The sequence below is a fragment of the Brachyhypopomus gauderio genome, chromosome 4 (genome assembly GCF_052324685.1).
Source record: "Brachyhypopomus gauderio isolate BG-103 chromosome 4, BGAUD_0.2, whole genome shotgun sequence".
NCBI classification, from domain to species: Eukaryota; Metazoa; Chordata; class Actinopteri; order Gymnotiformes; family Hypopomidae; genus Brachyhypopomus; species Brachyhypopomus gauderio.
The window spans coordinates 2,992,408-3,064,496 of record NC_135214.1 but is presented as its reverse complement, the minus strand read 5'-3'; the positions used below and the strand labels follow the sequence as shown (position 1 = coordinate 3,064,496).

Genomic DNA, 72,089 nt, shown 5'->3' with positions numbered 1-72,089 from the left:
CATGTTGCAGGGGTTTGAGAGGTGTAGAAGGGTGGAGGCATGTTACAGGGGTATGAGAGGTGTAGAAGGGTGGAGGTATGTTGCAGGGCTATGAGAGGTGTAGAAGGGTGGAGGCATGTTACAGGGGTATGAGAGGTGTAGAAGGGTGGAGGTATGTTGCAGGGGTATGAGAGGTGTAGAAGGGTGGAGGTATGTTACAGGGGTATGAGAGGTGTAGAAGGGTGCAGGCATGTTACAGGGGTATGAGAGGTGTAGAAGGGTGGAGGTATGTTGCAGGGGTATGAGAGATGTAGAAGGGTGGGGGCATGTTGCAGGGGTATGAGAGGTGTAGAAGGGTGGAGGCATGTTGCAGAGGTATGAGAGGTGTAGAAGGGTGGAGGTATGTTGCAGTGGTATGAGAGGTGTAGAAGGGTGGAGGCATGTTGCAGGGGTATGAGAGGTGTAGAAGGGTGGAGGCATGTTACAGGGGTATGAGAGGTGTAGAAGGGTGGAGGTATGTTGCAGGGCTATGAGAGGTGTAGAAGGGTGGGGGCATGTTACAGGGGTATGAGAGGTGTAGAAGGGTGGAGGCATGTTGCAGGGGTATGAGAGGTGTAGAAGGGTGGAGGCATGTTGCAGGTGTATGAGAGATGTAGAAGGGTGGAGGAATGTTGCAGGGCTATGAGAGGGGTAGAAGGGTGGAGGTATGTTGCAGGGGTATGAGAGGTGTAGAAGGGTGGAGGCATGTTGCACGGGTATGAGAGGTGTAGAAGGGTGGAGGCATGTTGCAGGGGTATGAGAGGTGTAGAAGGGTGGAGGCATGTTACAGGGGTATGAGAGGTGTAGAAGGGTGGAGGTATGTTGCAGGGCTATGAGAGGTGTAGAAGGGTGGAGGCATGTTACAGGGGTATGAGAGGTGTAGAAGGGTGGAGGTATGTTGCAGGGGTATGAGAGGTGTAGAAGGGTGGAGGTATGTTACAGGGGTATGAGAGGTGTAGAAGGGTGCAGGCATGTTACAGGGGTATGAGAGGTGTAGAAGGGTGGAGGTATGTTGCAGGGGTATGAGAGATGTAGAAGGGTGGGGGCATGTTGCAGGGGTATGAGAGGTGTAGAAGGGTGGGGGCATGTTACAGGGGTATGAGAGGTGTAGAAGGGTGGGGGCATGTTGCAGGGGTATGAGAGGTGTAGAAGGGTGGAGGTATGTTGCAGGGGTATGAGAGGTGTAGAAGGGTGGGAGTATGTTACAGGGGTATGAGAGGTGTAGAAGGGGTGGGGGCATGTTGCACATGTATGAGAGGTGTGGAAGGGTGGAGGTATGTTGCAGGTGTATGAGAGGTGTAGAAGGGTGGGGGCATGTTGCAGGGGTATGAGAGGTGTAGAAGGGTGGAGGTATGTTGCAGGGGTATGAGAGGTGTAGAAGGGTGGAGGTATGTTACAGGGGTATGAGAGGTGTAGAAGGGTGCAGGCATGTTACAGGGGTATGAGAGGTGTAGAAGGGTGGAGGTATGTTGCAGGGGTATGAGAGATGTAGAAGGGTGGGGGCATGTTGCAGGGGTATGAGAGGTGTAGAAGGGTGGGGGCATGTTACAGGGGTATGAGAGGTGTAGAAGGGTGGGGGCATGTTGCAGGGGTATGAGAGGTGTAGAAGGGTGGAGGTATGTTGCAGGGGTATGAGAGGTGTAGAAGGGTGGGAGTATGTTACAGGGGTATGAGAGGTGTAGAAGGGGTGGGGGCATGTTGCACATGTATGAGAGGTGTGGAAGGGTGGAGGTATGTTGCAGGTGTATGAGAGGTGTAGAAGGGTGGGGGCATGTTGCAGGGGTATGAGAGGTGTAGAAGGGTGGAGGTATGTTGTAGGGGTATGAGAGGTGTAGAAGGGTGGGGGCATGTTACAGGGGTATGAGAGGTGTAGAAGGGTGGGGGCATGTTGCAGGGGTATGAGAGGTGTAGAAGGGTGGGGGCATGTTGCAGGGGTATGAGAGGTGTAGAAGGGTGGGGGCATGTTACAGGGGTATGAGAGGTGTAGAAGGGTGGAGGTATGTTACAGGGGTATGAGAGGTGTAGAAGGGTGGAGGTATGTTACAGGGGTATGAGAGGTGTAGAAGGGGTGGGGGCATGTTGCAGGGGTATGAGAGGTGTAGAAGGGTGGAGGTATGTTGCAGGTGTATGAGAGGTGTAGAAGGGTGGAGGTATGTTGCAGGAGTATGAGAGGTGTAGAAGGGTGGGGGCATGTTGCAGGGGTATGAGAGGTGTAGAAGGGTGGAGGTATGTTACAGGGGTATGAGAGGTGTAGAAGGGTGGGGGCATGTTGCAGGGGTATGAGAGGTGTAGAAGGGGTGGGGGCATGTTGCAGGGGTATGAGAGGTGTAGAAGGGTGGGAGCATGTTACAGGGGTATAAGAGGTGTAGAAGGGTGGAGGTATGTTGCAGGTGTATGAGAGGTGTAGAAGGGGTGGGGGCATGTTACAGGGGTATAAGAGGTGTAGAAGGGTGGAGGTATGTTGCAGGTGTATGAGAGGTGTAGAAGGGGTGGGGGCATGTTACAGGGGTATAAGAGGTGTAGAAGGGTGGAGGTATGTTGCAGGGGTATGAGAGGTGTAGAAGGGTGGAGGTATGTTACAGGGGTATGAGAGATGTAGAAGGGGTGGGGGCATGTTACAGGGGTATGAGAGGTGTAGAAGGGTGGAGGTATGTTGCACATGTATGAGAGGTGTAGAAGGGTGGGGGCATGTTGCAGGGGTATGAGAGGTGTAGAAGGGGTGGGGGCATGTTGCAGGGGTATGAGAGGTGTAGAAGGGGTGGGGGCATGTTGCAGGGGTATGAAAGGTGTAGAAGGGTGGGGGCATGTTACAGGGGTATGAGAGGTGTAGAAGGGTGGGGGCATGTTGCAGGGGTATGAGAGGTGTAGAAGGGTGGGGGCATGTTGCAGGGGTATGAGAGGTGTAGAAGGGTGGAGGTATGTTGCAGGGGTACGAGAGGTGTAGAAGGGTGGGGGCATGTTGCAGGGGTATGAGAGGTGTAGGGGGGTGGAGGCATGTTACAGGGGTATGAGAGGTGTAGAAGGGTGGAGGCATGTTACAGGGGTACGAGAGGTGTAGAAGGGTGGGGGCATGTTGCAGGTCTATGAGAGGTGTAGAAGGGTGGGGGCATGTTACAGGGGTATGAGAGGTGTAGAAGGGTGGAGGCATGTTGCATATCATATACATCCACTCAGCCTCGTGTACTTAGTTTTACTACCCGCCTTGTGCCGACCGCCTTGTGTTGAGACTCTTTGAATGTTGAACAACAGTACTGCTCTTGCTGTAATACCACTATGCTGCTTCAGGCACTGTGTTCATTCATGTGCAGTAGATATTTAAACATGTGTGTATACATGTAGAAATGAGTTGTAGCATGTTTCTCCCTCTTGTGTTTCTTCAGTTGCTTTACCAGTAGGCTTAAAAAAAATTTTTTTTTTTTTAAAGGGATCAAATGATATTTTGACTTTTATCATTCTGCTACGTAGTTAGATTCCAGTAATCGTTAAACGTATTTATTAATTGTGACGGGCAGGGGTGAGCAACGGAAAGGAAGCGATCACGCCAAGTCTCAGGGAAAAATGATGGTTTAATAGAAAGTGTGCAAACCTAAAACCCGTGCACTATCTCCAAATTAAGGATATAATGACCAGCGGTCAACTGGTACAAAGACAAGACATATATAGGCAAACAAACAACCCTCAGGTGAGACGGATCACGGACTCCGCCCACCTGAGGGACGCACATGACGTCACCAAACAACAACAACAACAGCCGCTGTGGACAGAGGCGGCCGGTAGGGGGCCGCCTCACCGTGACAGACCCCCCCCCCCACCAAGCCGCACTCCCCTCTACTGGGTGTGTGGCACACAGCGGCTGCACACAAAACACGAAGGGGCAGGAAGGCAGGGACAGGCATGGACACCTCCTGAGTCCGGGAGCTGAAACACAAAAACACACATTACACAGCTCACCTCCCCGGGCGGGACCCTGGACCGACCGGGCCGTTAACAACACAAAACCACGCCCCAGTCGGTCACAGGGCCCTTACGCCCTAACCAGCATTCAGCCGGTAAGCCCCACGGGTGTGAGGACGAGGGGCTACGGCTCCTCTCTCGTCCCTCGTGTGTGTGGGTGTGCAGGCTACCTCTCCAAGGCGTGGCTACTTCACCTCCTGGACCTACCTCCTCCCAGAGCTGACCCCTGCCTTCTGCTAGGGGTCACCCCAGCCTCCTGGGGAGCCAACCCCTCCCGGGGCCTCTCATCTCAAGGTGGACTCCTCCACCCAACCCAGGAGCGCCAGAGACCGAGGCCCAGAGCACCCCCGACGCGGGCTAGGGAGCAGCCCCAAGGGCCTCCTAGTCACCCCGGGCAGGAGGGAGGATCTCCATCCCCAGCAGGAGCTTTTCAGACCGAAGCCCCATGGTCCCCAAACATCCGGGGGCCCCAGCCTTCTAGGGAGGGGCTCTTCACGACCGGGCTCCGGTCACCCCACAACACAAGGGGGCTCCTGCCAGGTGGAGACCCCCACAAGGTCCAGGAACACTGCCAAGGAGAAGCACCTGCACAAAGAACACACCCTCACACACACACACACACACAAACACAAACGCGCCTTACCCTATTCAGGGCCTCCCTTGGGAGAGACGCCCTCCGTGCCACACCCCATGGCACGGGACCACAGCCGGTCCCCCCCCAAACACACATTCAGGGGGAGGAGCATGCGTGGAATTACACGCAAACATTAGACAACACGCTAGGACACAACACACACGCAAAGACTAGACAAGCAAACAAAAAACGGCGTACACACAAACAGACGGGACCCACAAACGTGCGCTCTACATAAACAGACACAGTGACGCGCCGCTCACGTTCGCAGTCGCTCCCCACATGAAACACAAGACAACACGGAGAGCGAGGCGACGGTGAGGAGCGGCACCAGCGTCACACACAGAACATGTAACATATAACACAACGAGCGCGCATACCGATCGACACGTCCGTTCACGCATACACACATTCACAACAACACGAAGAGTTATCGCCAGGAAGACATTCCTGGTCTTCGCCGTGCCACGGACACAACACGAAAACACGGCGGAACCCTTCACACAAACTGACAACAGACCCGAAGAGCTTTCTCAGGGCAGACTGCCCTGGTCCTCGCCGTGCTACACACACACACAAAACACAAAAGCGCGGCGGTGCTCTTCAAACAAAACACTACGCAGACAAACACTTACCACGAGACATGACCACGAACGAAGGAGAAAGAAAAAGAGACTCGGCGGCTTCCGAAGGGTGGCTGGTCATTCTATGACGGGCAGGGGTGAGCAACGAAAAGGAAGCGATCACGCCAAGTCTCAGGGAAAAATGATGGTTTAATAAAAGTGTGCAAACCTAAAACCCGTGCACTATGTCCAAATTAAGGATATAATGACCAGCGGTCAACTGGTACAAAGACAAGACATATATAGGCAAACAAACGACCCTCAGGTGAGACGGATCACGGGCTCCGCCCACCTGAGGGACGCACATGACGTCACCAAACAACAACAACAACAGCCGCTGTGGACAGAGGCGGCCGGTAGGGGGCCGCCTCACCGTGACATTAATATTAATTTAATATGTTCTAAGTATGTGTTGGATGAGCTGGGTTTTCTACAATGAGTCAAATACCAAGAGAATTTCAACTGCCTCTTTCAATTGCCTGCTGGTCTTCCTGGTGAAGTACTGAGCAACTTGAAGCTATAACGAACAGAGAGCAGAAAGTTTTAGTGATGTAAAACATCAGTATTTGATCCTACAACGTGGTGCTTTGTCAGAGTTTACATCTTTATTAACATCAACAAGTACTTTTTCAGTAAATAGCTGTTTAATTGTCGCAAAGTGAGAAAATTAGACACTAAACAGTCAGTTAGCGTCAGTGAAATGCCTTTCACAGAACAGTAACCAGCATACCTGTCAGGGCCTGATGAGGGGCTGGTCAGGAGTACTTACGTGGCATTAATCACATAGCTCCCTCTAATTAAATATGCGTAAAACGTGGCTTTTTCTAAATCTTGCCCAGGTATTGCAATAATTTTTGACCACCCAAGCCTGGAAGACAAATAATTAGAACTGCCACACCATTCTGATGAGTGATGTCAGCATCTCGGCGTGACCTTCCCACCACTAATTAATTCTCATCCCCAGAAAAAAAGACCCTGTTGTTGCACATTATTAATTGAGTTCATGAAAAGATGCGCCTGATTAATTTTTGTTGATAATACTTGTCATTCCAAGCGCCGCTGATATTCATTTTATGGGTTTTTTGTTTTAGCGTTTTTCAGAGTTGATCTAAGTCATCTGTGGTGTGATTAATATGTTCTAAAGGCAGTGTTAGCCGGACATGGAGACCTCACTCAATTTGATGGTAATTAGGAATGTGTTCTTTCTCTTTGAGAGGAGCTACTGTATGCCAGATAATGTTGATGCATCGGCGTTCATCGTGAGGCAGATTCAGTGCTGTTTTCAGTCCAGGCAACATAATTCACAATACAATACACTCATCTCAGCCATTGTTTGCAAACACAAGGTGGCTTTTTAGCGCAACACTTGCAACATGAGTTTCCAACTTTCTCTAAGCTGGCATCCAAGCACCTTCCAGAAATGTCAGCTTTCTTCGCAGGTCTCTCTCAAAGGGAAACGACTTCCACCCTCAGAAGGCCTGCTATTCCATGATAAGGTAGAGCGGAAAAATTTGTGGTGGAAAAGCCATTCAGAACTGATAATGCTAACCATGGCCACATTATTAGAAAAAAAGTATAATTTATCTGGAATATTCCCACAGTCTGGTCTGAAATGTAAGATGTCATTGAGCCAATACAAATGTGTTGCTTAATGAGTATGCTGACAATTATGTAGTATTGTTGTTGACAGTAAAAAAAATATGTGAACGGCTCAACTCACCAATGCTGTGAAATAATATTAACAGAACTGCAATTCCAATGGAGAAAATTGTACATATCACTCATATTCATTATTGTGCCTAGCATAATAAAATGCTTGAGGACTAATAAACAGGATTCGTGTAATTATTGTAGAACTACACATTTTACAAAGACCATGAATGCCCACGGCCCCAAGCATTAAAAGTGCTCCGAATATAATGATCCATTGCTACTAAAGCCATATAACTTAATTAATCCTCCTGTGAATGCTTATATCTCAAACAGGGATAAAAACACAATTTATAATGACAATTCATCTGAAGCATTTTGTTTTTATTAGGCATACCTACAGTGCATTTATAACCATATACATTAATTTCATAATGGTTTCTTTGAAAATTAACTGTATTACAATCCTCTAAGATTTTTTTTTATGTGAACATTTGCCCAGAATCCTAGGTGGGGTGTTTCTGAACATGTCCCCACAGAATATAGACAAGAATAAAGGCTTCCAACATGGCCATATGACGGCTGTCCACACTTCTATGATAAAGGTGAGAGTTATGCATGAATGTCTTAAAGAGAGAGCAGGGAAATTCAAACAGACAATACAATGTGCAAACATGATTATCAAAAATATGTAGTGATAAAAAATATGAAGCAATGGGGATGCAGGTACACATTAAAAAAACAGATTTACAAATCCAACGTCATTGCTTTAGTGGTGCAAACAAACATTTGATCTTTTGAGCATCTTGTATTTTCAGTTCCTATCTGTAAACCTGACCATGGAGGCTACAAAGGTTCAAACAGAGTGATTCGCCGTTGAGACCAAAGACAGTCTCAGTGACAGTCAGATTAGCCAGTTTTTGGCATTACACACATTACTTTTAACATCACATACTAAATGTTATGCCACATGATCCTGTTTTCAAACACAAATCCCCTTAACCTACTACCTCGCTGTCTTGGGTACGTTCCTAGCTTCAGCCTGTTTAGGCTGGCACAACCCACGAGTGACCCACCACGTAACCTCTTAGCATTGAACTTGCTGTGAAGTGCCCTAAACCAACCCCTGGATGACTAATAAACCATCGTCTGTGCCACTAACGTCCTTTACACAGAACAGCACTAATATAACATGTTGAGGGCTGACACAATTCGTGTATGTTCCTGTTCGTATAAATCGGAGATAAAAAAACACACAAACCATGAAGAGCAGCTTTTTTTATCAGAGTGCTGAACACCGCACATGTTTAAGAGGTAACATGATGATGTAATGAGCTTATTTCGGGCCTGCTCAGTGTTTGTGCTGTGTTGTAGAATAGAATTGTGTGTGTGTGTGTGTGTGTGTGTGTGTGTGTGTGTGTGTGTACACGGAGAGGGGGAGTGGATGTGGAGGAATTTCGCTGAGCTTCTATATATTTTAAACCCATCAGGTATTTGTACAAAAACATTGCCATTGTTATTAGTTACTAGGCCTCTTAAAGTACCATCATCAGAATCAGCATTGTATTTATTTGTTTTTTGGTTTGTTTGATTGAATTTTTGTTTTTTTATATCAGCTAACAAATAAAATATCAAGAAGTCGACATGCTCTCCTTTAAACATGCTAAACAACCGTTTCTGTTTACAGAGGCGAGGAACAGAGGATGAAAGAGCTAATAGGGGTTTAAGGAGTTTCCATGGAGATCCTGTCCCCAGGACATGTAAGGTATCCTTTGTCTCTTCACATAACTTTACTAAACATTAATAAAGCTGAATGCCATAAGGGTCATTTCTGTAATAATGCTTTGTAAATAAACAGTCCTCACTTTGGTAGCATAAGAGATGGTCATCTTACCATTTGAATTTTGACTCAAAACACAGAGATCAGTATGAATATCGGGTAACACGAAGAAACAGCGTCTAGAGGTTTCATTTACAATAAAGTAGCATTCATGCAAGATCTACTTTACACAGTGTAGACTTTTCTCAGGTGCACATTGCTGACGTTAACTCGTGCAGCGGTAATAACACAGAATCATATTCAAAAGGCTCATTTCTCAGCTTTCATTCTTCAGCAGAGCTGTGTTGGGGATGTGTTGGGATGTGCTGGGCTGTGTGCGGCATTTAACCTGGGCTACGGTGGCCTGTGTGGACCCTTCCACCTCAGGAAAACATATGGCTCCTTCATCTGTTACCTCAGGACAATATTCCCAAGACTCAGTCTGACAACGATGCCGTCCCCATTTTGACATGTGGCGTCCAAATTCCAGACTGCGTATGCGAACATCTAAATGTTATTAATTAAAGTAAGTGTTGTGTGCTATTGTTTTGAGCTACTGGTGCTGGTGTGAATTCTGGAGGGCACCATTTCTGGACACCTTTCATGGTCACAGATTAAGCTTGTCACACGGTGGACTAAAAGGGATAAAACTCTGTTGTACTACTTTTTTCCCGTTGTTTTATACGTTTTCACTGGGACACTGTCTCTTTTAACATTCATGGGCAATTTCCTGAGCACTGTATATGTAGGAGATGATTATCCTATCAGGCACACAACTAACCATTCACCTGATCAAACGCACTATAATATACACAATAGTGAAAAAAGTTGGTAAAATAATTCTCAAACAAGTCCCGCACATCTTAAAGACCTGCAGTGAATCTGGCAGGGCCGTCATCACCACCAGCGCATTTCTACTGAAGAAACTCTAAGAAGCATCCTATCTCAATGCTGCGTATGGTTTAATCTTGAGCTTTGGAGGCACACGTTAGCTTTTTGTCTGCCAACGACTGGGTGACTTGATGCATTGTATGTGTAAGTGATGTGAGGTTGGCTATTAGTTTGTCCATCTGTTTCTGTGCACATATAGGAGCTGTAGGTACTATAGGTCATGGAGGTCCAACCTTTCAGGACAAACCACCCGGTAAGACAAATAAGGAATAACCAATCGTCTCTGAGCGTTCTTCACTGTAGCCAGACGGCCATGTTAGGAGCTCAGCCCGTATCGTCCAGAAACATTCGATCATCTGTAATTGTGATCACACATCCTCTCTCAAAACAACCACGGCAAATGCAATCTAAATCTAGACTTTAAAGAGTGGATGGAAATCCCATTCCTGGGAGCTCTTAAATAAACAATGAGCAAGTGCCACGTTGCTCATATCAGTAACCTCTATCCTGCGGGGACAAGGTTAACATCGGCACTCTGTGAAATGGCGCTCCCAAAATAACAATCCCAAAGCCCACCAAACAACACAATCAGAGCCGCGGTGCGCGCAGTCATTGTTTAATTCCCCTGTTTTTATCACAGATATCTCCCAGCAAGCTCTTATCTTTGACCCTCAGCTTGTTGCTTTGTTGCTGTTTCCTTTTCGATGTCTGGTGACCTTGAGAACTGTTGTCATTAAACCCTGACCCATCTGATGATCACCTCATGTGAAATACATATGCGGATTGGGGGGGGGGGGGGGGGCTCTCTCGTGAGCAGTAGGGGTGAGGCAGAGTGCTTACAAAAATATGACTTGACACACTTTATCAAATGGGGAAAGATGAAGACAAAACATCTGCTACTGCTGTCGTAAGCAATCTGGCCATGATTGAATAAAAGTGTCAGGAAAGGGGCCACACGATGGTCTTTTGTTGTCTCCTATACAGCTTGATGTTGCTTTGAGCTGTCGGAGGAGAGTCACAGCTGTGTGATTTATCAATACTGGAGTGACCTTGCAGCCAGTGGTGGAGGTGCCCACAGCGCCCCCCGGAGTCACGTGTGCTGAATACCCCAGACGTGGCCCCATGGCCGGAATAGAGGTGTCTGGCCCGCACCGCACGGATGACAAGCCAACGGCTTTTATTTGTACACCTAGCATCTCAATAATCTCTATAATATCACTATACTATCTATCTATCTATCTATCTATCTATCTATCTATCTATCTATCTATCTATCTATCTATCTATCTATCTAATATTTTCATTTGAAAAAGAACACAACACTGACTAAATCAAATTAATCTGTGGCCGCTGTGTTCCCACTGCTGTCTGTTGTTTGCGTGAGATTATCAGGGGATTTCAGGGAACACATGGTGGGGTCACTGAAGCACAGGCAGGTGCCACTTCTCTCCAGCGTGTTTGCGGAAGCACCAGTACAAATGTTCAGCAAAAAGTCAGCTGAGCTAAAAAGTTTTATGCGAAGTCATTTGAAGTTGCTGTTATTACCTTGTTGTTAAGATGCCTGTTCGTTTCTTTGAGATGTTTTCCAACAAGCTCTTCATTAAAATCAGCATGGGTTTTTTTTTTTGTTTTTTTCCTGAAGACAAGCAGGGTTGTGATGAGGCAGATGTTATATTACAGGCTGGCACGTTCATTACTCTCATAAACCCATCTGTGGAATAGCTTTTTATGCAAATTCTTAGAGAATCTGCATAAATAAAGTCCTAATTAATACCTTTGAACAAACCTCCAGACTCTTTGATTCTAAAGTGCTCTTAATTATTAAAAACAGGTAAAACTCACAAATGGATGACATTCAAGAAACACAGCGAGTTTTGTTCTGCAATGAATATCAAGAAGGAGAAAACAGGTTCCTCATCAAAGAAGGCTGTAATCATTTTTTTCTACAATTATTCCATGGCTGAATATTGATGTCTTTATCTGAGGAATATTTTGCCTTGCCCACAAATCTGGTAATATTTGTGAATTTGTGGCATGTTTTTACTGCAAACAGTATATTACAGAATATTTGTAAATAATAATAATAATAATAATGACCAAGGTGGCGTTTGGCCTTTGGCCATGTCAGAATAAAAACGAATTAAACTCAAATATACTAATGATCCAAGACTGGACAATAATCCTGTTGTGTTTGATGCATTTGCTGCCTCTCACATCTCACGCCTTCCTTTCATTGAGTATGTGAGACATGCACAAAAGCATCTGTGAACTATCCAAGGATTGACAGGTCTTTCTTTCCAAGCACTGCTGATCACTTTAATCACGATGGTGCCCCTTTGTTCAGATTTTATTGACCTCTGAGGTGCCACACAGAATGATTTCCTCATACTGCTCACCTTCCAAGTATTTTTTTATTTTAGTTTTATCTACAGGCCTGTGTCTTCCGTCAGTAACTAATACTGAAGATCGGTTAATTGATTACCGTGACAGTAAAGCACAAGATAATACCAGAGGCTGCTCCCGTGCTCGATGTCAAACAGAGACAGCCAGAGACAAGGGGGAGAAGAGAGAGAGGCCAGAGAAGGCTAATAGAGACAGCTATGTCAGATGATTAGTAGGTCTGGTCTGAAAGAATCTGGGCTATGAGTGTGGAGGAGGGGCCGAGGACAGATCAGGTAATGATTAAGAATGTGCCTGCAAGGTTCCTCTCACATCCTTTAAAGGACTTCTGGGGTCGACTGTAACATGCAGTATTTAGTTCCAGGTTGTCTAAAAGATGGCTGGGGTTCAGATGTACAGGACAAAGCAACTATACATTGATATATATACTAAATTAACATTTCAGAAAACATCATGTCAGTAACTGATTACGTTCTGACATTTTTATGTCTTGAAACTTTTGTGTATCTGGCTCTTAATCCAAAAAGCTACTTCACATGTTGTAGAACAACTGTGTTTTGGACACCATGGCTCCATCCGCAGGCGTCCTCACGAGCTTGTCCTCGCGAGCTTGTCCTCGCGAGCTTGTCCTCGCAAGCTTGTCCTCACGAGCTTGTCCTCGCGAGCTTGTCCTCACGAGCTTGTCCTCACGAGCTTGTCCTCGCGAGCTTGTCCTCGCGAGCTTGTCCTCACGAGCTTGTCCTCGCGAGCTTGTCCTCGCGAGCTTGTCCTCACGAGCTTGTCCTCGCCTCGCAGCCTCCACGGCCGTGTCCTTCCTCTGCGGTCCAAATTGCCGTCTACTTTAGCCGCTCTCACAGGTGAAGATGTGGTGAATTACTCTGCAACGTCGCTCTTGCTTGATGTAACACATGCTGATATTCTCCAGCCTTGAATGAGGCGTTTATGAAGCATGAGACCGCTAATGACCGATGGCTCTCACATTACTGGGTTTATTACAAAATCTGTTCTGCATGCCCTATAAATATCACATTATATCCACGTTTGGCATTGCTGATGAAGTCATTAGAAAAATACAATCCTGTTCTGCAAACCCAGATTGTTATAACAAGCAGGTTCGATAAACTGTTTCAATGTGGTTGCAGTGCTTTAAAAATGCCCCATTTTTGAAAACTCAATAATCATTTAATGATAATAATAATCATTGGTATTTACTTATGGAGCTCAATCTCCTTTTCAAAACATGTGTTCATGTTACACTCACAAGATTCAGCTTTAGCACCACACACAAGAAATAATCTGCTTTGCAGAAAGGAGCCCTCTCTGGCTGACTGGGTTTCAGGCCTGCTCTGTGCCCTTAGTTTGGCTTTTAATTTTTTTTTTTTTTTTTTTTTTGCTTTTTTCTAACTCTGGCTAAAACAAATAAGTACACTCGTGGATTTCCCCAGTTAAGCAACTTTTTAAGCTGGTCAAAGTCCTGTTCATCACTACACTAGAAACCAAACCACAGTGACAACAGCACTCTTCTGCCTCTGAACTGGCTTCACAGACATGTGAGATCCCATATCATTTTTTTCATTCCACAACTCAGCATTTAAGTAGCTGAACCCTTTCAGATTTGTTGTTCCCCCTGCCCCCCACCCCACACCCCCCAACCCTGCCCGAAACAACGGCCGGCCTGTCCACAGGCACACCTGGGAGGTGGGCAGCCTTCACTGAGTTCTCTCCGGCCCATCGCGTTTCGGTCCAGTCAATAGGCAATTATTCCCAGTGAAGACACGGCACTGTCCACATCAAACGTCCCACATTCCTCGGGCGGATTAGCCAAAATTATGTTTTATTATTTTGGCTTCCCTGCATGAATCAAACTCTATCTAGCTGGCGTGGTGTTGAAATTCGAGACAGTTTAAATGGCCGTGGCATGTTTGGAGTCTGGATAATGCTCATCCCCCTTTATGAAAGAGCCAGAGGCTGGAACAGATGAATAACTAAATCCTGAATACTCCACACTGATACCATCCCCTTGGTCTTCTTGTAAAAAGGCTGTCGAGAGGTTAAATTAAACTGCTGTAATAAATGTTTGGTTTCAGCCAGGCAGTATCACTGAAAATCAAACAAACACAGGCCACTTTTGTGTGGTAGATATTGGGGGGGGAGATAGGCAAAGAGAGTGGAAAGAAGCATTTGTACATTACAAACTGAGTAGTTTCCGCTTAAACATCAATTATGACGGGACTCGAAAAACAATTAGACTGATGCATGCTTTTGGAGTTACTGTAATTAAATTATTCCATTTAATTAACAAATTATATTGAACTTTTCCACAGAGAGTGGAATTAGTCTCATCTGTTGTTTTACATACAAGAGCTGAATTATTCTCTGAAAGTGATCAGCAGGAAATGACATAGTGGTGGACTAGATGCTGTGAGACGCTGATGGAGACAGCGCTAGCATCTTTTGCTCGGTGTGACACTCAAGGGGAAGTGATAATTGGATAAGACTTTTTCATATCCAATTTCATCATCAGGTGCTCTGGAGAGCCGTTATGGTCTCATTCAGCAGATAACACAGTACATTTGTTCATGGAACAAACTTGACCTCAAATACACTGAAAAGTGGAGCAGAATGAAAACAAATTGTCACATGTATGCCTTTTAAACTACCATGCAGGTCATTTTAGATGTTGAGCAAAAGAACCAATCTGCAACAACACAAACAGAACCACAAGTCATATAGCATTTCTTTGTTGCCTGTTTAATAAAGACAATAATATATCAGATTATAGAATTACCTATATTAGAAATCAAAAAAATATATACTTCACTATGAACAAATCTACTCCACTTTTTGTGTATGATGTCAGTCTAGTTAGTAAAAAAAATGCAACAATAAGCCACAATACTGTGAAACTATAGTCTCCAAATAATCACTGTGGTCTTTTATGGGCGACACGAGATCTATCTGACAAATAAGCACTGCCACCTCGTGGTCATAACGTGTAACATCTGGTGGACGCTGAACATGGTGGTGGAAATGGTAAACACAGTGCGCAGAAATGCCTGGGGTCTTCATTCTGTATCTTAACTCACGGAACACCAGGCAGACCGGAGGTTAAAGCTCTCCTAGGCTTACATCTCACCATCTGTAAACATATTTCTTGCTTATAGCATTTTTCTTCTACTAAGTAAATCATAACTGCACATGAACTAAATTAAATAAAAAATGAAAACAGTTCAGAACATATAAAGAAATAATTTATTGGATAAAACTCAAGTGTAGCATACAAACTGGGACAGAGTCTCAGAAGTTCAGAATTATACACACACACGCACACACACTCAGGCACACACACACACATACGCGCACACACACACACACACACACACACACACACACACACACACACAAACACACGCACACACACACACACACATACATTAAGATAAATAAATACAAAGATAAAAAATTATTGCACTAATTGTACAACAGACACCTAATCAATCATAATATATAATCTGTAAATATGTATACAGGTTATTCAAGCAAAGGTATGCTTAACACCTCTTCTAGAACAAGCAGCCTTCTTTTTGGGGACCTTCAAACATGCCCTCATGACCCCAGTCCGCTACACACTACTGGCACTTCGGTAAAACTTTTTGCATCTACATTAACAGACTAAATAAAGTGAATACTATCAGCCTACAAACCTTATCTAGCTGGAAATCATAAACATTACAAAGCTATAGCCTAACAAAACAAACATTCTCTCAGTGTAGGTTTGCCTGTTATTAGTTATCCTGCCTTTCCCAGTTTTGGGGCTTGCTGTGGGCTAATATGAACATGTACTACATGGACTCGTTAAACCTCCTTTCCGTTCGTCTCTGAAAATCCTGCAGTGGTATTCATTTACACCTCAGGGCTATAACAGACTCTACACCTCAGATTCACATGCTTCAAAGCCCGTGCTTCATATAACCCTTTGTTTAGCTAAAACCTGATGTCAGTTAGGCACAACACAGGTAACCAGCACATCAACGAGAGCTGAAGGTATGAACAGCCCATAGCATAGATCTCTAGCCTATATAGCTGTGCTGAGACTATGTAAGCCCACTTCGAATGAACAAAATGAACAAAATGAAGAAACCAAACGTTTGTATTAAATCCCATTTACAGGCATATAACATGTATACTGTTTAAAAAGACAATACTGTTAAAAAAACAAACTTAACTCTTCCTCTCTCTCTCTTTTACTCTGTTTTCTCATATGCACACTCATACACGTTAATAAGAAAAAAACAGTCATGTTAAATGCCAACAAACCTGAAATGTCACAGCTAATAACCCTGTAATTAAACCTGCCCTTAATCCTATTGACATTTAGTTTCTCCGTTCCTCTGATGTTGCAACTTTTTTTCAGTTAATTCACTGATAGCCCCAACAACTTGTTTTTTTTTCTTCTAGGCTGTTTTATTTTCTTGTTCCTTAATAGAACTAGTAGAATAACATTAAATATTAATCTACTGTCCCAGGAAGAAATGTGGTCTAACAGACCCACTGGTGTACGGGTCACACAATCTGACAGGCCATTCTTCACTGAGCCTAAAAGCGGAAAACGAACACCTGAAAACTTCAACGTTCTTGCTGTGCGAACCACGGGCAAAGTTACGGGTAAAGTTGAATCAACTAAAAACAAAATGTGCCCTAGAAAGAATATGAATGGAGCTGATAAATTTAAAAGTGTTAAAGTTGGTCTCCTCCTAAACAATTTAGGACTAACCCTACTTCAGGAGCCAGCACTTCTATGAGTTCATGTACATATCAAACAGACAGGAATGTGTCAAAGAACCCCCCCACCTCCAATCTTGAATAACACCAGTTTCTCTCACTGGTTGTCAAACTCACAAACCACAATGTGTTGGTATCTTTTAGCTGTTCTTATGGAGATGGTGACATCCCTCACTTCTCGTGCCCCTCCGTGTCAGGGTCACCTTATTTGTCCATGCTGATGGCGACGGCTGCACAGACATTCTCCACATGCCCTCCGATCTGCCACCCAGTTGTTGGGCATTTTTGTAGCGTTTTTGCAATGGCGTTATGGCTCTCCCAGATCTGCGGAGACCCGTGTGCCAAGACGCACAGATGCTACATGGCTGCTGTGATCCTTGAAGGTCTCCAGAGTGGCAGAAGGTGCTCCCCTCAGACACACGCTCAGCACATAACTGGGTGCCGTGGGGTGGAACTGGCCGACGCTCAATATTTGGCTCTAGCAACTGGTTTAAAAATGATACTTGTTATAGCTAGAGCATAAATTCATAACTAGAGCTACTGCTAGAGCAGATCCATTACTAGAACTATAGCTAGAGCATAGATCCATGACTACAGCTCTAGCTAGAGCATAGATCAATTACTAGAACTCTAGTTAGAGCATAGATTCACTACTAAAGCTCCACTACTAGCTAGAGCATATATTCATTACTAGAACTCCATCTAGAAGAAAGATTCACTACTAGAACGCTAGCTAGAGCATATATTCATTACTAGAACTCTAGTTAGATCACAGATTCATTACTAGATCTCTCGTTAGAACACAGATTCATTACTAGATCTCTAGCTAGAGCATAGATTCATTACTAGAACTCTAGCTAGAACTTTTAACGTTGAATGACTCTTCTTTCAGTCATGACACCTGAAATTGGTCACTTTTGTATTTGTTTTTCTTTTATTATATATACACCTGAGGACAAACCCATAAACCTGTCTGGCGTGAGTTTTTGTGCCTCTGACTGACACGTGTTTCTAGCAAACAGACCTGCGTTTGCTTTCCAGAGACCTCCATGAACCAGGACTGGACATGTTCTCATACGAATAACTAAATGGCTTTGACGCTTCTGACGGTTTGATTTCTTTATAGTGAATGAAAATTACATTTTAACCGAAAACTTTCTCGAAAATGGCTTATCGTGTCACACCCGACTGTGAATACATTATTACCTAAATCTGTAATAAACGAGATGGGGGTGAACGTAAATGAAGTCCTGGGTGTCTTGACGTGTGGGATATAGAAAGAGAGAGAGGTTACAAAGCACGAAACCAATACTGGTGACAATATCTGAAACCCACTGCCTGCCTTTAAAGATTCGTCTTAAAATTGGTGTCCTCTCCTGCCTGCATAGTATGATACTTAACAGTGTCGTGCTATTTCCATCCAACATTCTGCAAATGCATCCTTGGCAGTGTGTTTGCCCGCGAGCCCCTTCCCCTGGCATGCTGGCATGAAGCACGCATGTGCTCACCAACAGCTGTAGCGCAGCCAGGCAGTTCTGCATAGCAGCACATATGGCCCAAGGCAGAGAGAACCGGAGAAGTGAAGTTACTCACGTTCATGAAACACCGAAGTCAATGAATCTGCAATGAAATTGAGTTCAGCCTAGTTCTGCGCTCAAGATTAATGGTTGATTAAAGTTCTGTCAGATGTGTTATTTGGCTATTCCCCATTGCCTGTTGTGGAGCAAACGCATAACGCTTTAATAGCTACTTGGGGGGGACAAATTCGGGTCTTGGACGGTTTCATATATATATGAAGTTGGTAAGGTGTGAATGATAAACATGTAATTTACTGTTACAGGGGTTTAGTCTTGGTAATGACAATTTCCTTGTTTTTGTCATTTGTCTCTCGGTCAATAACGTGCTTGCGGTTGTCCAAAATCACGTATAAAGAAGTGATCACACGTAAACGAGAAATATGGAAACGGAACCGAACGATCCCGTTTGGCCCGGTCCCGCCCATCTGGAAGCGCTGAAATGAAGCGGTTGCGTAATGCGCGCTGTCAAACGAGACGCGCCTGACAGCCATCCGCGCTCCTCCGGCTCACACGCGCACGTTTGACTGGAGCTCCATCCATTTTGGCCAAGGACGGCGTTTATGGCTACCGCTTTGTTGAGGAGAACCGCGGGTTATATTCAAGGTCCGGAGGAGTCGTGTAACACACCTTTCACAGTGGCCGAGGGAGACGTTTTTAGCGCCCAAGACTGTATTACAGGGAGGAGGAGATTTAATGCTACCCCATCAAACGAACACATTCTGGTATGGTAATCTATCGCACGTCGGATCTTACAGCCTGTCTAGATGGCGAATGTGTGTATCAGTAAATGTGTGTGTCCTACCGATGCGTGTAGTCTAATAAAAGATATGCTCATAGCCTACATTTTGTGTAATGGCCTGCATAAATAGCTCCTGTATTCGCGCTGTTAATGATAACGCTGCCGATGTTCGTTGTTTTCGTTATTTGAAAACACCCCAAGTTTAGGTTTGGGTTCCGAAATAGATAAAACTGTGGCTTAGTTGTAGTATGAAAGGGTCCCAGACAACAAACGGGGCATGCTGAGTTTATTATGGTGAACCCCGCAGTTGCGTTGACCTTAATCTGAAAACTCGCGCGAGCTCTCCACGAGCGCGGAGCAGCTGGACCGGTTCGGTTCAGATCTTCGTGCTTTCTACGAGCTTTTGGGACATTGCATCCGTCAACATAAACAAGCGTCGGCGAACCTTGTACCTTCGTCCTACCAGGCTAGAGATGTGCTAAAGATTCGCCCGTATTCACCACTGAAATTGATGCGATTCTAAGCCATTTCGACGATATAGATCCTTCAATTTAGGATGAAATTAGTAGATACGTGTAGCTGCGTTACAGCTTTCTGTGAGTTGTTTCATTCAGCTATTATAATGCGGTGTATTTTTATGGAATTTAATGTTTTGTTGGGCCTTCTGTGACAAAAGATGTCTACCACTATGTTGCCACCTCATATGTCAGTTGTATTGTTTATTTTTAGGCCAGTTGGAAAATTTCTTCTAATGTCATTCAGAGTGTATTCACTTGCAATTCAGTTTGTTTGTTAAAAAAACCGCACATTTTTAATTGTTTTAAATTGGCTTTAACAATTCAGTGGTTATTCTTCTAAAGTGTTTGTGTGACCTTTAGATGGACAAATATCTGCCACCCCAGTTCCAGACTGGGTCAGAACACAAGAAGTTCGGCCAGGAGAGCTTCCTGACGATGGACCAAAGTTCTCCCTACAGCATCAACATGAACGTCTTCCTTCCTGACGTCACCTACCTGCGGACGGGCCTCTGCCGACCTGCCAGGCCCGCAGAACCCCAGCTGAAGGCAGAACCTCTCCATTCTCTTAGCTACCCGAGCTGTCCCCGCACCATAACCGGAGGCCCACCTCCGTCCGAGTACACGCACCTCTTCAACCCGACTGCCGGACCAGGCCCCGCGGCTTTCATCAAGCAGGAGACGCCCGCGATCGACTTCCAGGACGTCCCGTTGTTCCAGCTCCTGAACCCAGACGTGGATCCTGCAGGCGCCCACCCATTCGCTGAGCCTCCGGGCGGCACCTGCTCCTCGGTGCCGGTGTACGGCAACGTGCCCTCCCCTGCCGCCCCGATCGCGGGACGGCCCGTGGTCGAGGCGGTTGGCCCACCTTCCACCAGCCCCTTCGGGCCGCGGCAGCAGCAGAAATCTGCCTACCTTCCTCCATCCCCCCCCAGTTCCGAGCCCGGGAGCCCCGACAGGAGGAAAGAGCTCATTCATAACCTGTCGCCCCCACCCTCCTACGCCGCCAGTATGGCATCTAAACTGGCAGGGCCGGCGTTAGGCCCCGGAGCCTCCATGCCAGTACAAACACAAGCCATGCCTGCTAGGTACAACCGCAGAAACAACCCAGATCTAGACAAGAGGAGGATACATCACTGTGATGTCCCAGGTGAGCTGTGAAGAGCTGTCAGGCAAACATCAGAGAAGACAGTGCGTTCGCTTTCAGCCGCTGTCAAACCAGGCATCAGAATGAGCTCAGTTTACTTCTCACCACACTCGGTGCCTTCAAGAGGGACACCGAGCGTTTAGCTCAGATTTTAAGAACGTCAACGAGACAGCGTACAGTTACATATTAGGAGCAATCATGAGATCAGCGCCTCGGTTGATGAAAATAAGTGAAAGCCATTGTTAGCCTGACAGGGTGATAATCACTGTCACGTTGAAGATGTTTCCAGTAAAATAACAGTAACGTAAAGGCTTTTATATATATCGTAAAACTGTCAGGATTTCCTGTGTTGACGTTAAACAAATCCATGATATGCGGCTGATCACGCAAGTCTGACACCTTCGTTTTACTGTTACAGTGTCATGTTCCGTGCTTTATGGTCCGTGTCTTGTTAGGATCACAGTAAAATAGTATTATAGTGATAATCACAAGACCACATATCAGGTGTTAATGTGTCACAAGTGCACAGCACTTGTGCATGAGGTAATCAACATTGTCTCAGAGTGAGCAAGAGTCCTGGAGCTGAAACTGAATGGAGCAATTATCATTAATATTAGAGCTTTTCTCTCTCTCCATAAGACATGATCACTCACGTTTGAGCTGATGAGCATGTCACAGCTAGTCAGTCTTAGGTAATTATAGTTACACAACGCCATCTGCTCACTAACATTTACTGCATTCTTTTGCATTAGGGTGTAAGAAGGTCTACACCAAGTCCTCCCATCTGAAGGCCCATTTGAGGACTCACACAGGTAAAACTTTTGTGCATGAATGTTTAAAAAGTTCTCTTCTGGCTGGCCGCTAGCTTATTTCGGAGCTTACTTGTCATGTTGCCAGGCAGAAGAGTGCCACAAGCATGTGTTTGTGTTATGAAAGCTCTCTGAAGTGAATTCTCTGCTACACTTCCTCCTGTTGAGCCACTTAGCAAGTAAATGACCAATCGCCAATCGCTTGTGCTCTTGATCAGCCCCAACACATTGATACGTCCGTTTGGTCCCTATATGTGACTGGTACTGACTGGTGAAGAGGCAGTATCCCCCCCTGCCCTCTGAAACCGAATCACGTCGTGTTTTATTTCAGGCGAGAAGCCGTACAAATGTTCGTGGGAGGGCTGCGATTGGCGCTTCGCCCGCTCCGACGAGCTGACCCGTCACTTCAGGAAGCACACGGGGGCCAAGCCCTTCCACTGCGCCGTGTGTAGCCGTAGCTTCTCACGCTCCGACCACCTGGCCCTACACATGAAGAGGCACCAGAGTTAGATGCCCCCCCCTGCGGCCGACGCAGCCGACAGCCCCTGGCAGACTGAGAGAGCCCGCCCCGTTTATGTTGGTAGAACCATTGGTATGGTGGTTCTACATCGGTTATGACAACTCGTGAGGCGGGTAGGGGCACACTGTGCTGGCAGTAGGCCTACAGCCCCGCGGGACATAACAGCAGCTAAGCGATCTAAACAACTGGGAGTTTTGTCATCAGCTGTTTTTGTTTTGTGTTGTGTGTTCGTCACGAAAGTACTTTCAATGTGCCTTTTCCATTCTAACGAACACAGAAACCACCTCCCGTGTGAATAAGCCCTCAAATCCGTTGCGCCTTACGGTTAATTTCACTGTTGTCCCAGTTAGATTAAAATAACATTAACGCAAAATTAATGTTAAGCTAAGGAGGAGATCTCACTTTTAATTTCCAAGTCCAGGCTTGTTGTGTTCTGAGAAAGAAAAACAAGTATCATTAGGGGAGCGTGAAGCAAAACTGCTAACTCATGGGGACATTAAAATCCCTTTTTGAAAGGACAACAAAATCATTTGGATTTTGTTCATTCTTGTATGAACAACTAACTAAATTCATTCTTAAAGTCTTAAATACCAAAGATAGAAGAAAGTGAAAAGTTAGTAATTTGGTCGGGTTGCCTGCGGTCACAATTAAAGGATTCAGGAAGTTAACTTTTTATTTATTTATTTATTTATTTTACATATTTTTTAAAGGGGAGGTTACACTTATTCTAAATCAAAGAACAATACAGAAACTGACAAAACTCCCTGTCGCTTCAAATGAAAAGTTCTTGTAATGCTGCATTTCATGGTAAATCCACCATAAATACCAATTTCGTGATATTTACGGTGGATTGAGATGAAATATGTAATCGGGAAAATTTTATTTGGGACATTGATAGCTTTAAGTGTAAATATTGTAATTCATTTAGTCCGTATTATTTATTTTTTGAGATGAGTGTTTTTCTACTCTATAAATTACTTCTCTATGCACATATAAGATGTGACTAGAGGTATGGGAATGATGGTTTTAATTATTAAAAGAAATCTTATGTTTCAAATCAGTTGAGAACAACGTGATTGCCTTCAGATATAAGAAATAATAGCTACAGCAGATAATTCCTCAGTTTGTAATTGTAAGGCTTATAGTGTGTTTTGTGTGTACTGTGGGTGTGATCTTATAAACCCTTCCACTGCGGTCATCACGTGTTTTCACTTTCTTTCTTAAGTGCAGTACAGTAAATGATTAAAAGCAAATACCCACTGTTGATGCAAAGATCTGATTTCATAGCGTGAAACTGTATGAGCACTACACACACTTTATTCAGTGATGCATTTGTATTTGGACATACTGATTTCCTCCAGATTTTTTCCCAAGCAACCACAGTGTACATGACGTATTGATCACAGGATTTCTACCAAGTGTACGGTGCCTCCCCTGCTTTACAAGTTAAACTGGCAAGTCCTGCAACTCACTGCCAAGCCACAGGCTTAGATGACTAGCGATGGGTGTGACACAATTATAGTGTAATTGAGATAAACTGATACTTCTGGCATTAGTGATCTACTGAAAATGTAGAGATATTTTTGCATGAGTAATTGGGTGTTGCTTTTTGTGCCACTGTAAGACTTTAATTTTTTTTAACAGGACATGCAGTGAAGTATATATCAAAATAAGCAGTGGTTGCCATCAAAGGAGTCACATGCACTCGATACCGATTCTCATGTGCGTGATTCCTTACCGTGGACGAAGGTAGCAGGCAGACAGAAGAGCTTCGGTTTCAGGCTATGAGGTTTCTGCACCACGGCAAGCAGAGAAGCTCTTCTGGCCCGAGATCTGAAACACAGTTCCTGTTCATCAAGGATGGAAGGGAATTTGAGTCGCTTCAAGGCCAAAAGTGATTCTCTTCTAATTCTCTTATGATTCTCTCGTGAGTCTCTGAGAGTGATTGGGGGGGGATGTTTTACTATGTGACATCATGGTACGAGTCCAGAACATACTTCAAAGCTTCACGAGAACCATTGAAGAAGAAAAGAGACGATCTATAGACAGAATGTTCTAGCCTTCATAATTACAGGATCTCTCACCAGTCCAGCCCCAACAAACTTGACCGGTTAGTGAGAAAAGCCAGTTACACCAGTAAAAGGACTTCAAGAACTACATAAAGCTTTGACTGAATAAATATTAGCAACATACGTGATGACGGTTCCTAAAAGCGTTCCTAAACGGTTCCTAAAAGCGTTCCTAAACGGTTCCTAAAAGCCTGGTCAGGCTGTCCATATCTTAATGCACATGGAAAAAGAAAGAAAAACTAGATCCCCTCTGTCTATGCTAATGAACATACCAGGGTCTGTTATACCTTGAAAATGCAATTTGAATGCATATTTTAAGTTAACGTTGCTTCAAAATATTTTGCCTGTAGTATTGATATTATCCATGCATGTGAACTGACCAGTTTTTCTCTAATATTACCATTATAGTCTGTGGTTTTGATTGTTATCATAAAGACAGATCTTTTTATAGCCGAACATCTTTAACCATTCACAAGAACAATAGAAATGTCCCAGGCTGCCTGGTTGTCATGTTTGTTTAAACGAGACTGTGAAGGTTGTCTTGCCCAGTATGAGTGTACAGAAGGAACATTTAACAGTTACACAGAGGAATATTTGTGGATTGTTGTCTCAAGCTCTTCAAATGCACAGCGCAGTAGTTGTTCCGGGAAGGCGGAGTTTGACTGTATTGTTAGGCGAGCCACACCCAGTCTTGTGAAAGTAACAATGTCTTCTGAAGAACCTTTCTTTATATATAGCAAGGCCATTGAGAACGCGTGGTCATCAGTTTACTCATTCATATTCTCAACGCAACGTTCCCCATGGTAACAAAGCAAAAGTGAAATGTTTGGTAAATCAGTCACATGTATTCCATACAAAATGCAACTTTATTAACTTTCATGCCTCCGATTAGATTATTATACAAGTGTAATGTTAAAATTCAATTTTAATTCACAGCTCAATTTTGAGAGAAAAAAAAGAAAACCTACAGAAAAAGCGAAAGCACTATTTAGACACCTTCTGGAGAACCGAAACCAAGAAGAAAACACTTATTCTTTCAACCTTAGAGACGATTGAGAGATATCATCTTGTGAGAGGACTCAGTGTGAACAGACTGCTTCTGACGCATCGCTGGCAAAAATGTCACAACTGTGCAGTAAAAATGAAAATGTCTGAATATATGTACAATACACACACACTATACATAAGTACAAGAACAATAATCACAGATTATCAGGGGAAAGAAAAAAAACTGGAAACAAAGGCATTGAAGTAAATATTTAGATTGCAGAGAACTTAACGTGTTGGATATCGAAAGAAGAAGCAATATTGTACAGATTAATCCAAACACAAGTCAGAAGCTGGAGAGAAGCTATTGTGGAGGAATTACCCTAGGCTGTTGTAGCCCTACTCGTTGTGCTGAAAGTCTCCAGGAGAACCTCTGTGGGAGAACCTCTCCAGGAGAACCTCTGAGGGAGAACCACTCCAGGAGAACCTCTGTGGGAGAACCTCTCCAGGGGAACCTCTGAGGAAGAGCCTCTCCAGGAGAACCTCTGAGGGAGAGCCTCTCCAGGAGAGCCTCTGAGGGAGAACCTCTGAGGGAGAGCCTCTCCAGGAGAGCCTCTGAAGGAGAACCTTTCCAGGAGAACCTCTGAGGGAGAGCCTCTCCAGGAGAGCCTCTGAGGGAGAACCTCTCCGGGAGAACCTCTGAGGGAGAGCCTCTCCAGGAGAGCCTCTGAGGGAGAACCTCTCCAGGAGAACCTCTCCAGGAGAACCTCTGAGGGGGAACCTCTCCAGGAGAACCTCTGAGGGAGAGCCTCTCCAGGAGAGCCTCTGAGGGAGAACCTTTCCAGGAGAACCTCTGAGGAAGAGCCTCTCCAGGAGAACCTCTGAGGGAGAACCTCTCCAGGAGAGCCTCTGAGGGAGAGCCTCTCCAGGAGAGCCTCTGAAGGAGAACCTCTGTGGGAGAACAACAGACACCACAATTTATCCTTGAAGTAGGGCTGTTTCTTTGAAGCTGCTGAAGGCTAGGCCTACACACCTGTGCTATGTAAAAAACAAATCAAAAGAAAGGAGAAACGGTCCCAAGGTGATACTACACATAGCAGTATATCCACCCAGACCTGTGATCTCCACACAAGACACGTACAGCATCGCTCAGTGAAGTGAAATATGTGTGAGTATTCACAGCTTTAGCTATAACGTTGTCTTCAAACAATCCATAAGGCTCAGTGCATTACCAATAGGCTTTAGTGTGAACTGTACATTGTGTTTGGGTTTGGATGTTTATTGGTAGCGGGTGCAGGTTTCAGTTTAGGCCATCGTGTTGTTGCCTTTCAATGTGTGCGGATTTTTTATGTGTGTGTGTGTGTGTGTGTGTGTGTGTGTGTGTGTGTGTGTAAGTACTTCATATAGTAGGCACTCTTCATTATTGCATAACTTTGACCCTGTTTGCCATTACAAAATTATGCCACAAAAATGTGAGAATGCCAGAGCAGGAAGTAATACTTCTTTGAAAATTTTATCAATACTCTGTTTAACCATTACAGGAACTGAGGATAAAGTTTTAAAGCATCATTGTCTCTTTAAACCAAATTAATAATGTCAAATAACTTATTGTGCATGTACTGTGCAGGAGGTGAAATAAAGCCAAATTGAGCTATAATTAATATCAGTACACAAAAAGCCTGCTTTGAGAAAAACATAAAAACAAAAGAAAGATAAGAGGTAATGAAAGAAGAAATTGCCAGTGGCTGATGAATTTTGATTGGAGAAGAACAGTCATGTGACTGCTTCTGTGTGTCAGTCACATTTAGCAGAGTACCACTGTTCAATAAAGCAAAGGAATGGAGAATCAGGGGTAGGTGCAGGAGTATAGTCCTCAGTGGGGCATCAGGCCCTGGACACGGGGCATCAGGCCCTGGACACGGGGCATCAGGCCCTGGACACGGGGCATCAGGCCCTGGACACGGGGCATCAGGCCCTGGACACGGGGCAGCAGGCCCTGGACACCCGATTGTTTCTTCACAATGTTAATCATAAAGGTTAAGGGTATTTCAGATGACTCCATCATAAACACTCACTCATTCAGCCACGTTAACAATAGGTAAAAGAAGGTCTTTGAAAAACATCTGCATATGTATAAAGGTAATCCCTTGTATTAAAAAATCAAACCAAAAGCCCGATTCTCAATAGGTATTTACATCCTGGAAAACTGTGTAATAACTTTCACTTTCACATATATTACAACATTTTAAACGATTTCTTTGTACAGAAAATAGTAATATGCAGATGACGTGTTCCACATTGCAGACGTTTCTCAAAAATACAGTATAAGGTGATAAGATACACGGGTGATTAATGTTATGTCTAACTGAAAATAATTAATTTCATTTTCATACTTCATAAAAACAAGGTGCTGATATGCTTGAGCCCAAATACCACAGGAAACACTCATGTTTACACAAATAGATATATAACGACAAAAAAAAACAAAAACATAATAAATCTTAATACTTTGAAACACAAGAAAAGCTAGAGACAGGTTGGTCATGGTACTTTCTAATGGACACATTCGTTTTACAGCATCTCACAAAACTGAATTTCAATTTGTCGCTTATGATAAAATGGACATGGAGATTCCAACAGCAGTGCGCAAGAAAGTAAGTGTGCGTGTGCGTGTGCGTGTGCGTGTGTGTGTGTGTGTGTGTGTGTGTGTGTGTGTGTGTGTGTGTGTGTGTAACATGTATCACTGAGGCTCATACTGACCATTTGAAAGTGCATTGGTAAAGAAATGGCAGGCTATGGGACAGCTATACGCAAACTATACGCTAGTCTCATTCCAAGAGCTTACTGTCTGACAACACTTCATTAGCACAGTGGGCAATAGCTTTACATTTAGAGCTTTTAATTTATATTGGTCTTTATTTGGGATCAGTAAACAACATGTTCTGCGTATTTTATTTTCCACTTTGTGTAGTGTTTTTCTGAAATGCTTGAGGCGACCAGTGATGAGTGCAAACTCTAGCCTCTCAGAGTGAATGGAAACCACACTCTCAACACTGACATCTCTCTCACTTCTTTTAAAAAAGTGAATACCATGAATATGAAGATGTAACACTGCCTAACATTTTAAAGTACAATATTTTTCTTTCCTGAAAAAAATCTTCCACTGACTGCCCCCTAGTGGGCTACTTTTATTTAAGGAACGAGTTGCGCTAGCTCCCCCACAGAACACTAGCGAGGCCGGAGGAGCTTGTAGCATGTTTGTAACCTTCACCCATCTGTAGCGTTACCCTGTGACACACACATCTGACTATCAGGAATGCTGAGGATACCTATGAATCTGCAAAAGCCTCAAATAAAAGTTAATTTTCAGTGTATGGACATGCATTATTTGATGCATTTAAATATAATACAATGTGACGTGAACACCCTTGAGATGTTAATGAAATGTTCAATTAAACGCAACACAGCCATATTGTAACTGATCTCTGGGATGCAGTAAGATGTTTGGGCACAAATGGAGCCTCATTCAAGGTTCCTGTACCTGTTTGCTCTTTAAAAAGAAAATCTAGCCTTTCAAATGTAATCAAATCAGGGAACTGGGCTCATTTTCTGAATGTCCAAAATGTCAGAGCTACAAATCCTTTATAAATATAGAAGACTCTGTACTATAGAAAACCAGTAGAAAGGCCATGATGTGTCCGTAATTATGAAAGCCCTCCGTGGTGGAAGAGGAGGAGAGGGTCCCAAGACCACCCCCCCCCCCCCCCAGGTGCTGTAGTCTGAGTGTATTGATAAAGAGAGGGTCCCAAGACCACCCCCCCCCCCCCCAGGTGCTGTAGTCTGAGTGTATTGATAAAGAGAGGGTCCCAAGCACCCCCCCCCCACCCCCCCAGGTGCTCTAGTCTGAGTGTATTGATAAAGAGAGGGTCCCAAGACCACCCCCCCCCACCCCCCCAGGTGCTGTAGTCTGAGTGTATTGCTCTCCTTCCATGTGTCGTCTGTTCAAAATTAAGGAAAACAACAACAACAACAACAACAAAACATATCTATGAAAGACTGATCACGGTCAGGACTGTCTCATGGTCAGGACTGTCTCATGGTCAGGACTCTCTCATGGTCAGGACTGTCTCACGTCTCACGGTCAGGATTGTCTCGCAGCCAGGACTGTCTCATGGTCAGGACTGTCTCGTGGTCAGGACTGTCTCATGGTCAGGACTGTCTCATGGTCAGGACTGTCTCGCAGCCAGGACTGTCTCATGGTCAGGATTTTCTCGTGGTCAGGACTGTCTCATGGTCAGGACTGTCTCATGGTCATCACTGCTCGTGGTCAGGACTGTCTTATGGTCAGGAATGTCTCATGGTCAGGACTGTCTCGTGGTCAGGACTGTCTCACGATCAGGACTGTCTCATGGTCAGGACTGTCTTATGGTCAGGACTGTCTTATGGTCAGGAATGTCTCGTGGTCAGGACTGTCTCGTGGTCAGGACTGTCTCGTGGTCAGGACTGCTCTGTGCTCTGGTGTATGTACCCTGATGTCCTCAGAGTCGAAAAGGAAAAACAAAACAAAATGGGGGATATGGGGAGTGAGCAGGGCGCCCCCTAGTGGACACGCTCGGGTCTCGCGGAGGGCTCAGACATTCAGGCCCTGCTTTCCAACCTGTCGGGGGCGAACTGCTTTGACTCTGAATACTGTGGACGGCTGCAGCTGTGCTGTGGTGGCCGATCGCAGGGTCCTGCCCTACACAGCGCTGCTTCAAAGCAAAGGAGATGCAGGAAGGGTGCGTGTAAAAACAGCAAAAAATCAAATAAAATACTGAAAACACTAGGGACGGTGTACAATTGCACTTAACTCGCTGATCACAGAACAGAAATGCACCAATACAAACCCAAGAGGCCACATACCCGGAGCGCGGCCACCGGCCGTCCAACGGCGCGCCCAAGAGTTCTTAAAGCCACGCAAACCACGCCCACTTTAGTGCCTGTGCTTCAAACAACAGTTTTTGGTGTGAAGACCAACTTCAGGATACACCTAAACATGATGACAGAGAGTCTCTCGATGTGTCGCCCGCTGTCTGCATTAGCCCGCTCATGGACCCGCGCTAAAAGAAGCCTCCAGACACAGCGCCACCTATTGCCATGGAACCAAACTTCTCCAGCCCAGTGTGCTGGTTTCCAGAAGCATAAGTGGGAGGTAACAGCGCCGTTCTCCTGAAGGAACCCTGCGTCCACCTGTTTGACCGCCCGGCCCATACCTGGCTCAGGTCTGGCCCAGGTTTGGCCCAGGTCTGGCTGAGGTCACAAGAGCGAGGTGTGCAAGCAGCTGTTTCCTTTCGGGAGTTCTTCACATTGTTGACGACAAGTGGAGGCAGCTAAACAATAACAAAGGGAAAAAAAACAAAAACATGTGGATGAATCATACAATCCAGCTGCAGACAGAAGAACTCTCGCCCCAGAGCTGTCGAGTGGGCACTGAAGACACCGTGAACGTCCACACTTCAGGACGTAGGCCAAGACCGGCCTGTTCTGTCCCTGGTAACAACCCTGTTCAGCTCTATGGACCTTTCTTGTCCACATCTCCTTCAAATCTCCTCTCTCTCTCTCTCTCTTTCTCTCTCGCTCTGCTATCCATATCATTCCCCGGACCAATGGCGGGCGAGATCGGTCCAGCCCAGCTGGATGAGTAGAGGGGCAAGACCCAGCTCCCCCCGTCTGGACGTGCACGTGTGGGAAAGAGAGAGAGAGAGAGAGAGTGTGTGTGTGTGTGTGTGTGTGTCTGTGTGCGTGTCTGTGTCTGTGTCTGTGTGTCTGTATGTGTGTGTGTATGTGTATGTGTGTGTGTGTGTGTGTGTGTGTGTGTGTGTGTGGCATTCAGTCTCAGCTCAGACCAGCATGTGTCTACGCCGGTGCAGGGCCAGGTGGTCCGAGCGTGAGAAGCTCCTGTCACAGTCCGCACACTTGAACGGTTTGACTCCCGTGTGCTTGCGGTAGTGCCGCGTGAGCTCATCCGAGCGGGCGAACTTCCACGTGCAGCCGTCCCACGTGCATTTGTATGGCTTCTCACCTGTGGGATCACGTGAGGAAAATGCGATATTGGTTATCTCACACAGCGAAGAAGGGGAAAAAAACAACTCGGACTTTTCAAATATTTCTGAGATGTTTTTGGACCCATAATAGTCACAGTAAAGGATCAGTAACAGAAACACTATAAGATCCACCAACCTCTGAAAATGGTTATGTAACAGTTATTCAATAGTTACTTGATGAGACTAGCTTCTTAGATGAGCCCGGCGTATAAGACGGGCTGTGTGACTCAGCTGTGTGTGAGACTCACCTGTGTGTGTGACTCACCTGTGTGTGTGACTCACCTGTGTGTGTGACTCACCTGTGTGTGAGACTCACCTGTGTGTGTGACTCACCTGTGTGTGAGACTCACCTGTGTGTGTGACTCACCTGTGTGTGTGACTCACCTGTGTGTGAGACTCACCTGTGTGTGTGACTCACCTGTGTGTGTGACTCACCTGTGTGTGTGACTCACCTGTGTGTGTGACTCACCTGTGTGTGAGACTCACCTGTGTGTGTGACTCACCTGTGTGTGAGACTCACCTGTGTGTGTGACTCACCTGTGTGTGTGACTCACCTGTGTGTGTCCTTCGGTGTGCTTTCAGATGGGAGCTCTTGGTGTACACCTTATTGCAGCCCTCAAAATCACACCTGTGAATACGCCTCTTCTTGGAGTCGGGCGACTCAGACCTCCGAGGACGCCGTAAGCTGTCAATACTGAATGGTGACATAGAGCTGAGGAGAGAGGAGACAGGAGAGTCAGCAGAAAAGACATGAACCCCTCGGTACAGAGCCAGACCATGAATCAGCCGAAACCTACACTAATCAGCTTAGTCCCCTCAATGGGCTACTTGCTACTAATGTGCTACTCACTGCTGCCCCAAAGTGGAATGTTGAATAAAAATAATTAGCTACATTTCCCAGCAGAATCTCAGACACCGCTTCATCTTGTGCTGGGTGTTTCTGTGTTCATAATCATGTTCTGTGAGATATTCAAATACATTTTCATATATTTATCATAACAATAAATGGCACATTGCAAGAATATACAAATCTTGGAAGGATCCGCGATCTACATACCAGTACTGTACTACCTCGATCAATTAAAGTATACCAAGAAGTATGTTTAAACCAAAAATAAATTACTTTCAATTCAACTACATATAACATATTGTTGGAAATACACGTTCGAACCACTAGATGGCACTCTATCCTTAATAGATTTCGACTGAGCCAAGCAGTTTAGATGCCAAGACTGGTCGTTTTTCTTCCTGGACCATCAACCAGTTTTGAGCACAGAGCATCTTGTTTTTCCGTTGCTTTGTGTGCTACCCCTAATGACAGTTCACTGCGGTGCTCTGTCCATAATGAATAGTGTCTGGTCAATCTTTTCATACTGAATCAATATTTTATGGCAGCACAGGCTCTAATGGATACAAAACTAGACTGTATTAAGAATTTGTGTGTGTGTGTGTGTGTGTGTGTGTGTGTGTGTGTGTGTGTGTGTGTGTGTGTGTGTGCTGCACGTGTAGCTCTAGGTTAATGGAATATTGATACATGTTAGTGAGGGGCTGTTTTCAATAGGGAGTGATAAGTGTTGAAAGAGTTGCTTGGCTTTCAGTGGGAGGCTTTGTGCTGTATATCAACCAATGAGTCACTGGAGCGTATCGCAGATGCCACGTCACTGAACGCAGTGTGTGTGTGTGTGTGTGTGTGTGTGTGTGTGTGTGTGTGTGTGTGTGTGTAAAAAAGAGCATAACAAATATTTATTTATGTGCTGCTTTACTTCACTTTGTCTTGCAAAGAGAGGGAAGGACTAGCAAAGCAGAATAACCCCCCTCTCTCTCTCTCTCTCTCTCTCTCTCTCTCTCTCTCTCTCTCTCTCTCTCTCCGTGGCACTACCAGCTCTCTGCCCGGTCACTGGTGTAGCCTGGGCCAACCCCGGGGAGCTAAGGGGGCGGGGCCAGTCAGTGGCTCCAGTGAAGTGTCTCTACCACACACAGGGCACTTCCTCTTTCTCCACCGCTCCAGGGATCACCTGTTGGTGTTGGCCGGACGCCAGGCTGAGGCCTAGCGGAAATGAGGCAGTGTGTGAGAAATGAAGGCACACACCAGCCCCCCCCCACGGCCCCCAACAAACTCACACACACACCAGCCCCCCCCACGGCCCCCAACAAACTCACACACACACCAGCCCCCCCCACGGCCCCCACCAAACTCACACACACACCAGCCCCCCCAACGACCCCCAACAAACTCACACACACACCAGCCCCCCCAACGGCCCCCAACAAACTCACACACACACCAGCCCCCCCAACGACCCCCAACAAACTCACACACACACCAGCTCCCCCACGGCCCCCAACAAACTCACACACACACCAGCCCCCCCACGGCCCCCAACAAACTCACACACACACCAGCCCCCCCAACGACCCCCAACAAACTCACACACACACCAGCCCCCCCAACGGCCCCCAACAAACTCACACACACACCAGCCCCCCCAACGGCCCCCAACAAACTCACACACACAACAGCTCCCCCACGGCCCCCAACAAACTCACACACACACCAGCTCCCCCACGGCCCCCAACAAACTCACACACACACCAGCTCCCCCACGGCCCCCAACAAACTCACACACACACCAGGTCCCCCACGACCCCCAACAAACTCACACACCAGCCCCCCCACGGCCCCCAACAAACTCACACACACACCAGCCCCCCCAACGACCCCCAACAAACTCACACACACACCAGCTCCCCCACGGCCCCCAACAAACTCACACACACACCAGCCCCCCCAACGGCCCCCAACAAACTCACACACACACCAGCCCCCCCAACGACCCCCAACAAACTCACACACACACCAGCCCCCCCAACGACCCCAACAAACTCACACACACACCAGCCCCCCCTACGGCCCCCAACAAACTCACACACACACCAGCCCCCCCACGACCCCCAACAAACTCACACACACACAGCAGAGAGAGGAGCAAAGGGACAAATCAGCAAAGAAACACAGAAAGAAGACCAGGACTGTTACGAAAGGAAAAAGACAAAGAAGAAGAAGAAGAAGAAGAGAGAGAGAGAGAGAGAGAGAGAGAGAGAGAGAGAGAGAGAGAGAGAGAGAGAGAGAGAGAGAGAATGACATAGCCAGAGACAGCAGTGTACGCACTGGTCTGAGAGAACGCATGTGGTGCGCTAAGAGCAGTCTAGAGACTGAAGAAAGGAGGAGGAGATGGAGGAGGAGGAGGAGGAAGAGGAGGAGGAGGAGGAGGAAGTGGAGTTGGGAGTGGGCTCGCTCCCACAAGCCCCCACACCAGGGAGTGGGCAGGCGTGGTGCGCGTGGTCCGGGGGGAGCCGGGGAGCGTTTACAGGGGAACGACTTCCAGCCCCACAGGATGTTTACATTCCTCCTTCACTCACAGGAGACACCGTGAGACCTAAACACGCCACAGCAGGCAGAGCCTCGCAGACACGTCCCTTACCTGGACCACATGACACAGAGCCTGGGGACAGCCCACGGGGACAGCCCACGGGGACAGTCCAGCCCACGGGGACAGCCCACTGGAGCTAGAGGAGAATGTGTGGGGGGGGGGGGGGGGGGGGGGCTGTCCAGACCAGCAGAATCCAGATCATCGGTGTGGTGTGTGTGTGTGTGTGTGTGTGTGTGTGTGTGTGTGTGTGTGTGTGTTGACTGGACTGGGGCTTTGTGCTGTTGTCTCAGGCCTCTCTGTCACCTGTAGAGGGACTTTACTTCCTCGAGGGATCCAGCTACAGAGAGCAGACTGCACAACTCAGACAGAGAGAGAGAGCAAAAGGTGGACAGAGAGAGAAAGAGAGACAGACAGACAGACAGACAGAGAGGGAAAACAGGAAAGGAAGCAGAGAGGAGGCAGAGGTTCAGTGGGATTAGCTGGAACCAAAGTGAGTATAGGGGCTTGCATGAAGAGAAGCAATTCAGCCCCAGAGTGAGATAGAGAGAGAGAGAGAGAGAGAGAGAGAGAGAGAGAGAGAGAGAGAGAAAGAGAGAGAGGGAGGGATGAGCCTGGAGAATGTACAGATGCTAAGCTGCACTGAAGCCAGCCAGCCAGGACAGCCGGAGAGAGTGGCAGTCCAGAGCACTAATGAAGGGGTGTGTGTGTGTGTGTGTGTGTGTGTGTGTGTGTGTGTGTGTGTGTGTACACTCCCCCACCTGTTTGGCCGAATGGCAGTGGATACTCAAGGGACTGGGCAGAATCTGCCAGGGCACTCTAACAATAGCACAGACTCTTCCCCTAGCTTTCATAAATATGGAGGATGCCACAGAAGTGATGTTTTTTACACACACACACACACACACACACACACACACACACACACACACACACACACACACACACACACACACACACACACACACACACTCGTCACTCTGGGAGATTTATACCCATGGGAGAAAGGTGCTTCAGACAATGCTCCAGGCACATGTATGTCTCCCCCCACCATACTGATCAGGTGCACACACTCTGATAGTGTCATCATTACCTCTCCCTCTCCCTCTCTCCCTGCGTCCCTCCGTCCTTCTCTCCCTCCGTCCTTCTCTCCATCTCTCCTTCCCTCTCTCCCTCGTCCAGCCACACAACCTCTATGCATACTGCAGCCTGTCTGATAACTCCCATCCCATACAGTGTCGTTCCAGACTGATGGCGTGTGTGTGTCTCTCTGACCTGCCGTACGCTGCTGCTCACAGCTGTACAGCAACGTCCACACAACGATGCCCGTCTGAGTCTTCAAGGCCGAGGAACACCAGCTCCTTCTACATCCACCCACGGAGGAGGGAGAGGTTTCTACCCCATCCACCCACGGAGGAGGGAGAGGTTCCTATCACATCCACCCACGGAGGAGGGCATGTGGATACACATGCTCACGTTGGGGTAGATTAACAAAACGAGACATGAAATTCTTCATTGGGTTTGTCAAACTAGGATGTCTTATGTGTAAAAACTCCAACACGTATTGTTCATATTTCCTCTGACCCAACAGGTGCCCTACAACGTTATTCTGGCAGCATGACACGGCATATTCTAATCTCAGATCATGAGCAAGAGTGAACGCAGCTGTACACAGACTCTCTCTCTCTCTCTCTCTCTCTCTCTCTCTCTCTCTCTCTTCTTTCTCTCTCTGCCCTTTCTCCCTGTAAACACCTAAAAAATAACTCAGTGTAGCAGCCCATTTTTAAAACCCTTAGTTTAAACCTCTGCCGTCACAGCGGGGAAGAAACTCGCTCATCCATGGCGGTGGTAGTGAAGACGTTTACTCTGTGGTGCTCCGAGCAGCTCTGACACAGAGCAGGATCCCGGAATACTTTCCAAGTCCATCGCCTAAATAAGCGTCCCAGCCAGGGAACGCTGCGGAGTTCACAGGAAGAGACGGGATCGCCACTGACAACGGAAGCGAGCGTCCTGGTGACTGGAGGCCCGTCAGGACGAGCGATGGCGAGGGTCGTCCAGGCCACCTGGACGCTGCAGTCACCCCGAGGCGTCGGGAGGGGAGAGCCTGAACATCTAGGGTGCTCTGCTAATGAACGAAATCTCCTCCACCTGGGGACACCGAAGCGCTCGTTCAAACCGTACAGGCTAGAAACGACGTCAAACGAAGACAAACGTACAAAATAAATAAAGCGTAAAGTTCAAATACGGTACGCATCATTAACGGCAAGAAGCCCCGAGCACTGCTACGCCGCAATATGTGTGCACTCCCACACACCTCGTAATCCACGTAATTCACAGCCTCAACATTAGTCAGAGCAGACAGATTGGATTTATAGCATGGGTGTGTGTGTATATGCGTGTGTGTGTGTGTGTGTGTGTGTGTGTGTGTGTGTGTGTGTGTGTGTGTGTGTGTGTGTGTGTGTGTGTGTGTATGTGTGTGTGTGTGTGAGTGTGTGTGTGTGTGTGTGTGTGTGTGTGTGTGAGAGAGAGAGAGACAGTGTGTATGTGTGTGTGTTTGCGTGTGTGTGTGTGTATGTGTGTGTGTATGTGTGTGTGTGTGTGTGTGTACGTGAGTGTGTGTGCATGAGTGTGTGTGTGTGTGTGTACGTGTGTGTGTGTACGTGTGTGTGTACGTGTGTGTGTACGTGTGTGTGTGTGTGTGTGTATGTGTGTGTGTGTGTACGTGAGTGTGTGTGTGTGTACGTGTGTGTGTGTGTGTGTGTGTGAGTGTGTGTGTGTACGTGTGTGTGTGTACGTGTGTGTGTGTACGTGTGTGTGTGTGTGTACGTGTGTGTGTGTGTGTGTACGTGTGTGTGTGTGTGTGTGTGAGTGTGTGTGTGTACGTGTGTGTGTGTACGTGTGTGTGTGTGTACGTGTGTGTGTGTGTACGTGAGTGTGTGTGTGTGTACGTGTGTGTGTGTGTGTGTGTGTGTGTGTGTGTGTGTGTGTGTGTGTGTGTGTGTGTGTGTGTGTGTGTACGTGTGTGTGTGTGTGAGTGTGTGTGTGTGTGTGTGTGTGTGTGTGTGTGTGTGTGTGTGTGTGTACTCACTCCTGTACTGCCCGTGCTATAGACAGTGCAGTGGAGCCGGTTTCATTAACACTGTCCAAGGTCACATTTGGCAGGTCGTCGTCATCACTGTCACTCTTGAGCTGCCGTGGCGACAAGCCGCTGGGGTCCATGTGGGCTGATGGAGGTGGGAGACAAGGAGACATTTAGAACCACCACCCGAACTACAACGTGTACAGTGCGGCCACAGTGACTCATATAACTGAGATCAAATGATTTTTGGCACAAGATTGTCATCAAAATATTTGATGTAATGACGTTGTAACTGCGATCCAAAATTCTTAATTTAACAGTCTTATTTTAACATCACTGTTCATCGAGTCATTTCAATACTCTGAAATTCATTACAAAAACCTGTGTTTACACTCATTGGCCAATGTACTAAGGTTCTCCTATGGTGCATTGTGTAAATGTGCAGTTCCAGCCTGTGGTCCATCTGTAGCCGGACATATCTGCCCTCATCAACACTGCTTAGATGACCACAGTACCGACACTGTGTGAGCTGAGCTAAGAGCTTGTTGTTCAGGGGGTGGGCCACGGGTGAACACTGACATGGGAGTGACGTGTGACAAGGCCGTGGGCATTAAGATGGGTGTTACGGGGGCTTTTAACTCACATTAATGTTACTGCTGGGTTAAAAGCATCATCACCCATGTTCCATCACCCAGCTGTGATGTGTCACCCAAACATGTCCAGTATCGGTGGTCTTGTGGTCACACACTGACTACTAATGGGTGGTTAGAGAATCATTAGCTCTGTGAGCAGGATCGAAGGGCTACGGTGAAACCATAAGATGCTTCTAATTCAGTGGCTGATGAGTGCCCAAAGAATAGTTTTAATATGTGGGTGTGTGTGTGTGTGTGTGTGTGTGTGTGTGTGTGTGTCACCCAGTTCCTAAGATCACACCTATATGTATGTTCTGTCTTGTGTCAACCTCATAGAGTCATCTATGCAACACCACTATTACCACGATAACCATGTTCACTATGTTCACCATGATCACTATGATCACCACAATCACCATGATAACCACGATAACCATGTTCACCATGATCACTATGATCACCACAATCACCATGATAACCACGATAACCATGTTTACCATGATCGCTATGATCACCACAATCACCATGATAACCATGTTCACCATGATCATCACAATCACCTTGATAACCATGATAACCATGTTCACTATGTTCACCATGATCACTATGATCACCTTGATAACCATGATAACAATGTTCACCATGATCACTATGATCACCACAATCACCATGATAACTATGATAGCCATGTTCACCATGATCACCACAATCACCATGATAACCACAATAACCATGTTCACCATGATAACCATGATAACCATGTTCACTATGTTCACCATGATCACCACAATCACCATGATAACCATGATAACCATGTTCACCATGATCACCATGATAACCACAATAACCATGATCACCATGATCACCACAATAACCATGTTCACTATGTTCACCATGATCACCACAATCACCATGATAACCACGATAACCATGTTCACCATGATCACCACAATCACCACGATAACCATGTTCACCATGATCACTATGATCACCACAATCACCATGATAACCACGATAACCATGTTCACCATGATCACCATGACAACCACAATAGCCATGATCACCATGATAACCACGATAACCATGTTCACCATGATAACCACGATAACCATGTTCACTATGTTCACCATGATCACTATGATCACCACAATCACCATGATAACCACGATAACCATGTTCACCATGATCACTATGATCACCACAATCACCATGATAACCACGATAACCATGTTCACCATGATCACTATGATCACCACAATCACCATTATAACCACAATAACCATGTTCACCATGATCACCATGATAACCACAATAACCACGCTAACTATGATCACCATGATAACCACGATAACCATGTTCACCATGATCACCATGATCCACTGAGCTCATGGGCCTCATCCTCTTTCATCAGTGCATCCATCTCTATCAAACTAGCAAGGCAACTTCTGCATGTTAATGCTGTATGTACTACTGGTTGACCTATCTGGCTGATGCATTGTGAATTCTAACAAAAAGGCTTCTGAGTGTCCGTGTGACTGTGTGTGTGTGTGTGTGTGTGACTGTGTGTTTGTGTGTGTGTGTGTGTGTGTGTGTGTGTGTTTGTGTGCACGGAAGATTGAAAAGTGGATGTTTATGAGTTTGCAAATTATACTGTGCAACCAATCAGGGCCCTTCAAGCATGATTGTGATACAGATTCTGTTTCTGATTAATCATCTATGCTGTCCCTCTGTCTTGAGACCAGGTCTTAGTCTGCCTGTCTGAGTCAAGGTTTCTTTTCACTGGAGTTCACCGCGTTCCACTGTCTTGGACGGCGTGCAGACCGGGTTGTAGCTTCAGAGTGACACAAATGCTCAGCCAATCGTTCGACAACTCCTCCTATGGAAGATTCACTGGACATATGACCATGCACGTCTCAGTGAGTTAGCTCGACCCTGGCTCACACACACTCAAACACACTCAACACAACCCACCTGCACACACTCAAATACACTCAACACAGCCAGCCTGCACACACTCAAACACACTCAACACAGCCAACCTGCACACACTCAAATACACTCAACACAGCCGGCCTATACACACTCAAATACACTCAACACAGCCGGCCTGCACACACTCAAACACACTCAACACAACCCACCTGCACACACTCAAATACACTCAACACAGTCAACCTGCACACACTCAAACACAGCCAGCCTGCACACACTCAAACATACTCAAACACAGCTGGCCTGCACACACTCAAACACACTCAACACAGCCGGCCTGCACACACTCAAACACACTCAACACAGCCGGCCTGCACACACTCAAACACACTCAACACAGCCGGCCTGCACAGACTCAACACAACCCGCCTGCACACACTCAAACACACTCAACACAGCCCGCCTGCTCATATTCAAATACACTCATCACACTCAACACACACACTCAAACACACACATTCTAACACCCACACACACACACACACTCAAACACATTGAAACACACTCAACACACATACTCAAGTACACTCAACACACACACTCAAACACACACATTCTAACACCCACACACACACACACACACTCAAACCCACACACTCAACACACACACTCAAAGCCGCCCTCCACTCAGACGAGAGACAGGAACACGCCCTGGCCATTAGCCGTCCTTTTCCTCTGGATACTGTTCACTATGAAATGCTTGTTGTGCCGTATTTGCTGAGAAAATCGCCTTCTCGAGTCAGACGTTTACGTTAGCTGTGATCCTGGAACATAGCGGACCCACTGGGCACAAGACAAAAACCTCTCAGAGGTGTTGTGTGTACCTCAGACAGCAGCCATACAGAACTGCTTTGTAGTAAGCCGTCCAATTTGCCAGTAACGGCAGACGGGATATTTCGGAAAATGTCCATATAAAGGCACCGACAAAGCAGAGTTCATGAGAGGTAGCTGAGCAAACCCCAGGATCTCTCGCTCTGCTGTTGTTACCAGCCAAAGCCTGTTTCCATGGTAACCCCGCCAGAGACTGAGCTGTAGAGAAGGGCACACACCTCCCTTTAAAAGGCTGGCCATCCTCTGAGTGTGTGTGTGTGTGTGTGTGTGTGTGTGTGTGTGTGTGTGTGTGTGTGTGTGTGTGTGTGTGTGTGTGCGTGCGTGCGTGCGTGCGTGCGTGCGTGCGTGCATGCGTGCATGCGTGTGTGTGTGTGTGTGTATGCACGCATGCGCATGTGTACAGTGTCCATCGTGCTTTCAGCTGTCAGTGCCTTGGACACCATTTGCATACAGCCATTTGCTGGAGGACGTGGGTGTGTGTGTGTGTGTCAATCTCTCTGCCATTGCATAATTATAATAGGAGTAATGAGACACTAGTGCTCTTACCCACGATGCACCAGAGCAGCACGGCTCTCGCTATCACACGGCCGTGTCACACACCACCACTCTGGCAGCTCCACCCACACCCGACCGCGCTTCGGCGGAGGTCTTGGGTGGAGTCCGCACCGCTCTCCGCCTGAGTGCTTTCACTGCCGCCCATCTTTAACATCCGCCCCACCCCATTACGCAAACAGTTTTTCCTCTCTTTCCCCCCTCTCCTGCCACGAGGAGAGACACCCGACATTTAGAAGCCAGAGCCTCACGCTGCCCCTGCCCTGCCCAGCCCTCCGGGACCAGAACCCGTCCCAGATAAACAAGCGGTTAAGAACAAGCAGTTCCCCAGCGCCCTGTCGCAGGCCTGACTCCGTTAGATAGCAACACCCACAGCCTGATGGCTTTCGGGGCACGCGCAGGGAAAATGAACCCCACCCTACAGGAAACGAGCTCCGAGCAGCGGCCCCTGAGAGCGGCCGGTGAGGTCTCGGGCACGGGGAGCTTGAGGGAAGGCCCGGCCCAAGATGTGTGCTTTTGATTAGGCGGGGCGGCACAGAGACGAGCCCCGTCCCCATCACCTGGACCCAGGGAAGGGGAAAATCTCACACTTAGTCGGAGTTACTTTCATCTTGCAAGCCCTCATCGCTGTGCACCAGAAACGCATTAGTACCTGGAGAGTGCGGAGACTCCCGGGGGGAACAGAAGAAGGTCTTTACTGCAGCTAGAGTGCTGTCGTTTTACTACAAACCTTCTCCTTTTCATGTTTGACCTCAAGTTTGGCGTTCTGAGGCACCGGGACCCAGTCAAGAAGCAGATAGAACCAGCCAGAAGCTGCGGATGCTAAAACATCAGGACCTGCACGAACAGCTGGGCACGATCAACCACATGCCTAGGAATTATTCGAAGATCTACAGTCAGGTGGAGGAAAGGTGAAGAGATGCGAAGTTGGATACGGATGCCCGTGTCTTATACCTAGAAGCCCATGAGAAGCTCCTAAGATCCGAAGTCTGACGCTTTTCTTTCGCTTGTAATTAGTTACCCTATTACTCAAGTGGCTGTCTCATTGTGAAACACACTTACCAGACATTTTATTAAAAACACCTACATCATACCCACACATTCTGTTCTCTACCTATAGGAGTATTTAATAGTCCATCTGCTGCCTCACTCTACTTCTATACCATTCATCGCGGCTCAGTTTCTGTCCACAGAACCACTGCTGAGCAGATATTATGCTGGTGGTGAATCTTTCTTCACGTAGCATTAACACCCTTATCGTACTGACATGTCTGCGAGCTGGTAAACATTTATCAGAGTGTTGCTGGGGTTTTTTTTTTCATTCACATGTTGTCATTGCTGGGTTGAGAGGGATCATTTGCCCAAATATATCCCTACGATATCCCAACATCGGTAATACGGTCAGAATCAGCAAACAGAAGCTGTGGAGAGTAGAGCTATAGGATCTGACTCTACACCTGCAAGGTGTTTCTTCTGAAGTGGTAAGTGGTGCTGTGCAGACACGACCTGGGCCCGTACAGAACGGACATTGGCTCACCTTTGCCGTGACCCTTGACCTCGTCCAACAGCGGTAACATGATGGTGGAGCCGAGCTGGCTGGAGGGTGATCGGACGGCGGCGGTGTACATGAGGGGCAGCGACTGCACCACCACAGGGATACGGTGCACCTGGCTGGCCAGCTTGCTGGGGCTTGAGGGCGCCACTGGGTGAATGATGTGCAAATATGGCTGGCCCCGCACACCTGGAGGAGAGCCCACCAGGGGCCCCGGCGTCAACACCGAGGGCATTCCCGATGACACCGAGGTGATGACGGAGGGCGAGGACGAAGACGATGAGGAAGAGGAGGAGGAGGAAGGAGAGAAGGCGGAGGCAACGGGCGAGGCAGTGGCGGAAGGTGGCGACGGCCGAGCCTTGTTAATCGACAGGTCCACGGGTTCTGTCTGGGTTTGGAACTGCTCAGAAGAGAGGAGGTCTTCTGGTGGCTCCGCCTTCACTTTGCTCAGGAGGAGGGGCACCGCCTCCATATCAGGGTAGCTGTGCACCTTGGGAGACTGTGGGAGACAGCAAGTAAGACAAAGATTAAAGACCCAATATAATCGAATAAACTCCCACCAGATGAGCATTAAAGGAAACCACACCGTTTATATGACAACTGCTCTCAGATATTGACTGGGATGAGCTATCACGTCCAGTGCTGAAGACCTTCTAGCAAAAGACCGAAGGTGTGATGTCACAGGGGTCGTGTCCCTCTCTGGCTCCTCCTACCTTCCACTGTGGCCCCTCCCCCTCCACCCTCTGCACATCTCCTCTAAATCTGCACTTCCACTGCTGCGAGAAGCAACATGTGGGCCCAATTTTCTGACCTGCTTTGGTACTGTCACGTGTCTGAGGCTCATTTTGCATGCCCACCCCGAACCGTCTAGACTCAACCTGTCTCCCTCTCCCGTCTGCACCCGTTCTGTCCTCACCCAGCTTCACCGAAGACCCCTGCTGAACCAAAACGCTCTTCTATTTCGGGCCTTTCCCCTTCGTTGTGCAAGCCTTCAACGACCTTCACATTTCTGCAAGATGCTTGCAGACCACCCCCACAAACAAGGAGAATCTGGCCATGTTTACGAATGCCTCCGCATGGACAGGAGGAGGTGTTAAGCGTTCGCACAGTAAAGGCCATCGCGGATAATAACCCGGTCCATCAGCACCGAGGTGTCGGCCGGGTGAGCGGTGGCGCCGTCTGTACGAGGGAACCACCTGCGAAATCGTGGTGTCCCTGGGCCTTGGACGACTGGAACAGAACGGCTCACACTACACACAGAGGAAAGGCGTCACACCCCCGTAGTAGCTGCTGTGCACAAGCAGATGGAGAATCCCCCTCCTTACTCCGTGTCCACATGCACGGGGTCGCCCTAAACCAACAGGAAATACCGCTAAAGCAGGGTGAGGGCACAGCTCAGCAAAACTGTCCAACTATACAGTGACCAACTATTGGCACTGCGAGTTATTTCAAAAGGACACAGGTCACTCGGTTAGGGGTCAGATGGCATTGTCACAGGTCAGGATGTGTGACACTGAGGCCAAAGTCACAATGGGCAATTGATTGGACAGGCAGAAAAGCTCGTGCTGTTCTCCGAACAAAGACGAGCTCTTCACTCTGAGCAGTGAGATAATGCCGCCAACAATGGATCCGCAGTGGTTTCGGTCTTCTCAGCCCGAGAGAAGTGAACGGTAGTGTGTTCCGTCTTTCACATGTAGGTAGAAACCGTGCGTCTGGGCAAACTTCAAGCACAGTGACAAAAGAACAAAGGAGTTTAATTACTCTAATGATTCCTCGTGTAAAAGCTATTTATAAAAATATAAACATTTTTACAATCCTTGTTGCATTGCTCTCTGAGAAATCCAGAATTTTGGTTTTCTACATGCACCACTATATGCAGAGGCAACAGCCCAGCCCGACGAGCCACTTGCTATTTGCATAGCAAGCAATTAAAAATCTGATAATGAGCATTTTATGAAGGGAAAGGGAGGGGCCTGTAATTTTAGATTTGCAACACATTTATCATCCTTGCTGTCTAATTGACTAGGTGGTGAAATGCTCCATTCGGGGTTAGAGAGAGAACAAATATCCAGTCTCCAAAACATTCTCTCTTGTCTTGTGTGCAAGAATGGCTCCTTTTCCTTCTGTCTGTGTCCTGGTGCGTCTTGCTGTTTGAGGAGGAGAGGTTTGCTACTCTTTCCTCATGCTCTCCCTGCTGGATTACTGCATTCCATCTGATGTACCCTTTAGGGTATGCTTAAGATAAGGTAGAATCTGTGTGTGTGTGTGTGTGTGTGTGTGTGTGTGTGTGTGTGTGTGTATTATTGTATGTTTGTGTTTGTAAGTTTGCATGTTTGTATGTGTGTAGAGTGCTGCTCCCCAAGCCAGTTTAGCCCGGAGCTCCCGCGGCCTTTCCATCGTTTCTGCTCTTTACCCAGAACGCTACCTGGGGCTCATGAAAGCTCTAGCTGTATTCTTTAACTGGTTTTTATAGCCATGTGTTCACTTTAAGGGATTGAAGGTTTAGGGCCTGTATGTTCAGGCCTTGCATTGCAAAACACAAGTATTTCTTGTTTATGATATGTTTATGATTCGGATTTTGTTCATCTTGATTAGAGGATAAGATGCTGCCACTATGAAAGTATGATGCAAGCACAACCAATTAAAATGCAGTATATGAATAAATATGATGTGGGTAACGTGAGTGCAGTGATCGTGGAGATCCCTCCTCTAACCTTATATAACCTTTCAGCCCAAACTAGCAGCAGTCCGAATGAAGGATTGGGCCCTCATTCACTGTCTCCCCAGTCCTACACATGCTCCTGGTCCTGCCGCCGGCTACTTTACTCGCTTGGTTTTGTCTGTGCTGACGTCTTTTTTCGCTAACCTGATAGCATAGGCTGAGGCTAGCTGTTACCAGCCGGTCGAACGAGGAGCGTGTTCGTAGCATCGTAGCCGAACATCTCACGGTCGTAGCATGTAGGTAGCTTCCCTCACTAACTGCTTCTCTGTCTACGAACCTCGATCAAAAGCTATTAAGAGGAAGGAAGCCGCCGGCTAAGAGTTAAGATGGCAAAAGTAGCGAGTCTAGTGTTTGAAGTACATTACAAACTGGGGCTCATCCTGGTAGTGCAGACACAACTGCTTCCTGTGATTATCTGCTGTCTGATAGATACTAGATTTGCATCTAATCATAGGACGCATGTCCAGGAAATGTGGAGGATAATGAACGTTTTACACATTCGGGTGTGAAAGACAAAGAAACGACAAAGAAATGACCTCACTTGGTTCACATTTAACCATAAAGTCTAGAAATACCCATAAACAGCGGCACCGTTACAGATCAGGAGCAAGTGGCAGTGTCTAATGACCTCACAGTCCAGAGAGGACTGCGGATGGCTGTGCAAACACAACAGGGCTGATGGGAAGAAGAGGAAGAACTGAGGGCCAGAGAGTCAAGGAGAGGTTCCCAGCGCGGCCCCTGAGAGATTGGGCCTGGCAGCAGTGACCCACCACCAGCTGCTGTGTTCCTGCCCCCAGCTCCGAGAGGGCCACCCCCTTCCATACACCCCCCACGCACATACCCGGCACCACTCTAGCCCCACGCATGGGAGCAATTAAGGGTATAGCAGCAAGGAGAGCTGGGTTGGGGGTAAATGGACTGCAGGGGGTGGGGGTGGAGGGGGGGTGGGGGGGGGGTTTAGCATTCAGGATGGAGGAGGAGGTGAAGTGAGTGAGGTGGGGGGGGGGGGGGGGGTATGTGGGGTGGATTAAATGAAATGACATAAAACTACACCTATTGCCTTACCCCTCTTTCAGATTCCAGAGGCTCTGCTTTGACTCGAACTGCAGGCATTCCGTCGAGCATCAGCATCCTGTGTTGATGGGGTCTGTGAGGACAGACAGAGAGACAGAGAGACAGAGAGACAGCAAGAGGTGAGAGGCGTGAACCGCCAGGGGTGAAGGATCGCGTAGGCCGCGTGTGACTAAGCACCCATGCGCGTGTGATTCTCTCATTTAGCGCCAGAGCAAGCAGCCGCTCTCACCGAACAATAATGCAGACTACAATGGAGAAGTCAGTGATGTCATGACGGTATGTAGTTAGTAAACACTTCAGCTCTGTGGCCTGGAGTAAACACGTCGGTGGAGGTGTTTCCTATTGCATGCCTCTGTAATTCAAGGCACACATGGTTTGCTTGCTACACAGCATCAGAGGCACCCAAAATGATCTGAACCAAACAGTTGTGCCAAATGTGCGTGCCATATATTAATCGGGATACCCAAACCATAATACTAAAATGACAACCTAAGAACCACTTGCGATTTTAACAAATGAGAAGAATCACTGCAAAAAAACAAACATGAACAGACACCTACAGAAAGTCTGTCTAATTTCCATGAATTGTGATGTATGTTTAACCCAGTGCATCAGAACTTGGCAGAGATTCAAGCACACACTCGCATTCCTGCAGTCCGCCTTGCACAATGCACTCAAAACCATTTCCTGTGCTCCCAGATAAAACAAAAAAACCTCTACATCGCCCAGGTGACCTGCTGCGCGGCTATACACACACACACACACACACTCAATCAAGACTTGCTTTTGTACCAGAGGGTGGAGGAAGTCTATGACATTTCTCTTCCTAGATACCCACACAAGACAAGGATTTCTTATAGAAAGAGCTTCTCTAAAAAAAAAAAAACCCTGCCCTTCAGTGGCTTTATGGTGGAACAAAGCCAACAACCTTCTGGCTCCTGTCTCCTGTCTGGACAGGTTCTCAGCACACGACAAGATGCTCGCAAGAGAAGCATAGCCAGGAGACAGACAGCGATGAGCAGCAGGACAGGTTTAATGAACTGCATGAACCTGATTACAACCTAATATACTTCTCAGAGCACAGTCGCAATGGGGAAGATGAAATGGTTTAGCAGTCGCAGTGGGGCCATCACTTCCTCCCTGGTTACTGAGTGTGAGTGTGTGTGAGTGTGTGTGCGCGTGTGTGTGCGCGTGTGTGTGCGCGTGTGTGTGTGAGTGAGTGCCGAGGTGCAGACAGTCGAACTACATCAGGCGCAGACTGACACTACTGACACTAACAGGGTCGACTGCTGTTCGTAAAGCCGGTTTAGCTTTCCATGGAGTTAATTGGACTCATATTAACATTATAAAAATTAATCAAGTCCTGCTGATATATTGTTCTAAATCAGTGTAGTTATTATTTGTGCCTATTGTGATTTGACTTGCAAAACGCTCTGATGAACATTTGTGACGTGCACGATGACCGTCCTGCAGCGTTATGACCGTCCTGCAGCATTATGAACGTCCTGCAGCGTTATGACCGTCCTGCAGCGTTTCAGGCAGTTATTTACAATCCTCCGTGTTGTGATTCATCCAGACAGACAACTCTCATCTGGAATATCTGAGACTGGTCAGAAAGTTTACAGCACTTATTGTGATTTGCGATTTGTTCAGTGGTCCATTTGCATACCACAACCTTTTTTTTTCACTGTACAGAAAACCTCTGTGATACAGATGAACGGTCCCATGGCGTTACAATGTCTTGCAAAAAAAAAAAAAACAAAACAACAGTATCTTCGAGATCAACAGAGCTAAACAGGAAATATCCCATAGTTGTCACAGCACAAGATTATGTCTCACACTGGAGGAGGGCATCTGTACCTTTTAGAAACAGGACCCTCACAGGGGGAGCCAATCGCAACAATTGTGTGCCTCAGTGGGGGATGTCCTGAGGTAACCCACTCTCTTATTATTTTAGCAGCAGCACATGAAGGAATGCAAGCAAAGCAGATATCCTCTAAACATCTCTATTACACTTCGCTCCTGGCAGGGATGGGGAGCGTGCGACACAGTCCCCTCTCCGCGCTCCGACGGTACCTTTTCTGGCTGTGGAGAGGCACTGGCTGTTATATTAACCCATACTGTACCAGGACTGAGCATCAGAATGACAAATTTGTGTCTCAAAAATTTGTCTCATTGTCAGCTCGCCAAATCGCGTTAGCGCCAGAACTGCTACAGCAATTAGCACATCCTGAAATCACAAACTTGTGAAAGTTTAGCGGCTGCGATCAATGAATTAATGCTGCCTAAAGAATGCTTGCGCTGTCTGGTTTGCACAAGCTTGGACATTACCTCTGTTCTAATGACTTTGGGGCAGTTGGGGCAGTTGGGGCCGTTAGGGCAGCAGGTTACTGTGTGCGACCAAAACCCAACCCGATTAAAGGAGTGGAAGTTATACCCAGACCTGAACTAGCAGGAAAACTGCAAAAGCCCTGCAAAGTTCATTAAAGAGTCTTGTGGAGGGAAAATCTGATTAACTCTGAAATCCATTCGTAGTCTCTTGATACCCAGAGTGTACTCACCAGGTAATCCAGCACTATTGAATGTGTATCGGGATCAGGTTGTTCAATTGCTTCAGGTAGTGGTTGGACCACGATAGCGTTGCCATGGCAACCCAAGTCGGAGCTCGGAGGAACCCCGTCCCTCTGGGTTTGACGTGTGGGCTTCACGCAGGTCCAGGGACACCACTGGCTTACAGGACGCCGTCACCCAGGGCCACGTCAAACAACACGTACGTCATCCATTCACATAGTTGGCCTGCTTGTTGTGCAACAGTAGTGTTATCTGTGGGGTCGATCGCGGACATATGAGGTCGTCTCTGGACTATCTGACCTCGTGGTCGTCCCACTAGATATTTCCAATGCGGAATCAATAAAGAGCACAAATCTTTGTGATCAGCGGAGATCAAACACATTATTAACATACATGAATCGAGCACAGCGATGTTAATGGATTGCTGTTGTTTATCTGTTTGAACTCCAATTAATTAATCAGGAGACACTGCTGGAGAAAACAAGCCTCATGACGTGCCAGTGTAAGACTACATGAACTTGAAACATGAAAAGGCAGCTTGACACATTTTTTAACCAACCCATTCATGTGCAAAAAGTTCAAATATAGTCTCTTGTCCATCTCAACACTGACATGTAATTACAGTATGATATTACATTGTAAAATTATATTTATAATGAGTGAATGAGTGATAATGATTCAAGGATGAATCTTCACATAGAGAGTATCTACAGTTTCTAATGACCAGCTGTCATCATTGCATGATTCCATTATTTGGCCAATGAGAGTAACCGAAATAGCAGTTAGTAAAACTAATTTGATATGGAGATGTCATAATAGAAGCAACACTCTTTAACTGCAGCCCTGGATATAGATTCATGTGCTCTGGCATATTGGGGCAAGTCTAGGCACTGGATGTATGTGTGTGTGTGTGTGTGTGTGTGAGTGGGTGTGTGTGTGCGTGCATGTGTGCGTGTGTGTGTGTGCATGTGTGTGTGTGTGTGTTATCAAGGGAGTGCAGATTAAGATCACCTTTCCATTTCACTGGGGCTATGGAATGAAATGGTGATCCCCAGGTGTGAGTGTGAGTGGAGGGGGGGGGGGGGTGTTCGGACGACTCATTCCCATGCACCACTGGAGCTGGACCCCCAAGAGGCTCCTGAGAAGAATGAGGATGAATTCAACTGGAAACGGGGTGGAGAGGAGGGGGCCCCTCCCTCGGGATTCAGTTCTAGAGAAGGGGGAGAGGGAGAGGGGTGTGGGGTGGGGGGGGGGGGGGGGGGGGCACTCCCTTGACCACGCACCCCTCCAGTGCTGAGATGAGTATGGGTGTGGATGGGATCACACCGGCATTTGGGGAGCGATCACCACCGAACCTCGGCGATTGACAAGCGGATCAATACAAGGTGACATGCCCGGACAGAAAAATTTGACCTTTCAAAACCCACGCTGACCCCAGCACGGATTTAAAGAGGACCGTGCACTGAGCCCTCTGAACACCATGCACTTAATGAATTGCGCAACCCCCCCATTCTTGCCAGGCTTAATCTGGTCCTGCCTCTGAAACCACCGCATGGCAATATGAGTGACGTGCGAATGCGACGGCAAGAACAACCTGCCTGTCTGGGGGGGTCGTTTGGAGTCAGTGAAACATTACGTCCTGTCTGCTGGGCTCCTGGTTTGGGGTTTGGGGCATGGGGTTGGTGTTGTGGTTGGGTTTGGTGTTGGGGTTTGGGGCATGGGCCAGGGTGGGGGTTTGGGTTTTGGGATTTGGGGCATGGGGTTGGTGTTGTGGTTGGGTTTGGTGTTGGGGTTTGGGGCATGGGCCGGGGTGGGGGTTTGGGGTTTGGGGTTTGGGGATATGGGGTTAGGGTTGGGGGGCGGGTGTATGGATTGTGAATATATTAGTCAGAGTTGTACTTGGAGTGGAGGGAAGACAGAGAGGACGAAGCAGCGGGATGATATATGTGGGCTGAAAAACAGAGACGTTTCTTATCAGCGAGCTGGAGGTCTGAAGGGGAGGCGGAGTCTGAACAGACGCCCCCCCCCCCCCCCCCCCCCCTGAAACTCTGTTCCCATGTGGAGCGCCCAGAGCAACTGTGGGCATCTGCGCACAGAGGCGGGTCCTGCTGCCACGGGCCGAGGGGGAAACACAGAGGAGGGTTAGGGGTGTGTGTGTGTGTGTGTGTGTGTGTGTGTGTGTGTGTGTGTGCGTGTGTGTGTGTGTGTGCGTGTGTGTGTGTGTGTGTGTGTGTGTGTGTGTGTGTGTGTGTGTGTGTGTGTGTGTGTGTGTGTGTGTGTAAGGGAAACAATGGAGTCTATCCAAGAGTGAGAGTGAAGAACTGAAAAATGCCCACAGAGCCACGGAACCTGAGTGAGAACAGGAAGAACCGCATTTCACACAGCATCAAACATCACGTCAAGATCAGAGTGACCATACTGGAGCGCCATTGAACGCAGACTTCCTGGCTTCTTCAAGGAAGACCTCTATAAGATTTAGAAGTGATCTTATTTATCACTTTGGACTTGGACGTGTGTTGTCTGTGGAATTATTGCATTGGGCTCCATGAAGCTTCCTGGGGTTTTTTTTTTCAGATAGTGATCTTGTCAGCGTTAAAGCCAAAAGACATAAGCACAAGCAAGAGGGGCAGGAGGAGAGAGCTTCCTCTGGCCCCGTCTGCTCTCCGTCTCTCACTTGAAAACCTAATTCCCTCTTCAGAGCCCCTCCAAACATCCCCAATATGATGAATCAGGCCAATCACAACCCCAGCAGAGGACCAATGTGAACCCTAGTTACGTTTAGTTCACCTCTGCGCTTCACAGAGAATCTTGCCATGTAGTGAAGGGGAAGAGTTAGGACAGTTATCTGCTAGGAAATCAATAGACTAATTCTACTTTTTTGGGCGGGAGGGGGTACATTTTAAAGATTTTTTTTCTCAATCGCCAGCACCACCCACGTCCATGGCCAGTTGCCTCTCTGAGATCACTTCAAAACCGTCCATTCAAAAAGTACATGCCAAAAGATCATCTCACTACAGCAGAGAGAGTGGAATGACCACGTGAAAGCTTAGAAACGGCATTAGCTTCTACTCTTACTGAAACGAAATTGAAAATGAACTTCCTTGGCCCTCATGTAATTCATTTTCCACACGCGCTCCGTCCACTGACACTGCTGAGCCTAACCCCAACCCTCCGTGTACTCTGGTGGACACTTTCTAGTCGGTTAATCTGTTCTGGCACGCCGTGAATGACTTCAGACTTTCCATTTTATAAGGCACATTTTCCTTGGCAGGCAAGTCGGCCCTAAGACTTTGGATACTTTCGGGACATTTTTGAATTGGACTCAAGAGGGATATGCTGCCTCAATACCGGTGAGAGTACTTTGTGTGTGTGTGTGTGTGTGTGTGTGTGTGTGTGTGTGTGTGTGTGTGTGTGTGTGTGTTTATGATTGCAGAGCTTTACTTCAGGGACCCCTGTAGCCATTCTCCTCTGGCTAAAATCACTAGTCACAAAATATTGTCTCTTATTCACTTGACCTCACACAACCAGTTGTAATCTCATATTGTTGCACGCATTAGTCCTGCACCTCTAACATGCCCCTATTGGGACATGAACCGGCCAATTAGAGAACAGCATGACCAGATGAACTGGGTAAAAATGCAGAAATGATGTTGATGCCTCTTTTCTTATGGGCCGACCCACTGGACACCAGCAAATGTTTATTTTGGAGTCCAGATAGGCACATGATATTTATACCCTCAGTGCATGGTGACCACAGTAAGTGAACAAAGTCTTATAGCTCATGACCCCCATGTAGGAGCTTTTATCCGACGATTGCAGACCCTGAGACTGCAGCTACAAGAACCTGCCGCCCATCATTTTTCTCATAATTCCCAACCGGGCCCCCAAACACCTGATAGGAAGCACGGGGCCATTAATAGACCCCCAGTCCTGGTGTAAACATTAAGCCGGCTCTGTGAAAGGCCCGACGGAAGAGTCCCTGCAGCCCAGTGGGTCGCCCCAGGGCTCCAGCTATTCCTGCATGGGGGATCCTGTGTCTGTGATCCGGTAGGACTGAGACTGACACAGCCAGACTGACACAACTCCAACCCTCCAAGTGTCTGTGCTCACCCACAGCTCCGGGTCCTGGCAAAACTTTTACATCACTGGTTCTGGGGCAAGGTACTGGCCAACCCATCATGACACCACAGTTACACCAGCTTCAGTCTTGGCAATGAAGGCATGTGCTAATTCTGCTGATTGTAATAACCATCTTATTAGTAACTTTATTAACGTTAGAGTAATGAGCTGGTAAATATATGGTTGGCATTTTTGCACAGACGTGCCATTGTTGTCAATCTTTCAATATATTACATAATGTTACAAGTTTTCCAAATTGATGTCTTGGGAAAGGTTAGGGGTCAGGGTTGTGTAAGGAGCAGGAGGCTGAGCAGAGTCCACTCAACACACTTAGGCCATCGTGCTCTGAGCTGACGAGGAGAAAACACGAGCAAATACGTACGGAAAAAACAATATTCTGCTTGGATGAGAGTCTACCATAGTTGCAGTTTTAACACAGTTGCAGTTTTAATGCGCAGGAACTGTCATTTTCACTACCTGGTGTCGCTCAGCTTTGTGGTGTAGCAGTTTAAAATTAGCACTTACAATCAAAATTTGTTTTTGCCAGCAAGTCTATTGGTGCAAAGGAACTTGTTTTAGTCCAGTGTTCATGTTCACAGTCAAAGCAAAAGTACATGTGGGTGTTTCTCGCGTGGTTTATCCATTTCCCATAAACATGTCTGGCTTCCTGGGCTTCGGTTCCTCTGCTAAATCTGGCAGTGCCACAGCAGGGTGACCCCTGTCTGCACTCTCCTGTACAGCTGCAGAATCACTCTGCTTCATATCCGACAAACACACACAAAAAAACCTGTTAGCCATAAAAACAACAGCTTGCACTGCTTATTCTCAGGCACTCTGTCCCTCACACAGTTTAAAGAGCACCTTCCTCTGCTGTGGCTTCCTTACACGACTGGAGCCAAAATGGTGGTTTGCAGCCAGCGGCAGAAAGGGATGACCAATACCCCCCGCACCTCTGTCCCGCACCTCTGTCCCGCACCTCTGTCCCGCCCCTCGGTCCTGCCCCTCTGTCCTGCCCCTCGGTCCTGCCCCTCTGTCCTGCCCCTCGGTCTTGCCCCTCGGTCTTGCCCCTCTGTCCTACCCCTCTGTCCTGCCCCTCTGTCCTGCCCCTCTGTCCTGCCCCTCTGTCCTGCACCTCTGTCCTGCCCCTCGGTCCTGCCCCTCTGTCCTGCCCCTCTGTCCTGCCCCTCGGTCCTGCCCCTCGGTCCTGCCCCTCTGTCCTGCCCCTCTGTCCTGCCCCTCTGTCCTGCCCCTCTGTCCTGCCCCTTGGTCCTGCCCCTGCCCCCTTCTCCTGATGTGCAAGGGTGTCAGTGGCCCGTGCTCCAAAATAGACCTGACACAAAAACCTCATTTGCACTCAGACGTGGAGCAGTGCCAGACTGCAGCGTGGATCGCATCGTAGGAGGAGTTGAGAAACCGAGCAGACGCCCGTGTTCGGATCAATACACCAAGCACTCCCACTGACACCCTGCCCGCCCCCCTCGTACCCCCACCACCTCCACCTCCACCTCCACCACCACCACCACCACCACCACCACCACAGCCCCCTGCCCCTTATTTACTGACCTCTAGCCCTCAGTGCAGGTAGAGCTCAGGCAGCCTTATCTGTAATGCAGAGCAGCACACTAATGAAGCTCTGATGCTAACCCACCACCCCCCATATCTCCCTTTCTCCTCCAAACCGGGAGCCATGACCCTCTCGAGCGAGGCCTTCTTGGCACTACAATGACAAACTTCATTCATACATGGAAAATGAACTTACTGATTCCCCCCTTTTTTATTTCATGGGTTTTTTCTTTGAAGGGGTACTGACAGGTCGCTGTGATTAACGAAGCAGGTTCTTAATGTCACATTCATTCACATGTCATTAATCCCTCTCTAATGAACACGGTCCAGTGTAATTAGTCATGTCACCGACATGAGCCTACAGATATGACAGGCCACACTGTCAGGAATGTCACAGAGCTGAGACTGAAAAACATCCCTCGCTCTTAGTTTCCTAGATGTTACTCACCATTAGAAGCATCCCATTTTACTAAACCATAAATGGTTGTTTTATCGCTACTGGGGTACACTAAAGAAACTGAGAAAGACTGAACGCACATCCTGTCGGTTATCAAACCTCAATGGTCCATTCTGTGATTGAAAGAAGAAAGTTCTGGTTCTCAGTGCATTGCCAACTCAAGGGGCACTGTTTGGATATCACAGCTGTCCCGGGCTTTCAGCTAAATCCATTTAAAGGTGGCCAAAGCTAACTTTTTAGGAGCCATCGGGGTGCCAAGACCAGATGTAAACTGCGGGGGACTCTTTTTTTGCAGGAAAGGTAGCGGCTCCATCCAAAGAAAACACAGCCCAGAGCAGAAATGCAGAAAACAAAAATAATGCTACACGCTCAAGCTGTGTAATCTCCAATGCTTTGGGGAAGTTACTTATGAAATGGCACAGAAATAGTTATAAATGTGTTTAAGTATCTAAAGAAAATGTCTTCACAGGGATTACATGTACACTAGTGTATTTAGGATGGTTTTTTTCTGTATTTTAAAACACAAAAACAAAAATTTAATGGATATAAAGTAAAAACAACATCAGGTAGAGCTGTGATGTTCAAACACACCACAGCTAATCAAAGAGCTTTGACTTAATCACAATGTTTAGATGGTTTGCACAATTGTCCATCGCACATATTTTGATAGAACCTAATACAGCTTTGTGTAATAAACCCATAATGCAACACATCATTTCAACTGAGATCAATCTTGTCTGGCATAGCTTTCAGTACATGGAGAAAGAGACAACTGTAATCACCATCCACCGTGACCTCCCTGGCAATTCATTTATAGTGCAAAGTCATAGTTGGCAAGTTATATTTATAAGTGTGAAAATGAATGCGGTGGTTTTCCATGGGTCAGTAAAGGCTTGTGTACAGTAGAACGTGTACAGTAGAACGTGTACAGTAGAACGTGTACAATAGAACGTGTACAGTAGAACGTGTACAGTAGAATGTGTACAATAGAACGTCTACAGTAGAACGTGTACAATAGAACATGTACAGTAGAACGTGTACAGTAGAACGTGTACAATAGAACGTGTACAGTAAACGTCTACAGTAGAACGTGTACAGTAGAACGTCTACAGTAGAACGCCTACAGTAGAACGCCTACAGTAGAACGCGTACAGTAGAACGTGTACAGTAGAACGTGTACAGTAGAACGTGTACAATAGAACGTGTACAATAGAACGTCTACAGTAGAACGTGTACAGTAGAACGTGTACAGTAGAACGTCTACAGTAGAACGCCTACAGTAGAACGCCTACAGTAGAACGTGTACAGTAGAACGTGTACAGTAGAACGCCTACAGTAGAACGTGTACAGTAGAACGTGTACAGTAGTGTGGAGGAGACTCAGGACCATGTGCAGGTAGAGGAGTTATCATCAGTACTATTGCCCACTCTCTGGGGTATCATCAGTACTATTGCTCACTCTCTGGGGTATCATCAGTACTATTGCCCACTCTCTGGGGTATCATCAGTACTATTGCCCACTCTCTGGGAAACATCTGCTTCCTCCAGTGTTAATAGTGTGATTCTTTAGGCAACATGCTGTAGCTTCCCTGTGGTCTCTAGTGGTCAAAGACAGGGGCCCCTGCCCCAGCAAATACACACACACACACACACTCATGCACATGTGCACACATCTGTGCACACACAAGCAAACACCCACACACACACACACACACACACACACACACACACACACACACACACGTAAATGGAAATACACAGATCACACACCCAAACCGCAAACCTGTCTGCAGCCTGAGACACCCTCACATTCTCTGACTCTGCCCAGTGGACGATCTACTGAGTGCACTACCATGTACAATTCACATACTTCAGCATGACTAACACGGTCAAATCACAGCACAATCTGTACAGCAGAGTACAATCACACTGAAAACACATTAAATGCTAACTCTACAAATATATGTCTCGTCAGGAGCAAAGATAAACTCCAGTTGATATTTATCACATTTTTTCCACACGCGTTGGTCTTCTTGTGTATGTCCAGTACACATGGTCTAGCAAACCCACCCACACAAGCCGATTGGGCAATGAACAGGTTATTGTGCAATGCGGCAGTATACAACATTCTCTGAAGAACATAAACATTACGGTACTTCAAATTCCATATACAGCCTCAGACATTTATACAACCTTACAGTAACCATGCAACCACACAGTAACCACGCTTATCTTAAGTCTGGTTTCAACTGTACATCCATCTACTAACACGTGTTATTTGACCAAAAAACAACAGAAAAAAATGACATAACAAATAGCTAATAGAAGCACTTTAAGACCACTGAAACATTAAGTAATACAGGAAGTCCTTGCAAGAGTATTTTTAAATACAGAAATTTGAACCATTCCAGCACTCATAACCCACTTAAGAGAACAGGCACCTGTGTTTACGCTTCACATGTACTGGCTTCTGCCTATATTACCAGAACACAATATCTCCCATTATCACCTATTATTGTGCTCCAGTGAGAGTGTAAGCCAGACATGTAAAAGTGTGGGGAATGGTGGCCCCACGGTGCACACCCACACCACAGTCCGCCCCGACCTCCAAATCGATTCCACATGTTTGCTTAATTTCTCACAAATGCTTGACCTACAGCTGCTAACGGAGTTCGCACTGAGAACACGAGAACACTGCTCCGGAGAAACCACCCCCTACACACACCCCACTTACCCCCCACCCCCTCGACAGGACAGGCCGAGATTTCCGCCGGAAGCAAATGTGGATAACGTCGGTCGCTCATAAAATCCTCCGAATAATCAACAGATTATTTCGGATTATTTCTAACTTCCCGAAAGTACGCTCAGGTTACGGGAGAGCGAGACCGGGGTACGCTGGCTGCGTTGTCATGGCGACGAGCAGAGAACGGCAGACAGATTGCGTACCGCTCGTCTGCGATTCCTCCACTGTCAGAAAGATTCACGCTGCGTTTCATCTCCGGCTAACTCATCAGCATCTATTTCAAACTCCTGACTGTGTTCATCAGACTCCAGCTGATCCATATTCCGTGTGGATTCCCACCACACACAACTCTCTAAAGGGTGAAGATTTGGCACTGGCTATTAAATGATCCATAACAGATTATTAGCTTCAGATGAATGATTTAGGACTGATTTGTTCTGAATAACACTGTGCTCCCACATAGAGGAGCGTGGCCTTCTATATCCTGCTGACTGTGTCAAAGTTTAGACACTGCCTCCTCTCTGTCCGCCTTCAGCTCAGGGCGCTTCAGTAAACAAGCTGGCGTTGGACACACAGGTCAAGGGTCGAACAGACCAGAGGACACGCGCAAGAACATTTTGTCAACTTAGCGAAATGTCGAAACGAGGAGTGTACTGGGTGAGCATGCCTCTGCTCCACCCAGACGCACGGTGCCTCCACCCAGACGCACGGTTCCTCCACCTTCTCTCTGCCGTGCCGGGTGGAGCAGAATTTCAGTGCGAACACTCTCGAGCCCACTGAGTCAGAACAGCCACAATCTCCCTTCAGCATGTGGTCGGGGGACTGTTTGCTAAGCTCACCAAATATGAATTAGTAAGAACAACACTCAATTTAATTTGAGTATATTTATTCCCAAAGCAGTTAAGAAGTCTTTTGACCATTGCTTGATATTTATTTATCAAATTCATTCGAATTTTGTCATTATGCTAATGCAGGATCGTGATGTATAATATTACACTATCTACTTCTCTTCTGCAGTAATACAAGAACTTGAAACATCAAGTTGTTTGATTTGAAATATCATGATAATAAACACAATCTTAAAATAGGCACAACATAACAAATGCATAATCCAAAATATTACTCAGTGATGTTATAATAAGCCTCAACATAAGCCTTGTTTTGTGGTATTATTATTTTGTAACCTGAGCTTTCTTCTGACAGTTTTTTTTCCCCAGAGTAAAAAAACTGACATCATTCCCCCTCTTGCTGTTTTCATGCCAAGCATGTCTGAGTTGAGTAAGCCATGTTAGTGAGACATACCCAGCTTCTCATATGCTGTAACTTAGACCACATAATTACCATGAAATTAACTTTGGTGTGTCAGGACAGAGCGTGAGCTGATGCAGTAGCAGTATAGCGTTGCTATGCCGATGTTCCTCTTGGCTCAATCCTGCTCTGTTAACCATGCCAATCGAAAACACACTTCTGGATCCAGCGCTCTGAAGGGTGGTGGTTTGGACGGTTTACTGATCCTCCTGAAGTGTGGTGGTTCTGCGTTCCTTCTCCCTGTATCTGCCGTCGTCTTACAGCCCGGCCCCGGAGCCCCCGTCCTGGACGGACGCGGGGACACGATTCAGGGACACTGCCAGCAAACGCCTGCAGCAAGTTGTCCTGCTCCAGACTGCGTCCATCAATAATTCAGCCCCTCTCCACCGGCTCCACCCCACCCCCAGATCCACCTGTGCGGCCCGCTGGGCGAAGCAGAGGTGAGCTAACCTTGAACGCCGGCCCATTCGGTCCGAGCCCACGCCGGACTCTTGGCGGAACCCCACAGTGCAGCTGAGTGATCGGGGAAGGTGACGGTGAGGAAGATGATGAGCAGACCTTCCTCTGATGACCAGGTGCCCACAGAGCCCCATACCTGGCTGATTACTATCTGGGACTCAAAGACAGAATCCTCCTGATAAACGCCACACAGGCAGAAACTAAACAACAACCTGCAGTCTTCTTCCAATCAATCAGAAAAAATGAAAATCGAAATAAACAGAAGGCTGACTGGAGTGAGTCAGGGGTGATTCATTAAACATTTTTGACTCCAGTCTTTTAAAGGTAAACGCTAGCAGAATGGACCATATTTTAATGTAAATGCACAAATTTTTATATTAACTACACTACTTACTATCATTTCAACAGAGTTCATCTACACATTCACTGGTACTGTAGCTTATAGAGTTCATGTGTGGCAGAGCAACACACAGTCCAGTTAGCAGGAGCAGGTTGTTCTTAAATACAGAGAGAGGGAAAGTTAAATAGGAGCTAATCTCTGGCTGAATAGCCCTGATCAGCAGGGGAGCAGCTGCAAACACGTCTGACTCCCTGCTATAGGGGAGCGTTAACACAGGGTAAAGTCTCACAGGTCAGGACACACGGACACACACACACACACACACACACACACACACACACACACACACCCTGTTATCCTATACCGCCACGCCACGCCACTTCCTGCGTACAGATGCCTTTGCTGTCAGGTCCGGCCAGGTCTGCTGTAATTGAAAAGAACAGCCAGAGGCCGGCCCACAGCTTCAGCTCAGCGCCGGGCTACTGACAGCCAGCCATCAATACCAATGACTGTTCGCCTAACGGAGCCAGAAGAGCAGATGACATCCAAGACACCACCCACCCGGTCAGCCTCCACCCCAACACACTCCACCCACCCGGTCAGCCTCCACCCCAACACACTCCACCCACCCGGTCAGCCTCCACCCCAACACACTCCACCCACCCGGTCAGCCTCCACCCCAACACACTCCACCCACCCGGTCAGCCTCCACCCCAACACACTCCACCCACCCGGTCAGCCTCCACCCCAACACACTCCACCCACCCGGTCAGCCTCCACCCCAACACACTCCACCCACCCCGTCAGCCTCCACCCCAACACACTCCACCCACCCCGTCAGCCTCCACCCCAACACACTCCACCCACCCGGTCAGCCTCCACCCCAATAAACTCCACCCACCTCCCTGGTGTCCTTCCAATCCACCACCCAAGCCTCTGAGCCTTTAACTCGTTGGTCACCACGGTTACAGAGCTAACAAGCCGGCGAGCGAGCCTGTCATAGCGATGTGTGTGTGTGTGTGTGTGTGTGTGTGTGTGTGTGTGTGTGTGTGTGTGTGTGTGTGTGTGTGCCCTCTCGCCAGCCCTGACGCACACACACGCACGCGCGCGAGAGCACGGCCGTGACAACGATCAAACTTTTTGGAGAGAGTGTAGAGAGAGCAACTTGCAAGCATCGTCCTCCTTCCTCAAGCACGCACACACACACACACACACACACACACACACACACACACACACACACACACTGACAGTGTGTCAATATTTAACCCAGAAAAAAACTGTCTGTCTCAACAGTCAGGAGCAGCAAGTTCTCTGAAACACGACATCAGTGAGACGCCAGAAAAGCCCAAACACTTACTGACAATGTGTGTTATACACGAACAAATAAAACTCCAGCACAACTACTGAGATGCTGCACAATATTCCAGCAGTAAAACAGACAGGAACACAAGACAACTACAAGAGAAATGAGAGGACACTCAGTACCTCTCCAGCTTTCTCCGGACACTATTGGTCATGTAGTAATGTAGAGGACCATTAGCCACAGAGAATAAACGCTAATCTGACTTGTCATTTGACATGACACTACTGTGACAGTACAAGATGCACAGAGCTACGACACAGAGAGGCCAGCAAAACAGCACACAGGAAATAACAGAACAGCAAAGCAGACGAAAAAGGAGAGGAAAATAAATACAGACCTGATCAGGAGCTGCAGAGCGACAGAAACTGTTTTCCCTATACAGTCCGCTCTGTCTGTCTCTGTCTCTCTCTCTCTCTCTCCCTCTGCTCTCTCTCTCTCGCTCGCTCTCTCGCTCTCTGAGACTCCCTCCCCTCTCCGCTCTTCTCAGCTGCTCTGGGTAGTTCTCAGGAAATGAATGGGGGCTCACAGAGAACTGTTGTACTTGCAAATGACTTACCACGGTCACATGATCTGCTAAATGTAGGGTGGGCCGGTGGGTGGAGGCTTCGTAAGCAAGAGAAGACAATATACTCTAAGCTTTAACAGCATACATCGAGTTACACGGGGCCCCTCGCGGGGGGTTTCCGACATGTCTGCTACACTCCCGCCTGTCTCTGCAAGCCACAGCGTGGGGGCATGGTAGAGTACCTCCTCATTTAAAGGGGAGGAGAGAGAGGGAGAGATGGCCACAGAGAGAGAGAGAGAGAGAGAGAGAGAGAGAGAGAGAGAGAGAGAGAGAGAGAGAGAGAGAGAGAGAGAGAGAGAGAGAGAGAGAGAGAAAGAGAGAGACTGACAGTGGAAAAAGGCTTAACCTGCAAGTGTGTGAAATGTCAAACAATTTAACAAAAAAAGGAAGTTTGAGTAGCATTTTCTAGCTGAATATGTTTTCAAATCTTTATGCAGTTTGTGAGCTGTTTTGTAGTCTCCGTCCATCACACCAGCCCCGTGTATTCCATTACTGGCATTTACATTTTTTTATTTATCTAACAAGGAAGAAAATAAGGAAAATGGTGAATACATTAACTGGAAACATACAGAATATATTACCATATTTTACTAAAATACTAATTTTCAAAGGTTTCTTCAGGAAACACTTTAAAATGAGTGTTACTGAACTCTGTGTCTATCAGTCACCTGATTTATCTTTCATGCATATGAATACATCTGATTATCAATGTCATGTAATATTTTATGCAGTTCATGTCAAATATGGCCGTGCTGTTCAGTACTAGGAAGAAGACCTCAAGTTGCTGGGAAAAGCGGGCAGCATTGTTCTCAATTTACATTTGCTCCTTTGGGGACCCTAATTAATGTATAGGATGCTAAGCTAATTTGCATCACTGATAGATTACCACTACCCCCACCCTCTCTCTCTCTCTCTCTCTCTCTCTCTCTCTCTCTCTCTCTCTCTCTCTCTCTCTCTCTCTGGCACACGTATGCACACATATGCAAACACACACACTGACATGTACAGACTCACCACAGGGCAGATGTGCAGAATCCTCTGTTGACGTCAACCATTCTCGTTCACCTGATGCTTTATGAATATTCATAAGAGTGTTCAGTCAGACCCCACCCCTTTCACAGTCCACCAGTTTCACACGAACAAATCATCATCTCTCTCTCCATGTTGCATAATCTATTAATATTTACTCTTGAATAAGCATAAAATATAAAAATTTAAACTTCTTTTGCACAGTGCCTAGGATTCAGGACGGTGTGTTGCAAACCAACCAGATTATTCATAATAAGAATTTGATCAGTGTTTATATAGTATTTATATAAATATTATATTTTGTTGATGTTTATTATATTACATTTTATTGTATTGTATTTACTTTCCCCAATTTTGTGTTGCTCAGTTCCCCAAATGTACATTAACATCTATAAAATTGATGAAATACTTTTTTTTATGTTAACATCATTACAAATTGGGCAAATTACCCAAAATCAAACAAAAAAAAAACTGATATGCTCATGTCTGACAAAATGGCTTTTCAAGTTCACTCTGAGGGTCCTTTTCGCGCTGATTGTTCCCGACGCCTCTCTCGGAGACGCTGTATCGCCCAGCTGCAGCCCTGGGCAGGAGCAGCAATTTCCCCTGGAATAATGACATCTCAAGGAGGCCGCTCTTCCAGCCGGCCCCGGGCGACCACACAAAGGGTCCTGGCATGTCTTGTAAAGGGCTGAACTGGAATCGGGCGCTCCGGATGAGAGGAACGGGCCCGTGCGTGGGACGCTGCCAGTGAGCCGGGCCTCTTCCTGCCTACCCAGCGGAGAGGGAGAGAGTGAGAGTGAGAGAAGGAGAGAGGGAGAGAGAGGAAGGGAGACCTGAGCTAACAGCCCACCTCTGATTACAGCTAGGGCTAAGTGACAGAGTAGACCCAAAGCGATGATGTGGGCTCCAGTGTCCACAAACGCACGGTTGACCACACAAAATGGAAACAGTTGGTTTGAGGTGATAAGATTATACAAGCTTATATATGCCAACATGGTGCAAAGAATTACTCATTTGTAGGGTTTACGTTACGCTATGAATAATGAATGGTTGTGTCTTTTAATAACCTTGAAGTAAAATGAAATCATATCAGTTTATAGAAATCATACATCAATTAAGAAGTTGTATCATAATCAATTAAGGCAAGAAAAATCATGTAAATATTGAAAATATTTCATAATATTGTAATCTATTGATCTAATATTGAGTTTGTTATGAAAAGCATATTACTGGGGTCTGTGACTGCAGTAACGCCTAAACAAAGCAGAAATACAATATGAAGTTACCCCTCCGCCCAAAGGATTAAGGGGGCTGTTTTGGGTTATTTTTTTCTTGAGGGGTGGTCTAATCTTATTTAAAAGCATAAAAAGAATAGTCCAAGGCGATGTGTGAGAAGAGACCGCCATCAATAAACGAATGAGCGAGCGGTACAGTAGAGTACGGGGGTCCCGGCCACACCGCCGTAATAGCGGCTCCCGCTGCGCCGTTTCCCGCTGCCTTCAGCGTCCGCCTCGGTCCTCCACAAAGGCGTTTCACACAGATCAATACATCCCCACTGTTCTCCGGGCTAAATCGTTGGGAAATGTGACATCGCTAACTTACACATGTTCTCATCCCTCCTGAATGAAAAACACATAACACTATTAAAGAATTATGACTATGGCGCGAATCATTGTCAGGTAATCGGGGCACCTTCTGTGTTGGAAGCTAAGCAGAAAGACAATTATGATTCCCTGCTGGATACCCTAAAATATGACATAAGCATATGGTTGTAAAAAAAATAGCCACATAATTACATTTAAAAATTGTGCCATTTTCCTGACAAAAAATATTTCGGGTGGTAAAAAAAAAAACCATTTTCACAAATTCAACCAGCATGGATTAAAACGATAGGCCTATAAGTGGGATTAGTGTGAATGACGTTTTCAGCTCATGAAGGATGAAAGTTGTTGTCGGATGACGCGGGTCATTCGTCACTAATGTTTTTTGCATGTTGCTCCAACACTTAATTTATAGGATGTCCACCGAGGCCACCCTGCTTGGGGACAGTCTGGTGCGAGTGTCCAACAGACTCTAACTATTCCCTTAAGCAGCTCTATATTTCAGTCCAAATCGAGAATCATGACTGATTCAATTTCTATGATGTTCAATATTGCACCTAAATAAACATAAAACATTAAATTCCGCCAAGAGTGGACGACTTGAATCGTTTGCACGCCAAAGAAATATTTTACAAACAGAAACAATGGTGTTAAACCATTGGAGCAACTAACAGGTAGTATTAAAGGAAAGTATTTGAAATGTAAACCATAAACAATTTATCTTTTTGTGACGCTTTTGCTTGTGGCGCTTTTGCTAACACTTCAACATTCATTGACTCAAGAGGAGCATCAGTTTGTGTCAATATCAAACAAAATGAATTTGACTATCAGTATCGCAGAAAAAGAGAGCGATGTAGTTAACGTCCACGGCCTAACTGTACTGTGTTGTTCATATATTTCACTACTGATCAACTCTACACAAACATGCTAACAGCTCCACGTATAAAAGCCACTCTCAATCCTGCAGTGAGGAGAGTGAACATGTACATGACATGTGCTTGCTTGGGGGAGGCATGTCTCTCCAGGAGGCAGCATGCATGTTTGTGTGTGTGTGTGTGTGTGTGCGTGTCCACCTGCCGCACAGGGAGGGCTCTGCTGCTAGAGCTCCAGGCAGTGCTTCTCGATGCTAGGGCCAAGGTCAGCGAGTTACCGCGGGGAAGAGGCGGGGGCAAGAACGGGGTCGGCCGCCTCGTCTCCACCACCACCACCTCCTCTGCGTCCAATAGCGACTACATCTGCAGCTGCAGGGTCTCCAACACACACCGCGGAGAAGCCGCTCGTACACACAGCACGGAACTCACTCGCAGGCGCGCACAAAAACACAGATGGAGGGGGGGGGGGTTGAAAGGCAAGAGGACGTGGTGGTGGTGCGCGCGCACAGACCCGTTTACGCTCAGAGATCTGTACTCTCGCGCTCAATCATGTCTCGCTCTCGAGCTCGCGATGCACTGGATGATTTCTGGGCATAACGGAATTTTAATAGGTGAGGATTAGCAGACGGTCCGACTGTTACACGACGCGCCCTTCATTTTGGCCGTGAAAGTCTGAGCGCGAGCCGTGCGCTCGGGAGGCCGTGCCCGGGTACCTCGCGCGCGCGCGCGGCGCAGATCCATTACTCGTATCACCTTCCCTCAGAGGCCCGCGCGCGCGCGCCGGTGCTGATATTTAACCCACTCCGTGCGCCAGTCATCTGTGAGCAGATGGGTCAACATGAGTGAGGCTAATTCAATTTTTCGACCACAAGTCGCACGTACCGGGATCCGCCGCTAGTCGAGTGATTGGCAGTAGTCACGGTAATGTACTGGGAATGAACCCGTGTGTTCAAGCTGAGAACATTCACACACCAGTGGGAGCTTTCATTCTCGTGGCCTTGTAGATTTCACATTATTTTTGCTTCTTAACAATCAATGACATCATTTCCCTTCATAATAATTCATCAGGCTTCAATAAAAATAAAAAAAGTTCAACTCATTCTGCTTCTTTTACTGAAACCCCCTTCACCGTCTCCATGGGATCTGCGCAGAGACAGAGACATCCACCCTCCCTCCATCACCTCCACGGATCTGACGTCCACCACCCCCACCTTAAGCGAGCGGTCCCCTGTTGCCCTTTCATCCCAAGCTTACAAACCCACGAGGAAGACGGGCAGCGTCGGGGTGTTAGCGGGGCCGGCCCAGCGCCCGGCCACAGGACACAACATTGTGTTTGCGTCGTGCTTCCTCACTGCTCTTTCCCCAGCCAGCAGCCTAGGTTCGGAGGAAGAGAGACCTCTCCTTGTTTCCACACGGCTCCACCCCTCCCACCAGACTGGAGGTTGTGAAGAGCCAGTGCTGTTCATTGTGGGGGCTTTTGGTACACCGAGGAGGCTGCCAGCAGGTAGCCATGGCAACAACATTGCTTTCACTTGCTACTTTTTTTTTCTGCTTTAAAAGGGACTGTGGAGAATTGGAGGGGCCCTCATCACAGGCTAAATTAAAGGGGTCACAGTCATTTGCTGGCACCAGTTGAAATGATCATGGAGACGGATGTGTTGCAAAGCAACGGCAAGATAGAAGATGTAGAAATGGCCGTATTAAAGAGATAGATAACAACAGAATCGAGATTCTTTTTTTTTACGTACATATGAATGAAATATTGAAAAGCATTTTGCCAGTCTACCTAAATAAGAATACAAGCTGAAAGTTGTGAAGACCTGATTATCATATGGTTCAATTCAACATGACAGAATGGTAATTATCAATACTTAATATAACACATCTTCATCAATAAATGTTGCCATTGAGTTACAACAAATAATAAAATAAAGTGCTATTTGCAAAGTGGTTTTCATGATTATATTATCTTATAGGATATGAACTACTGAATATTCAATAGCAATATTAGGTGTGTACAGAGCACCACCCACATTTCGATTTCTATCAAGAGTTTTGGGATTTCTAGAATACAATATGTGCCAAAAACAGTAATCCACCTCTCGTACATTTACATAACTGGCAGCCTCAAGAGTTCCATAAGCCCAAGAACCTAGATACAGAATCCATCTATTTCCTGTATTTTCATCAGCCTGACGCGTCTTATAAGCCAGTGCTGGTGTAAGGAAGATGATAGCTTCCTAAGACAACGGAATATTATATCTGTGAGAGGAATATTTGGGTTTCATATTGAGCCGGACAAGTCATTTAAGCTTCTTCATTTCTGCAAGTGTTGGAAATGTTAGGGAGTTTTCTTTACAAGTGGACTTTGAATTACTGTAAATCATCGTAGCCATTAGAGGTGCCCTATGTCAGCACTGGGGGGACCTGTTTAGCTAAATATTAAAGATGTTAAAGAACACTACGGCAGTGCCCATCAAAGCCTGTTTTAGCATTTTTGTTAAACATATTTGCATATTCTCTGGAAACTCCAAAAGAAGGTCGGAAGTGAAAAGAGACGTTTTTGTGACGGCCCCAGTGCATGAACTCTGCTGTGAAAAATGTTATTTCAATGAGAAGTCTGAAAGACAAATTGCCTGTTACTATTCTTGCATAAATAATGAGTTGATGTTTGGTGTGAGTGATGACTGATTCGCTCTCCAGAAGATCATTCTGACATATTAATGAGCTCATTACATAAGACCAGTCAAATAAAACATGAACAATATAAATAATGACTTCATAAAGTAGCATGTAGTGTGGTTGAAAAAAACACAATAATCCCCCCCCCCCCCCCCCCCCCAACCAAATCTAAGGTAACAGCTGTCAGAAGCATTTAAAGCACAGTAAGAATCCTGAAGCCCTGCACATGGGTGACAGCTATCACACACCAATGTGCTTTCTGACAGGCACTGTCCACCATACCGCTGTAAGAAAAGGAAGCGGAAATATTCTGAACAACATATCCACTCCTTCCTGCTCACACCTGCTGGAGACCAAGAGCACCTTAGTAATAATAATAGCTTACATTTTGTTGCACGATCTTAGATGCCAAAACCACAAGGATTTTAAGGTGGTTAGCACCGTCACCTCACAGCAAGTGGGTCTGGGTTCAATTCCGGGTCCAGGCTGTTTTCTGTGGAGTTTGCATGTTCTCCCCGTGCTTGTGTGGGTTTTCCCCAGGTACTGAGGTTTCCTCCCATAGTTCAAAGACATGCATGTTAGGTTGATCAGTCACTCTTAATTGCCCGTGGGTGTGTGTGTGTGTGTGTTGGCCATGTGGCGGACTGGCGACCTGCCCATGATGTACCCCGCCTTCACCCGATGATGCTGGGATTGGCTCCAGCCACCCGTGACCCCAACTGGTGAGATAAAGTGGTAAAGATAATGGGTGGATAGATGTTTATTCTTGTTCTTTTAATTTATCTTTAACATAAAGCTCAAAGGAAGCTTCCAAATGTCCTGTTTCATTTTTAGAGTCAAACAAATGACATCCATTTACAACGTAAACTATAATATCATTACATGAGATATGAGATATACATGTAATAATCTGAACCTCTGTTCAGCAGCTCTGTCTGCTACTCAGCGGTATCTCCAAATCACTCAGCGGTATCTCCAAATCACTGTGAGAATCTTCCAAATCAAGAAAACAACACACGTTTGACTTACATGTGTAACTAAATCGATAAGTGGCCAAAAGGCACGTCCACACTCAGTGTGAACCAGTAACCTTTACATCAGCAGGGCTATTAGGAATCTATTAATGATGTGTTTTAGAAAAAGCTTCCCAAAAACATCATAACCTGTAGATCACCGAACCTCACAGAGAGACATCAGTTATTCTCTTTTCCATTTTGCAGTGATCATATCATGTTAACAACTACAGGCACCCATTGGTTTACTCAGTCTAGCCTGGTTTGAACTGGTTAAACCTGGTTTGACACTGGTTGGAAATTTTTGCCCTTGTGTATTCTTTAGGACAGACTGTGGCACACTGGTGAATGTATATGCGAGCTCACCGAAAATGTGCATCTACAAGTGAGAGAGACGTCATTGAATTATCTACGAATGAAATCACAACAAACTGTACAACCTCAAAACGCCCTGATAGAACCTGGTTCTCAAGAATTTCCAGTTGTCTGTTTTGTTAGAATGTAAGGCAACAGCTGTTTTATTCTGAACCCAGTGCTTACCCACAGGCACTTTTGCATCCTAATCTACACAACCAACACGAGGGGGCCATGGGTGTGGCCAGGAGCGTAATCTCTGCAGACCCTGCCAAGCGAGAAGTGAATGCTGCTTTGTAAAGCATGTTACCCGGTTCTCTCACACACATTCTCTCTTTTCCATATTTTCATGCCCAGGATGATGTTGATTCACAGATCACACTGAAAGTGAATCAGGGACTCCAGGTACATAAACAAAGAATGAAAAGCTTGATTCTTACATGTTCATACTGTGTGAAGTACCTTATTCACCATATACACACACATACTGGCTTCTAGTAGCAACACACATCAGATATAAAACCTTGATGCTTGCCTACAAAGCCAAAAATGGACCAGCCCCTCCCTACATGATGTCCCTGACCAAAGCCCGAGCACTCTGAACCTCCAGCATGGCTCAACACGAAACTCCATGCTTTACGTCTCACGGAAGCACAACTCAAGACAAATGTTCTGTCCTGGCTCCAAGATGGTGGAACGATCTTTGCCAACAGCAAACGTAGACTGATGACTCACCTGTTTGTTGAGTTCTTAATTGAGCTCTAACTGATGACTCACCTGAGTTGAGTTCTTAATTGAGCTCTAACTGATGACTCACCTGAGTTGAGTTCTTAATTGAGCTCTAACTGATGACTCACCTGTTTGTTGAGTTCTTAATTGAGCTCTAACTGATGACTCACCTGTTTGTTGAGTTCTTAATTGAGCTCTAACTGATGACTCACCTGAGTTGAGTTCTTAATTGAGCTCTAACTGATGACTCACCTGTTTGTTGAGTTCTTAATTGAGCTCTAACTCAGCAGACTTGTTGTCATTATTCTTAAATTGTATGTTTATCTGTCTCTGGTTATTTGTGCTTCATAGTATAAGTTTTAATTCCTATTTTAGTGAGCCTGTTTAATTGAAATACTAGGTACTGGCATTGATTCATGTAGTTTAGCAGTAGTCTGGCTCAAGGGTGTCTAACACGTATGCTACTATCTAGGATGCATTCTTTGTAAATCGCTCTGTATAAGAGCGTCTGCTAAATGCCGTAAATGTAAATACTACAGACCATCTCTGTATGTGTACAGTATGGTCTGTAAATCTGAGGACTCAGATCTCTGTATTTGCTAATGCAACATGCATATGTGAGCGTGGGGTGGGGCGGGGCACATAGGGCAGGGAACATGGGGGGGGCGGGGCTGTGGGGGCGGGCTGTGGGGGTGGGGCATGTTCAGGTGCATCTCTGCCTCTGTGTGCTTGCCTCACAGGAAGCACAGCCCTGGGCATGACTCCCCCCTCGGGAGCAGCAGATGGTCCTCACCATCAAATGTGACGGAGGAATTCGTCTGGCGGGTCTTCCTGACCAGGACCGCCCCTCCTCTCCCACACCCCTCTCCCCGCCCCTCTCTCCGCCCCTCCTCTCCCACACCCATCTCCCCACCCCTCCTCTCCCCGCCCCTCCTCTCCCCGCCCTTCCTCTCCCCACCCCCCCTCTCCCCGCCCCTCTCCCCGCCCCTCCTCTCCCCGCCCCTCTCCCCGCCCCTCCCCTCCCACACTGCCCTATTTGTATTCTCTCCACAGCAGATGAGGCACCCAGCCTTCTCCTCTCTGGGCATCTGGGGACCGACTGTGGGCGCATGGCAGTCGCAGCAAGCCATCCTCTGCAGCTCCACACACACACACACACACACACAGCCCATGCCAGCCATCTAAGGTGAGAGGATCATAGGTTTGGGGCAGCTCTGTATAAATGTGCATAGCATGT

The 72,089-nt window shown here is 46.8% G+C and overlaps 2 protein-coding genes across 3 annotated transcripts; one reads left to right on the top strand and one right to left on the bottom strand.

Annotated features, from left to right (window-relative positions):
• Positions 1-18,804: 18,804 nt before the first annotated feature.
• Positions 18,805-23,276, top strand: klf5b (Kruppel like factor 5b). The gene is made up of 4 exons (XM_077001534.1): positions 18,805-19,070; positions 19,966-20,752; positions 21,502-21,561; positions 21,890-23,276. Exons 1-4 carry the CDS (start codon positions 18,909-18,911, stop codon positions 22,066-22,068), a joined length of 1,188 nt encoding a protein of 395 aa, XP_076857649.1. The 5' UTR covers positions 18,805-18,908; the 3' UTR covers positions 22,069-23,276.
• Positions 23,277-29,090: 5,814 nt separating this feature from the next.
• klf12b (Kruppel like factor 12b) lies at positions 29,091-62,718 on the bottom strand. Of its 2 annotated transcripts, none has more exons than XM_077001533.1 (6): positions 62,561-62,718; positions 47,071-47,152; positions 43,269-43,782; positions 37,734-37,869; positions 31,772-31,929; positions 29,091-31,195 (listed from the first exon to the last, which is right to left on the bottom strand). In XM_077001533.1, exons 2-6 carry the CDS (start codon positions 47,134-47,136, stop codon positions 31,014-31,016), a joined length of 1,056 nt encoding a protein of 351 aa, XP_076857648.1. In that variant the 5' UTR covers positions 47,137-47,152; positions 62,561-62,718; the 3' UTR covers positions 29,091-31,013. The 2 variants fall into 2 exon arrangements, with proteins under 2 accessions (XP_076857648.1, XP_076857647.1); XM_077001532.1 differs by lacking the exon at positions 62,561-62,718 and adding an exon at positions 62,342-62,534.
• Between the last annotated feature and the right edge of the window lie 9,371 nt (positions 62,719-72,089).

Coding starts and splice junctions, on each gene's coding strand:
- klf5b (XM_077001534.1), top strand. CDS start 18,909: ATGGCTACCGCTTTGTTGAGGAGAACCGCGGGTTATATTCAAGGTCCG. Junction 19,071..19,965: donor CATCAAACGAACACATTCTG/GTATGGTAATCT, acceptor TGTGACCTTTAG/ATGGACAAATATCTGCCACC. Junction 21,562..21,889: donor CCATTTGAGGACTCACACAG/GTAAAACTTTTG, acceptor GTTTTATTTCAG/GCGAGAAGCCGTACAAATGT.
- klf12b (XM_077001533.1), bottom strand. CDS start 47,136: ATGCTGATGCTCGACGGAATGCCTGCAGTTCGAGTCAAAGCAGAGCCT. Junction 31,930..37,733: donor ATAGCACGGGCAGTACAGGA/GTGAGTACACAC, acceptor CTCTCTCCTCAG/CTCTATGTCACCATTCAGTA. Junction 31,196..31,771: donor ACACCGAAGGACACACACAG/GTGAGTCACACA, acceptor GTGATCCCACAG/GTGAGAAGCCATACAAATGC.